The 72,089-nt window shown below is 26.4% G+C and overlaps 5 protein-coding genes across 6 annotated transcripts; 4 read left to right on the top strand and 1 right to left on the bottom strand.

Moving 5' to 3' along the window:
* The first annotated feature begins 16,062 nt into the window (after positions 1-16,062).
* Positions 16,063-23,346, top strand: LOC145843825 (UPF0415 protein C7orf25 homolog). The gene is made up of 4 exons (XM_082951064.1): positions 16,063-16,219; positions 20,262-20,426; positions 21,408-22,311; positions 23,110-23,346. Exons 1-4 carry the CDS (start codon positions 16,095-16,097, stop codon positions 23,254-23,256), a joined length of 1,341 nt encoding a protein of 446 aa, XP_082807190.1. The 5' UTR covers positions 16,063-16,094; the 3' UTR covers positions 23,257-23,346.
* A 632-nt stretch (positions 23,347-23,978) lies between these two features.
* LOC145844827 (BLOC-1-related complex subunit 5-like) lies at positions 23,979-26,629 on the top strand. Its single transcript, XM_082952247.1, has 3 exons — positions 23,979-24,104; positions 25,994-26,215; positions 26,393-26,629. Exons 1-3 carry the CDS (start codon positions 23,979-23,981, stop codon positions 26,627-26,629), a joined length of 585 nt encoding a protein of 194 aa, XP_082808373.1.
* Positions 26,441-38,017, top strand: LOC145843824 (proton-coupled zinc antiporter SLC30A9, mitochondrial-like). Of its 2 annotated transcripts, none has more exons than XM_082951063.1 (12): positions 26,441-26,580; positions 26,702-26,896; positions 27,748-27,941; positions 28,042-28,173; positions 28,590-28,762; positions 29,463-29,601; positions 30,095-30,259; positions 32,602-32,713; positions 32,907-33,014; positions 33,354-33,519; positions 35,463-35,616; positions 37,622-38,017. In XM_082951063.1, the coding sequence occupies exons 2-12, from the start codon at positions 26,713-26,715 to the stop codon at positions 37,754-37,756; spliced, it is 1,662 nt and encodes a 553-aa protein (XP_082807189.1). In that variant the 5' UTR covers positions 26,441-26,580; positions 26,702-26,712; the 3' UTR covers positions 37,757-38,017. The 2 variants fall into 2 exon arrangements, with proteins under 2 accessions (XP_082807189.1, XP_082807188.1); XM_082951062.1 differs by having other exon boundaries at positions 27,742-27,941.
* A 169-nt stretch (positions 38,018-38,186) lies between these two features.
* On the bottom strand, positions 38,187-50,107 carry LOC145844826 (UBX domain-containing protein 11-like). Its single transcript, XM_082952246.1, has 11 exons — positions 49,987-50,107; positions 48,238-48,311; positions 47,586-47,728; positions 46,068-46,187; positions 44,252-44,333; positions 42,532-42,662; positions 41,956-42,123; positions 41,775-41,871; positions 38,825-38,987; positions 38,599-38,772; positions 38,187-38,319 (listed from the first exon to the last, which is right to left on the bottom strand). Exons 1-11 carry the CDS (start codon positions 50,031-50,033, stop codon positions 38,187-38,189), a joined length of 1,332 nt encoding a protein of 443 aa, XP_082808372.1. The 5' UTR covers positions 50,034-50,107.
* Positions 50,108-57,475: 7,368 nt separating this feature from the next.
* On the top strand, positions 57,476-59,835 carry LOC145844825 (GLIPR1-like protein 1). The gene is made up of 4 exons (XM_082952245.1): positions 57,476-57,640; positions 58,825-59,149; positions 59,261-59,410; positions 59,828-59,835. Exons 1-4 carry the CDS (start codon positions 57,476-57,478, stop codon positions 59,833-59,835), a joined length of 648 nt encoding a protein of 215 aa, XP_082808371.1.
* Positions 59,836-72,089: the final 12,254 nt, after the last annotated feature.

Here is a 72,089-nt window from a genome sequence, read left to right as displayed (position 1 = left end):
ACAAGACTCATAGTATATTATTACAAAGTTCAGTAAATTTTCCTTTAGTTTTAGTTTCTTTCGTTTGTCTTTTTAATTAACGGATTGTTTTATTACTAAAGATTTAAATATTTAAATAATAAAAAAACTTTGTGTAATAGCTCGTAAAAAACTTTATAAGCATGTGATGTACGACTCGATAACCGAAAAGTTCCTTTGTAAGATTCCAGGTCCTTAGACTAAACTTTTTGAGCGTTTTTATTATCGTTCAATAAACAATATATTTTATTCATTACTATCGTTTCTTTTTCTTATTAAGTGTATAAATGTTACAGCATTTATCTCTAAATTTTTATGTATAAAATTTAAGTACAATTATGGTAGAATTGAGTTGTTTAAAATTATTAGGAAGTTATATAATAGTTTATTTATCTATTGAAATTTAAAGTTCATTTTATTATACAAGTAAAATTATTAAATTAAAAAAAAACACTTTTAGCACAAAAAACTGATAAAATTTAACGTAAAAATATTTCAGCGTATTACATTTTTACCTTCTTAAAAAAAGTTGTAACCTATCATTCAAGTACTCAAATGTTTGCTGTTATTATTGTTTTTCTCCTTTTATAAGTAATTTAAAATTATATATTTTTTCTTAAGTACATTTCTAAATAAAAAATTCGGTTAATTTTTGTTTATTTTTCTTTTCATTCATTTTATTTAATTGATTGTTTCATTACTAAACGTTTAAACATTTAGATGATAAAAAAATTATGTGTTATAGCTCGTAAGAAACTTTATAAGCATGTGGTGTACGACTCAATAATCGAAAGGTTCCTTTGTACACCAGGTCCTTAGACCAAACTTTTTGAGCGCTTTTATTATCGTTCAATAATATTCATGTTTAGAAGAAGTATTTTAAAGAACGATTGAAGTAAAAAATCGTTGAAATGTACTGATTTTGTTTGATTTAAGTTTTCTATATATTCATGAAGACAAAAACTTATTTAAGTTTTACAAGAATTATTAAGACGGATAAAGATAAGTTTGTATTTTGAAGTAATACATAGTTTCTGCTAATAAAAGACTTCTTTCAATAAAATAAAGTAAGAAATATTGAATAGTAACGTATTTAGTGTTAAAGTTATAGCTATAATAAGAAACAATATGTCAAGTTATTTGGACTAATGTAGTGTTTTATTTGCTCAATAAAACAACTGTTCCAAGCAATCTTAAGTTATTTTTTTTTATTTTTTTGAGGAAATTAAAGAAAAAACTCTTCTTTTTATGTTTGCAAATTTTGCTTGCTTTCTATTATTACAGTTGTAGACTTGGGCAACTATTCAAAAAAAAAAAGAAAATAAAAAGAATATTTCAAAATAGAAGGAAATTTGTTGTTGTTAATATCATTATTGTTAAAATTATTATAGTTTTTTATCCTTTTTTCATATTAAAAGCATTAGTTTTAGAGTATTTATCTTCATATTCTATAAAATTCAACTTCAGTCATTGTAAAAATCACTTCTTTAAAATTATTTAAAATAAAATTTACAATTGTTTATTTATCTATTCAAATGTAAAATTGTTTTTACTTTTCAAGTTAAATTATTAAATAGAATAAAATTTACCTTTTTTACAAAAATATTTATACATTATTTTTTTGTAAAAAATTTCGGCGTATTACATTTTACTTTCTTTAAAGAAGTTGTAACCTATAATTCAAGTATTCACACGTTTGTTATAAGTGTTGTTTATCTACTTTTAAAAGTTAATTTAAAGTTGTATATATTTTTTTAGTTCGTATGCTACTAAACAAGATTCATACTACTTTATCAAACACAAAATTCAGTTAATTTTCGTTTAGTTTTGTTTTTTTAATTTTTCTTTTCGTTTAATTGAATGTTCATTACTTAAGATTTAAATATTTAAATGATAAAAAAAAAACTATGTGTAATAGCTCGTAAGAAACTTTATAAGCATGTGGTGTGCGACTCGATAACCGAAAGCTTCCTTAGTACACAAGGTCCTTAGACCAAATTTTTTGAGCGATTTTTTTTTATCGTTCAATAAACAATGTTAAACAATAACTTTAAAAACAAAGACTATAAAAAAAATGAACTTATTTAGCAGTGAAAACTAACTTATACAAAAAGTAACTAATGGTAATAAATGCTGTTAATATACAAAAAATAGATGACAAAATATACGCAAAATAAAAGTATAAAATAAATTGTATAATAAAACTTTTATATATTTTTAAAACTTTCAAAAATAAATTGTAAACTTTTATAGGATTTATAAATCAATTAATTGAAAATAATTTTTTTTGTGGTAAGGTAGTTTTCTTGTTAGTTTATTTTATGAAATTTTACTTTTTCAAAAACAACATTTTCTAAATTTAAGTTTTTAAGTAAAAACTTTTATACTCAGACAAAGCACTACTAAGATGAAATATTCATAACTATCAGCAAACTTTGCAGCTTTTTTGACAAAAATGCTTCATGAAAGCTCTGTTTGAAGCCTTTTCACAATAGCCTCTCTTTTGCCAGCGATTGCACTGTCTGTATTTATCCCTGCAATCTGAAAAATTTTTGCTTCATTAAAAAAATTACAACCTTACAAGTTAATAAATCAAAGCTTTGCTGAAGAATATTTATGAAAGAAAATGAGATAAAGTCCAAAGCTCTAAAAAAAACGTGTAAGCAGATGTTTTTATGATTTGGTAAAAATATATGCAACTTTAGATAACCCTAATCCCGTTGCGCTTCTTCAAAAACAAACCTTTGGCACACACCATTTCGCCTTGACTGATAAAACCGTTTTCAGTGCAATTTGCACTCGTTGCCCCCGTTGGTTTGTATCCTACCCCGCACTGGAGATGTGCTACTTCTCCAACTCCGAATAACTCAACAGGGAGCAATTCTTCTTCGTAGAATCCTTCGCCTTTGATTTCCGGAAGGTCGTCGATTGTGCATCCCTCTGAAATTTTTTTAAAATATGTTTATTTTTTAAAACACAAATATGATAGACTATTTAAGTCTCTAAATGAATAATAATAAAGGGCTCAAATAAAAACGTTAGCGATATAAATAAAAAGATGTTCAGATACCAAACATTTACTAGTAATACTACATTTTCACTGCTTTGTAGCAGATCTTCAGGTACAATAATTAAACGTTAATAGGTTATGTTTTTCAAATCGTCCTTTTTATTTGTTTTTTTTTCGTCGTAAATGCTTGATATAGTTGTTTTTTTAATATTTTTCCTAACACATACTAATGTTTATAACTACTTACCAATTTAAATACTATTCATTAGCTACATATATATACATAAAGTTCTTTAGATCGTCGTTTAATTGTTGTACCTGAAAATCTGCTATAAAGCAGTGAAACTGTAGTAGTACCATAATCGTTTTGTTTCTGAACGTCTTGTTATTGTTTTTAAAACAGTTGATTACTTTGTTGAGTAGGTAAAAACCTCTGGTATTGACAGCTTTATATATTCTTAAAACTATGATTTAATTGCATTTTATTAAAATCTTTTTTTCTAAAAATAACTTTAATAATTGCCCATCTACATTTTTTATCACCCCTTTACTAGTTAATTACTTATTAAAATTTTGCCCCCTTGCTAGTTATTGCTTAAATTTCCCAAAGAAGGCGATTTTATCCTCTTATGGGAAACTCTGATTTAAAGCTGATAATCATCCTTTTGTTTATACAGCTGACTTCGTTTATTGTTTTCCATTTACTCATGTTTGCTCCTAATAGAGATTTTAATAAATTTATAAAACATAAAGATCTACAATCACAAAAAGTAGCCTAACGTTTAAGGAAAATATTTATACTAAGCTAAGTTTTGCATAAAAATATAAACAAGCCTGAATTTTACAAAAAAATCAAACTATCCTGAGTTGTCCTAAGTGAGTGGCTATAAAATAGAAATGTTATTCGCTGAACATACTTTTAATCGGTTTGAAAAATAAAATGAAACAAAAATGAAAGATTGGATAAAGTACCATGTTCAAGCCTATTTTTTACTTGCTTTATACCAGGGTTTTCTAAAATTTTCCTTATCGTCCCCTTGTTAGAAGTTTTTAAAACAATTTCCCCCTTTGTTAGCTAATTATATGTTTACTTTTTCGCTGCATTACATGTTCATTGTCTACTTTAAGAAACCCTATTTTATACTAAAAACTTACTTAGGGCATCTACTTAACTAAGTAATCAAAAAAAAATTACGGGTGCAATTGAACCCGTCGCCATGGAAACCAGGAAAGCACACGCAGTTGAAACCACCATCGGTGTTCAAGCAACCAGCTGACTCGTGACAACTCGCCGTTTGTAGCTCGCATTCGTCAATATCTGAATTATGTAAAACGATTTTTAAATTATTAACAAAAGACTACAGGATAGTTTAAATTCTTATAAATATACTAAAGGTTCCGCATCTCAAAAATTAATGAGTGTTTAAAAAAGAACTTTTCTGTAGGACAAGTTAAAAAGATTATAATGGTACAATAAAAACTGACTTTTTTAAAGATAAAATTAATAGTTAATAAAAATTATTACTACGTATTAGTAAGTTTCAAAGCTTATTTTAGCCAAATCTAAAAAAACGTTTAAAATAAAAATAAATGTTCATAGAGGTCTAACTAATAAGGTTAAGGTGGTTTTATATTCTGTTTTAAGTAATAAAAACTCAGAATTATTAAATTTGAATTGTCGGAAGTTGAACAGCGGTTAACATTAAGCAAATAGTCAGTTTATGCGTTATAAAATCAATTAGTGACTGTAAAAGATAAATGCTGGTTTACTTTACACAGTATTTTCTAGTTTAATACACTGATGATTTTTTTTTTTATATTATTAAAACCTTACTACAAAATCATATTCATTTAATGTTTATTTAACTGAGAAAAAATGCTAAAACAGTGAACATTTTGTTTACTTGACTAAAAAAATGTGTATGACTGTAATGTAAAGACTAGTCTTATTTTTATGATAGGTAAAAAATTCGGGTAGCTGTCTAAATTGCGCGAGCGTACAAAATTGCACGAGGGGACAAAATTGCATGAAAATACAAAATTGCACGAAGTTACTTTTGCACGAAGACTGTTTTGCACGAGAGCGCAAAATTGCACGAAGATATAAATGCACGTAGACAAAATTGCACGAAGGTTCACTTTTGCACGAAGAGACTTTTGCACGAGGGTATTATTTTGCACGAGCAGACAATTTTGCACGCAGACACTTTTGCACAAAGGGTCATTTTTGCACGAGTGACAATTTAGTACAGAGGGTCAGTTTTGCACGGATTTTGCTTCCTTCCCAGGGACGGGCCAAAGTTGCGCGTAGACATTTCTGCACGAGAGGACAAAATTGCATGAGAAGACTCTTTTGCACGAAAACGTTTATTCAATATTTTAAAAATAAAAGAATCATAATTAAAAAATTTAATAACTAAATAGTAGAAAAATACGAAAAAAAATTATATAATATTCAAAAAAATAGCTAAAAACTGGATTATAAAGTTTAATAAGTAAGTAATAAAAAATTATTTTAAAAAAATAAGTAAAAAATTTAAGCAAAAAAATAACAAATCAAATAATAATAATTATAAAATAATAGCTAAAAAAAAAAAGTACATATAATATTTTTAAGTAAAAAAAATATATTTTCAAGTAAAAATAAAAACTAAATGTTATTTAGAATAAAATAAATAATAAAAAGAGTCAGAAATTAAAAAATAAAATAACTAAATAATAAATAAATTAAAAAATAATAATAATAAATAAGATCTATAAAATTTAAAATTTATAAAATTAATTTATAAATACATTAAATAAATCTCCAAAACAAACGTTAATAAGATTAATAATAAAATTCAAAATGAATGAAATAAATAATTAAATAAATTTAAAAGAAATAAAATTAATTAAAAAAGTCAAAATGAACAAATTAAATAATAAACAAAAGTCAATCAAAAAAAATGTATAAACAAAAATAAAATTTTTTTTATAAAATTAGACTCTAACCTTTATTAAAATATAATTACCAAAAAGAGTTTTGTTTATATTAATAATTTTTTTTTTGTTAAAAATAGAAATTTACTAATTGGAGCTGTTGTATTATTTTGTTTGTTTTATTTTAGTCGAAAGCTTGTATCTCCTTTTTTTTCTAAAAACGTAAGAAGCAAATTGCTTCTGACATGACAGTCCTTTTTCGCAAGTCTGGGTTAGATAAAGAGAAAAAACAGAGCAGGAGAAACTTAAGAGCTAATTAGAGTAAAACGCGTGCAAATAGTGATGCAACTAAGATAAAGTTAAGACCAGGGTTTCCCAAACTCATTTACTAAATCGGCCCCTTTTCAAAAATTTGAAAAAAATCGCCCCCCTTGATTTTATAAAATAATTTTTCTCTTAAGTATGAACTTTTGAGCCAAAACAGTTGTGTTCGAAATGTAATTTAGTCTGGTACTTCTTATGCAAGCACTTTTGGGCTGTATTCAAAGTAATTTACAGGGCTTAATTTAAAAAAATTACAGTTATTTTCATATAAGCCCAGTAAAGTCTATTAAAATACCTAATCATTAAAAAGTCTCGAGTAATCTGTAATCAATCCTGTTTGAATATGTTTTAATATTGAAACTAATGAAATCTTTAGGTCAGTGGTGGACAACAATATTTTAATCAGTCATATTTACTAAAAAAAAAATTTCTAGTGTCAACTAGTTAAAAAAAAGTTTTCTTGCGGGCTGCATAATTTGAAAAAAAATAACATATAAGAAAATAAAAAAACTCAAGCAGAATTGTAATAAAATAATTTAGTGTTATTGTGATCTAGGAAATACTATTGTGAACTAAAAACCAAATTGAAAACGTATTTCAAAATATTAATCTTCTAAATATTAAGTATCAAAAAACTTTTCTTTTTTTTTTGCTCGAATAGTTTTCAAGTTACTCAGCAGGTCGAAATTTGACTGGATCTGAACCGTTCGTTACCCATCTTAAATCTTAACTTTTTTTTTTGCTTTAATTGTCAAGTATCAGGTTTTTTTCAGGTTTCTAGGTAAACTGGCAACCCTGTATAGTTTTCTTCTTTAGTCTAACTAAGTGACTTTTCAAAAAGCAATTGGAAATATCCTGAGGTGATAGTTAATAATAGGTAACATAGATTTTTACAAACCATTTATGATCCCAAATAGTATGTATTTCGGGTTATGAAATGGTGAGAGGAATTCCGATCGTCTATGTAATTCTTAAGTAAAAGAATATATGATTAAAAAAATGTAATTTACTTGAAAATAGGAGTCAAAAGCAACTATTTTTTTCTATATTATACGTAAACAAAATGGACTTTTTTGTTTAAGTTTTACCACAGCCAAATATTTAATGGCAAGCTAAAATTTGTAAAATAGCAAAACAAAAAAAAATTATGAATGTCCAAAATTTTAAAATCGCCCCCCTTTCGCCCCCTGACTTACTAAAATCGCCCCCAGGGGGGCGATATCGCCCACTTTGGATAACCCTGGTTTAGAAAAACAGAAAATAATGATATATAAATTATGTTTAGAACTTTTATATAAAACAAAATCAAAAAACAATTTTAAGTATAATTTATGGAAGTATACAGCTGTAACAGAACTTTCTGTACAATGCACAACAAAAATTTCATCAGACGGATTTTCTCCTTTCTAAATTTATTTAATTGTCTCACTACTTCGCATGCTCGTTTTATTCTGTGCAAAAGTATCTTCGTGCAATTTTGTCCCCTCGTGCAATTTTGTACGCTCGTGCAACTTTAACACCTACCCATGTAGATATTATTTATTTATTTATTTATTTTTATTTTAAATTTTGTTTTATTTTATATTGAAGTTTAGTAGAATTTTAATCTAATTTAAGTTACATCAATACATGTTAGTTCTTTAATAAGGGATATTTTTATGAAATTAAAGTTCTAGTTTTTTTTTTTTTTAACTTTTCAAATTTATATTAGTTTTTAAACACAATAACTTAGTTTCAATTTAAAAAATCTAAATGAATTTTTAAAAATGAATAAATAGAATAATTATAAACCTAATTAAATTAAAATTAATTGCACTTATACATGCTTTTATTTTTTTTATAAAACATAAAGGTTTTAATATATTTATTACAGTAACCTCTCGCTTATTTACGCACATTGTGTCCACAGAAAAAGTGCGTAAAGATATGATAGATCGTAAAGAAACGAGAGGTACCAAATATACTCACTATAATGGCTGTTTTTAATATTGCTTCTAGTTAAAAGCAGACTGGGCACTTTCCCACTTTTAACTATTTGTTTACTTAATTTATAAATATGAAAACAACAGATAAAACTATACATATATTAAAAAAAGGATTTGAATTTCTATAAAATAATAATACGAGTAGAAATAATTTTACTATTTTAATAATAAGTAGAAATTATCTTTATCTTTATTTATATCTGACATTTATATTCTTTTCTACTTAGCAAATTCAATTTATAATTAAGCATTTATTTACAATTATAAAATGGTGTTTATTAATATATAGGGCAAGACTGCTGTATTATTTCTTTGTGTTTTAAACTATCATTATTTCATTATACTTTTATTATTAAACACAGTCATGTTTATTTCAGAATTTTAATTCACTCTCTTATTGTTAACAAAGTTTCTGATATACTGAAGTATAACTAAATGTTTATCAATCAGTCAAGGAACATTAATTTACAAAGTCTAATGATATAGAGAGGTGTGTTAGCATTCAAAAACATATTTTAATTCAAAACTATACATTAAACCTAATTTGTGCAATATTAAAAAAAGTGAAAATTTTTATTTTCTGAATTTTATAGAATTCTGAAATGCGTAACTAAACGAGAGTGCGTAACGTCACGAGTGCGTAAAGATCCGAAAGGTTACTGTATTTAGTTATTTTAAGTAAGTATTTTTTGTGCAAAATTGATTCTCCGTGCAAAACTGTCTATCGTGCAAAATAGTCTTCGTGCAATTTTGTCCCCTCGTGCAATTTTGTGGCTGCGTGCAAACTAGTCTTTGTGCAAAAGTATCTTCGTGCATTTTTGTACATTCGTGCAATTTTGTCTTCGCGCAATTTAGACCCGCTCCCCAAAAATTCATAGTAAGCTCTACTAAATAAATATTAAGACTGTTTCTATAGTTGAGAAATGTTAGAAAACAATCATAAAATAATACAATTAGTATTTTAGTAAACTAAAAACTTGTACAGAAATAAGCGTTCTGAATATTAGACTTAAAGTAAAAACTTTCATTAAACTTGACTATCTAAAAATTAAAGTCTGTTTAGTATTTTAGAATTTAATTATATTTAAGTTTAACAAATAAGTCTTTTACAATAAATGATTTTTTTTTAAATAAAGTAACTTGTGCAGAAAGATATCAAATTACTTTTTGATTAAAAGTTTGCTATGAAAACTAAAATACTTTCAAACTAGTAAAATTCAAATATATTGGCAGAGAAGTTTTATAACTATTTGAAAAAGTTTAAAATATTATTTCAGATCGAACATGTATTGCCTGCTTTTTACTACTAGATGAAATAAACTTTAGTAAATGTTTTTAAGATACTTTTGCGACTTTATTATCTGTAAAGCATAAAATCAAAGTCTAAAAACTTGATTAGTTACTTAAATATTTAAATACATAAAACATAACATTTTTCCAAATACGCAGCCAAAAATTTTTTAGACTTTTTTACAAAAAACAAACTTAACTAGTAAGCAAGAGTAAATTTAATCAAAATCTGGAAGTAAATATATTAATTTAATATCAAAGAAAGCACTAACTTATCTTGTAAAATGTTTAAAAATGTATAAAAAAAGCTTATTTGATTCTGTAGGTCCAAAGTTTAATTTCAAAAATATAAAACTAGATTATAATTAAAAATTTGTACTTTGAAATTATTTTTTTTAGTTGTTTGAAATAAACAAAATAAGAAAAATTAGAAATTTAAAAATTTTGTTTTTACGGTTTTTCTATCTACCTTGTATATTTATAAAAAACTTTTATTTTAAAAAAGCTTTTAAATTAAATTAAAAAAAATCTTGAATATCTTAGAATAAGTTAAAATTAATCATGTTTACTAAAGAATAATATCCATATTGTCAAAATCGATTTATATTTATATCAGTTATTTTAATCTTAATTTATTTTATTTTTTAACATCTAAAAAATTTGAAAAACGTTTATTGTACAATTTATTATTCATTTCTTCTTTTAGTATCTCTTGATAATCGAAAATAGAATAGCCTTTTTTTGAAAAATCTTAAGATTTCTATTAACTAAAAAACTAAAAGTTAATATAAATATATAGTAGTGTTATGTTTTTATCTTAAAGGAATTAAAAAAAAACATGTATAAACAATATTTTATATGAGAAAAATTTTTGTTTTAGTAATTCAATGTACTAAGGATATTTCTAAACCTTTCACTTCAAAGTAATTTTTATTATGACAACACTTAAAATAGATAAAGTTTTAATGACTATTACAACTCAAGCATTAGTTTTTAATGTTGATACACTAGTTTACTATTCTAAATTCTCTTTATTACAACAAAAAAAATATATATAGAATTTTTTTATTTTGATAAACAGCAAACAAAAACCTTGGCACTGAAACCCATCACCTTGGTAGCCATGGAAACATTCGCAGTCGAATGCACCATCTGTGTTTGTACATTTTGCATTTATGGAGCAGTCGTGTGTTCCTTCCGTACACTCGTTTTCATCTGAATGTTTAAAAACTTCTATTGAAAATATTTTAGTTTATAAAAAATTAAATATTGAATTTAATTTTCTCAAAAATTTTATTGGTTAAAACAAATTAAAATCATTTTTGTTAAAAACATCGGAACACACTATTAACATTTTTTTAGTAAATAAGTGAAAATATTATCAATAGTATCCGTAAATTGCTAAATCATGAAAATTGTTTTTTTTTTAATTAGTTTTTGTTGGTAAAACTAGATCGTGTTTAACTACACGACTGTACCTTTTGGCAACTAAAAAAAATTATCATAATTAATTTTCTGTTTGTTTATTTATAAGGTTAAACTATTAATTTATCCAAAAAAATTTTTATCTAAAATTAAATATCATAAAATTTATAATTAGTTCTTACGCAGTGCTTGATTTAACTACTGATTAGATACAGCTATAAATTGATCATAAAACAAAAACCTTATTTTCAAATTGAATAAAAACAGCTAGTTCTTCTATTAAACATTTAGTTTTAGAAAAATATAAATATTAAAAAAGAAACCTGAACAAATATTTCCATCTTTGTAAAAACCAGGCAAGCAGATGCATTCATTGAACAGACAAGCTGCGTTCGCGTCACAAACACTTACGTCATCTTCACATGTCACTTCTGTTTACGACCGATTTTTTTATCGTGTTTTCTAAACAATATTTTAGTATGTAGAAGAGCATAAACTAGAAACAGTGTTGTTAGTTTCTGATAGACATACTTTGAGCTAGATTAAAACTTACTATAACAAATTAAGTAAACAAACCGTACTAAAAGAAATTGTCTTTAATAATTAATGTTCATTTTATTCTGTTTTAATATTAATACATTTCACCACTTAAAGTGTTTTTTTTACTACATACCTTCTTCACAACATGTTCCATTCCAGCCTCTTCCGCACATACATCTGTATTTATTCAAAAGATTGCAAAGTGCTTGAAAGTCAAATTCTCAAATCATATTATAATGAAAGTATAAAGTACTCAATCTTATTTTACTTTTAAAAACATTCAAATACGCCTTAAAATAAGGTTAACAACCTGTCATTAAAACTGTCGATAACTCCCCCGTTCAAACAGATAAGATTGCAAGGACTCTCTTCACTTAATTTATCAAGGCACGTACCTCCACATTTCGCCAGTTTTGTCACTTTTCTTTCACGAAAAGAAACTCCTTTGAGACCGCAGGTTTCGGTGCAAGGTGACCACGAGCTCCAATTCGTTAGTTCGCAATTAACTATGGTTAGTTTATGTGTATATTGTTTATATACTGTACTAATTTTCAAAAAAAAAAAAACCACTGGAATTTTAAATAATGTTTTTGTTTATTTTCTGTACTATGAAAATATAAGAACTTCATTTTGGTATTTATAGATCAAAACAAACTGGCGCAACATTTATCATTGCGGAAGGAAACTTCTTCATTGCTACCGTCACATTCTAAGCCTCCGCAGCTTGCAGTCACCTCTTTAGTTCTTGATCTAAACTTTGCTCCACCACCGCAAGAAACCGAACATGCGCCATAGTCTCCCCAAGAACTCCATCTGTTTGAAATTATTTACTTTAAACTTTTGAGGTTAATTTTTATGCAGCGCTGCGGTTGCTATGTTCTTTCGCTGGTTTTTTTTTTAATACAATTTTAAATTTTTAAAACTGAAAAATATAACAAAAGAAAAAATAAACTTGCAATCAACAGGACAGCATTGGTTTTCGCACGGTTGAATTTCGTGATTGTTTCCAACGCACTCAGCGCCACCGTTACTGGCTTCCACTTGTTTCGATCTCGTCCGAGCTCTAGTTCCGTGTCCGCATGACACCGTGCAAGACTCCCAAGTGTTCCATTGGCACACACACAGTCAACTATAAAAAACTAACTTGAAATAAGTCGTTTAATAGTTTTTTTTGTCTGAAACTTATTTTATTTCGAAGCTCAGTTTAAAACAACCTTCAAATTGTATAGTTTTTTTAATAAACTTAAATTCAACATAAACTACTTTTAAATAACGATAGTATAGTAACGAACACATAAATTTGTGTAACGTGATTTGCAATTTCTTCTTTTTAGCATCATAAAAAAAATTAAAGACTAAAGATAACCAGTATATATAGATAACGTTTATATTATATACTTCAAAAATATATTTAGAAACAGATAAAATTAACTATCATTAAATGTAAAAAAGTGAGCTAAAAAAAATTGTTGAAAAAAACAAGATGTGTTAGTCTTTCAATAAATGAAACAAGCAATTTACCAGAACACGGCATGAAATTACACTGGAGGGCAGCATCCGGGGGAGAGCAGCTTCCGCAACTGCCCGCCTGTTTCGTGATGACTGAATACTGAAATCCTGGGCCGCAAGTTGTAGAGCAGGGTCCCCAAGCCCAACTGCACGGAGTCGTGGAGCAACGAACCATGGGGGTGGCTCTACGACGATCTCTACTACGGTCTCTTCTAAAAGTATTAAACTTTTTTTTCTAAAGTTGGAATGTATTTCTAATGAATTTTTTTGTGAAGTAAAAGATTGTGAGATTCTAAAAAGAAGTTTGCAGAACATTTTAAAATCTACCTGAAGTTTTTAATTTATAGCTGAAAAAAAAGCAGTATAGATGTACGTATTAACTAAGTTTGTTAAAAACAGAAACTCACCCTGCTACTACCAAGCCAAAGATTGAGAAGAATGAAAAAAACCAAAATCTTTATTGTTTTTAGTGCTTTCATACTTACGTGTTAAAAATATCTACCCTAAAATGAGACTTTGTTTTATCTTTATAGCATCTTTATATCTCATTTAAATTATTTAGTAACTTTTGTCGAATTATGTCTTTATTAACCTTTAATAACAACAAAAAAACAATTTGTTTAAACGTGATTAAAAAATTTCTTGATGAATATTTTGTTGTTTGTTAATTTTTTTAAATAAACAAAAGTGCATATATTGCACATGTAAAAGTTTCATTTGTATTTGTACAATATATATATAACATATAAATGTATACAATAAATGTAATAAAGTTAACTAAAAGTATAGTACTCAAACAAAGCTCAAAATATACATCGTTAAATACATGTGCTAGCTAATACAACTAGCATGTCTTTGAAGTTGAACTTTTGATTAAAAACAGAAACTAGTTAAAATTATTTTGTTTATTACTTCCGTATTAGTACAAAAACAAAGAAGTTTCTGTTATAAAACAAGTTTATATGGATCAATACTTAAATAGAAACTAAACTTTTAAAATAAGAACTCGTTTTTATTAGGTTAATGTTGAATAAAGTCTCTTTATTCAAAATTCTAATAAAAATAGTAGTTTATAAAAGATTATAAACAAACTAAATAAGTAATAAATTGAATTTATAACTAATTATCTCTAAAAACGTAAGATTTTTTTTGAGTACAAAACCAAAACTTCAGCACATTGGAAATTTAATTGATAAACGGCTTAATAAAAAAACTTTCAAAAAAACTAGAATATTACACTTAGAGTGAATAAGTACTCCTTTTTATAATTAAAACAAACCTACATCATTATAAAAACTGATATAATATTTTCACTAACATAATAATAATAACTTAATATGTTTGTGCAATCTTAAAGCTGAAGCAAAACTCGTTAGAAACTCAAAACGACTGTTATTTAAACACAAACACTTAGTTCAGTTATATGCAGCACTTATTAAGATATTAAACTTTTTTGTTTTAAATTTTTTTTAAAAACATTGTTTTTTTTATATAAATTTACTGTTTCTATTCTTTAAGACATAAACCAGAAAAAATCTTGCTAAATGATAAAAACGATAACCATTCTAATAACATAAGAACTTAATCAAATAACTTAAAATCGTTTAATATAATTTATTTGTGTGTGTTTCATTTCTTTGTTACTCTTTATATGCTTAACTTTTAATTTTTTTTAACTTACTATACTATTAAAGTATTAACCCTTAAAAAACAAATACTTGGCCAAAAGATCGAAAAGAAGTTTTAGTGTTAAAAAGTATTTTATTATACATAGTTCCTAAATCTTAAACTGCATAATTGAATTCGCAAAAAAAATTATTTGATTAAACTTCATTATACAGAATTAAGTTCTAATCTTATCATGATTGTGGCGGTATCACCAGCATTGATAAACCTTATAATAATTGTTAGATCAGACAATAAGAGTATCTTGCATTTAATTATTTAGTTTATTCTATTCATTAATTTCAATAGTCTAATAGCACTTTTTAATAGAAAGTTACAAACACTAAAGCATGATAGAGTACACAAAAAATAACAATATGTATAACAATACAATTTATTATGTATACGAGATGTTAATTTTTCAAACTGATACTAATTTTAAGTCTTGTGAAAATAAAAAAGAGTATGCTTTGCTATGGTAAAACTAAAGTTTCTTTCAAATAAAGAAAGCAGCAAAAGTAAATCTTACGTAAACAAACTACAACTAATCTAAATACGCAAATAGCATTAAATGGAAAAGTAAAATTATTAACAATTTATCAAAAAACATACCTTTGCTTTAGTTTTACTTGCTAAATCTCTAAATTTTTATTTATTTGAATTATTCAGACGTCATAATTTAAAGTTATTTTCAAAGCTTTTGACTAACCAAAATTTTTTCTAATTTCATTTAGCATTTATCACTCGAGAATGAAACTCGTATAGTTTTGAAAAGCTTTGTGTTATAAAATATAAAAAAAAGAATAATCTTTTTAAGTAAACTTTAAAGTTTACAACAAATTATAAAAAAATATAAAATAAACTTTATGTTAATGTAATGTAATGTATTGTATTTGTTTGATAAGGATTTATATATTAGTCTTAATAAAGTATTTAACAGAAAATTAAATTTTTTAACGTAGTTGCCATTTGCGAATTCAATTAAACTTGCACGTGAGTTTTGTATTTTGAAAAGACTCCTTACAAATAGAGCTTATTTAAATCTAACAGTTCTAAATGCTTTTGCCTTATCGACATATTTCTCCAAGGCACATAACGGTAAAATCGTGACAAATTATCACTCACACACAACAGCTAAGATGATAGAAAATTCAAATTTACCAAACTAATAGAAAATAAACCAAAAAAGGTTTTGTTACTTAAAAATAAAATAAGTAAAGTGTTTTCAAATCAGAAGCGATCTTAGAACTGCAGCCAACGCAATTATTTCATATTGTAGCAAAACATGAATTTTATGTTTTAAAAAGTCCCCTTTCTGAAAACATTCTAAAGTTTTAATTTTTTATGATGAACTTAATTTGGATAAACAAATAAAGCTATATAACAAAATTACGAAATACCAAGTTAAAATGGAACAACTTTTAGATAAAATAAAACTTTGTGATGAGGAGCTAGAGAGATCAAGTCAATTGTCTTCTGGTACATCAATTGAAGGAGCTTTAAAATTAGTGAACAAAATAAAATCTGAAAAAAAGTTAATACTTTTTATTAACAAAATATTTATTTATTAAGTTAAGTAGCAATTACAACTTAATCGTTTTTATAAAAATTTTAATGCATTTAAAAACTCTGTTTAAGGTTTTCTATGTTAAAAAGTATTTATGTCTATCATAAAGTCTTAAAAGTGATGGTTATATATATACATTTATAAGTGATATCTTATAGTGAACCTTCAGAAAATGTTTATTGTTGCAAAATGGAGAGTAAGTTTTGAAGTTTTTTTTTACCTTTAAAAAAATATAATTTGGTCCTGGACAAGACATTAAAAGGTAATGTCAAACAAAAGGTTTGTGGTTTACAACTTGATAAACGCACCAAATCCTAAGACCAAACGTTTTGAGCATTGTTTTTGTTGTTTAATAAACTATGATTAATCTTAGTCTATAAGTTTTTCTTTAAACACTACAATAATTAACTTATCTCAAAGTAATGTATAGCTGGATGACTTAAGGGTTTATTTTCATACTAGTCCACTAACCATAATTGTGAGAGCTCAGGTTTATCTGATTAAGTGTTGACCAATAGGTTTTGATGTTAAAATGAACCCAGAGAGCTTTAATACCTTCATTGAGACCCCTACGCTACTAAGCCACTCTTTTTTATTAAATAACTAATTTAAATCCAAAATATTTTTTTAAATTAAAATTGGCCTTTTTTATTTGAAAGCTTGAAGTATATACTATAAGATACTTTGTATAAAACCTTTAACCCCCCAGAAAACATTTGTTGTTGCAAAAAGAAGAATTTTAGACTGATGTTTTTTACTATTAAAAATAAAAACAAAGACAAAAAATCATTTAACTTTCAAGATATAGCCAATTTTGTAAAAATAAAAAACCTGATACACTCTTGTTGAATAATTAAGTATTCTTGGCTGATTTTCTTGGCAGATTTTCTTGGCTTTTTTTAAATGTTACTAATAGTCTATTTCCTCCTTATTTCAAAACAAATTTACATCAATTTTTTAAAAAATATTTTTTTTATTATGAGTAAATTTTATAAAGTAAGTCTTAAAAAACAAAAATGACCAAAGTTTAAAAGAAGTCTTTTTTTTGTTCTAAAAAAAAAATAATTAATAAAATTGTTTCCTCCTAATTACTCAAAATTTGTTAAAGATTATTGTAAGAAAGTTTTACAATTGTTCAGTGGTTCCCAACCTTTCTGATGCCCCGCACCCCTAAAATATTTTTATTTGCTCTCCCACCCCTTGCAGTACATGTAATGATTTATTTAAGAACAAATTTATAGAAAACAATAAAGATTTGTTTATAAATGTTTTTATAGTGGTCTATATTTTAACAAGAATTAAATATATGGAAATTAAAAAATACAACAAACTGCGTAAGTTTTTTTTTTCTAAGGTAAAAAACAGCAGAACTTGCACTCTTTCTGCACTGATAAACGTTTTCTGAAGGTCAAGCAAGTGATTTTTAAGCACATAACTCAATATTTTACCTGCACTTTCTCTAAATAAGTTAAAAAACAATTATCTTTCAATCAAACAAAATAAATATGAATCTTTGTTTCAGCACAAAAACAAAACTTTTATTTTTAACTAACAAAAGTAAAAAAAAAACTAATCCTATTTCTTCAATAAAACTCCTATTGATACGTTATTTGGTAAATACTCACAACGTATTTAACCAAAAATTAAGTTTTTATTTATGCTAGATTTTCTTCAAAAGATTTAGAACTCAACAAAAGATCCACTTAAATCTAATGACCATTTTTTCTTATTTATTATTAAATTATGAATAAATGTAATTCTTTATTATTAAATTAGTATTAAATTTGAAAGCTTATATTAAATTATTCAATTATACTATGGCGTAATTATCAATTTTTTTTTTATGATTTGAATTGCTTTTTAGCTTTAAAAATTGATATTTATGTTTATTGTGAACAAAGTTTTAGCTTACAGTCACCCAAGTTAAAGAAAAATTTCCTTATCTATCAAACAAAATTTAAAAGTCATCTTGCACCCCCTTGAATGCTGCCTTGCACCACCAAGGGGTGCGAGCACCCCTGCTTGGGAAACCCTGCAATAGTTCCTTAAAAAAAGAAGGAGGAACAATTTTTAGTGAAATAGTTTATTTTAGTTTATTTAGCTTTCACCTCTCATAAAGAACCTATTTCACTAAATTTAACACTGGTTTCTCAAAAACTATTTCAAATTTTAACTGGCAATAAAAAATAACTTGTAGCTTAAAGGCATAGGGTGGAAATACTTTTTTTGAAAATTTATTTTATTTAATATAGTTTTTACTAAGCTACAAGATGCTTTTTACAGATTTTAAAAGTTCAAAATAATTTTTGATTTATAGCCAGTCAAAGTTGGAGTCAACAATGGGTTCTTTATGGGAGGTGCAAACTAAAACGGCAAAAATAGACTATTTCACTAAAAATCTATCTTCTACATTTTTTTATATTACTATCTCAAATTTTCAGGAAGTGTTCCTTAAAGTATTTAGAAAATTCTATCGGAAGGGAATTTAAAAAATTAAAAGTTTTTAATAAAAAATAAAGAAAATATAGTTTTTTTTTGTTTTTTTGTTATAAAATTTTTATTTTTTAATTTTAAAAAATTTCTTTTTATTAATTTAATTTTGAAATTTTACATTTCATGTGTGAAACAACTGTATAGATTATAGTTTTTATATAATTAGATAAATTTTTAGCTCCAATTTAATTTGTCAAGCACTATCGACAAGAACTTTTTATAAAACCTTTAATATATTTGTATATCTATTTGTGTATATTGTATATTAATAATTATATTCAACTAAAAAGTTTTCCTGAATCCTTGTGCATTTAAGATTTGCATAGTACATATAATTAATTACTAATTTAAAATATTTTTTTTTTCTAAACATTGGTTATGCTTTTATTAACTTGTATTTCATTTAAAAAAAGCTAGCTTGGGGTTATAAAGTTTTACTCCTGCTTACTAATTATTTAGCAATTTTTGCATTTCAAGTGATTGTTTTGGTAGTAAAACACAGCAGTAACAGATAAAATAGTACGGTGCTCAAAGTACATAGACTTAAGTTTCCATAAATAATATTAGAAGTAACAGGTTTAATAAAAAGTGTTTAACAATTTTATTAAATTTGTAACTGTACTTTCTAATAATTTTGTTAATAAACATATTTTTGTTTACCTAAATTTTATTATATATTTTTATACACTTTTTACATTTTTGTTTTAATCAATGGGTATGTAAATGTTAATTGCACTGTTCAATATTTTTTTAAACAGGTAAACTGTAATACGTTTGTTTAAATTATTGGATTTGATAAACTATTTGTAAAATCATAACTTATTTTCTGTTTCCTTTAAATTTTATTTATTATAATTTAAAACAGAATAAATTGTTTTAAAACTTATTATTTTGTGATACTACTTTTAGGTCTGTTTTAAAAATTTCAAAATAAAAAAATTGCAAAGCAAACAAATTTCAAGGTTTCAAGAAGTTATTTATTTTTTAGGAACTTTGTGTTTAAGTTTTGCCACCCACTTTGAATACTCAGGCTAGTTTGAAGTTTTGTGAAACTTAGGCTGAATAAAGCTTGTTTTGTTTACAAAACTCAGAATAGTTTGAATATTGATTTCTAAATTTCTGTATATTTTTATTACTTGATTTTTTTTTTGTAAAAAGTGTGTTTTTATTAAGTCCTTATGTTATTATATTGAAATTTTAAGGTATTTAAGTTCAACTAACAGCAATTTTAAAAGTTTTTTGCAAACATAAAATTTACTTTTTTTAATTTTCATATAAATTAAAGCAAACTTAAACTAACATAATATAAATCAAATAAGTTTTTGATCATTTAAGCTTGCTTTTTTTGCCTAAAAGAGTGCCATTTGTAGTTGTTGTAGCTTGTTGACAATATAGCTTGTTTGTGTACAACTTTACAAAATAAAATATTCATTATTATACAGTTAAATATGATATTATTTTAGATTATTTCTGAATAAATACTTAGTTGACTTATTAGATTTATTTAAATACATAGATATCTTCAGAAACTTCTTGATGGAAAAAAGTCTTTTAGTGTTGCCCATGTTGCCAGTTCTAACTTAAAAAGTTTATCAGCTATTCTAAATGGAGTTGATTTTATTGGCTCAGAAAATGTTGAAAGAATTTTAGCTCCATATTCTTGTGATTGTGAACCTAACAGGTAAGTCTTTATATTTACTTAGATTTTTACAGTTTGAGTTAACTTATATTCATAAACGTATAGTTTATAAAAGGAAAAAATCTACTTAATTGTTCAGGCCCGTTGCAATACTTTGTTCTATAACAGACCTTAAACATCTATCTTTAAAATTTAGCTTTTTTTGTTCTTCTTTATATTGTATATTTGTTTTTATAATTGTCTGTTAGAACTTAATGTTTTGTTTCTGTCTGTTAGAAAAAGTATTGAATAGAAGATGAATAATATTCTTTAAATTCTAAAGCATTGCATACAAGTTGTAAAAAACAATACCAGTTTAAAAATGTTTTAAAATTTAGGCGACAAATTCTCTTAAAAAGAAAAGTTAAGTTTTTTAGAGTTTTAGTGATTTGAACAATAAATTATATTAGTGCTATTGATGTTGATTTTTATACTTTTTCAATTTTATAAAAACTTATCAAATGTATTTTAGTATAAAAAATATTTGTGTTTATTAGTTTTGTACAGATAATTACAGGGTTGCCACAAACCTGGAATATGACAGTTAGGCTAAAAAAATCGAAAAAACCTGGAATTTTAGATAATTTTTACATGCTTTAAGTAGTTAAATTTTAATTTTACAAGAAAAATCTATCATAGAGATAAAAAAAATTTGTCATCATCAACTTTTTTTAAATACAAAACAAATTTAAAGTAGCTTTACAGTATTCTTAAAATATCGTTATACTGCTTAACACAATTTTTAACCTTAAACTTAACTTTAAAATAAAAACAGACCTAAAGACGTATGCTTTCAAAAAACTGGAAAAAATTAAGAAAATCTGGAAGAAATTTCTCATAAACAAGTGGGAACTCTGTAATTAAAAATATTTTATTTTAATGATTTTATATGTGTTATAAAATTACTTCTACATGTTTACAGTTCAAAGATACAAAAAATACTTGACAGTATATTAAATTATTTGAAATAATAATACTTTTCAGCCAGTCAATTCATGTAGATATTGTAGCAAATTCAGGCTACACATGGGTAAAAGTAATTGCAAGAAAACCAGCTGCCTTACTTTCATGTGCTGCTGGTAAAGGAGAGTATGGCAGCAGAAGCATAATTGATGTTGCTGAGGACTTTTTAAATGCTTCCAAACTGAACAAGAAAGACTATACAATGCCCTTTGTAGTGTTTTATTTTGATGCAGGCGTTGCCGATGTCCTAGCTAAGTATCTAATTTCAATTGGTATAGTAGTATGTAGTAATGACCCAGTTGCTCACCTCAATTGGGCTGACTTGTCTCTACAGCCTTCAGATTATCAAGATGAACATGCAACAGACTTCTTAGACATATATGATTTAGAAAGTACATTAAAGATGGACAACATTAAACTTAGTGACAGCCTAGCTTTGAAGAACAATTTAGAACAAGCCTTTTACTTGTCATGCTGCTGTGCCAGTTTAAATGAAATATCTAATCAAGTTAAAGTATTGAGATATGATTCCAAGTTATCTGATACAATACAAGAACCAGCAATACATAATTTTTCATTAATTAAAGAAGCAAATTTAGATGTGTCTACTCTTTTATCTTTGGTTTCTAATTTAACAAATGGCTGTGGAACATTTAAGTACAGTTCAAAAGTATTAAATGATCATGCAATACAAGAAAAAGAGAATCCCGTTTTGCCTGTTCTAAAACAATTTTTGAAAGAAAAGAAGTTAATAGCCTGTGAAACTGCAATATCCTCTTTTAATGAAATAGTGAAAATTATTGCTGGACCAGAAGAGAAAAAAAGAGCAGATGATCTATTAAAAAGAATAACAATTGTTAAAGATTCGCCTTCAGAAAGGTGTCTTGCTTTACAAACTAGCAGCCAAATTCGAAAACGAGCAATTGTGAGTTGTGTAATGTTGATAATCTGTAGCTTTTGTGTTGAAAATAGGCACTTGTGGTATACAATGCATTTAATCAAAATTTAACATACAATTTTTGTGTAATGATATTTAAAAAAGTAAAATAAAAAGATTCTTGAAACTTTATGACATAATCATTAAAAAGTTGAATTAAATTTTTTGAGATACAAAAGAATGCGCGTTTCATACAGGGTTGCCAAAAAACCTGGAATCCTAAAAAAACCTTAATTTTGATAATTTAGGTAAAAAAAAACTTGAAAAACTTTGAATTTGAGAAATTTAAATAAAAACCTGGAATTTTAAAACTAAAATCACTTAAAAACCTAGAAAAATCTGTAATTTATAATAGTTTACATGTCAAGTAACAAAATTTCAATTAGATAAGAAAAATTAACCAAAAATCTAAACAAAATTGTATCATTTTCATATTTTTATGTTAAAATACACGTTTAAAGTAATTTTACAGTATCTTTTTTTTGATTTTTTACTACTTAAAACCGTTTTTTTTAACTTAGTCTAATTTTGTACTAATAAAAATGGACCGGAAGACTTACTTTTTAAAAACCTAGAAGAAATTTACAAAGACCTTTGGCATATATTTATATATATTTTTTGGCATATATTTACTTTTTTATACATGAATTTTCTATGTTGTTTATGTAACTGTGATACAATATATAACTAACTGCAAAGTTAAACAAAACCCAGTTTGTTGAATTTAGTTTTTTTTTTTTGTAATATAAGTTCATATTAAAAAAATAAAAAGTGTGTTGATTTTAGACAATATTTGGAACTGGCGATGAAAGGCAAGCGGTGACAGTCACTTCTAACAGTGGGTTTGTACGAGCAGCTAGGCAGTCTGGTGTTGACATTACTGCTTTCGAACACCAAGCAAGAGCACTAACTGAAAAAAAAGAAATTGACTAAAGATGATGTTTTTATCAAGAAAAAACTGAATTAGGCTAATATACAAACATTATAAAAACATTAAATTTTAAACATATAACTGTTGAAAAATATTTTTAGGGATATCAAATAGATAATTTTGTATAAAGTGAATAAAATTGATGTAAATTTTTATTATTATACTTTTGTGTAACTTGTGTATTTTATTTGAAGTTTTCATATTGCCAAAAATACTTTTTGATTTTGACCAATGTAAAACTTTTTATATAAAAAAATAGTTTATTGGATACTTCTATAACCTTAATAGAGCATCAAAGCTTAATTTATCATTTTACAAGTGTAAACTTTTTAAATTCCAAAATGGATTTAACATATTGTTTTTGTTTGAAATGAAATATAAAAGTTGTATTTCGGTCTAATTAGAAATTAAATTAAAAAGAAACTAAATTAAAAAATGTAAAAAAATAAAATGATTGCAAGTTCAAAAACTATCATAAAAGGAAGATATTTTTAGGATACAAATATATGTTTAGTTTTATATTATTGTTAAAAAACAATTTTTTTAAACCGGCTTAAAGTATTTTTTGAAATTACTAACAATTTAATTGGTGTTAATGAAAGTATTTATCAAAGATGTTTTTTGCACATTTGTGTCTTAATTTATTTAAAAGTTCTTGAATGTTGTGTTACAAGACTTAAATCTTACTTTTAGTGTATTTACTAATGTTTTGCCATGATATCTGATGGGTAACGAAACAAGTTCACTTTCCAAATCCAAAGAAATAAAAAGTGCGAAAACAAATACAGAAGTTTCTCAACCAGCTCAAATTGTTGTTGTCAAAGAGAAACCACTGAACTTCAGTAAAACAGTAATATTTTTTATATTGTATTTTTTATTGCATCATTGAAATATGGTAGAATAGATACTATTTTAAGAAGATGTTAAATTTCCTATGTATCTATAAAGAATGCATAATGTTTTTATAGTTGTTCAAAGGACCCTAAATCTAGAATTAAAAATATGTGATCACTGACTATTAAGAAATTTCCGACCATAAAAACTTTTTTATTAAAAACCTTATAAACAAATTTTAAAGTTTGTTATAGGGTGGTTCAACTCTTATAACCTACTATCAATTGTATATTAACATGTTGTTTTTGGTAGTATGTACGTTTTTACTTTAGATACATGTGTTACATTTCATTAAAACTTTTCAAACAAAATTGTTATTTAGCACTCTTACTTATGGTTTTCAAAATGTATCAAAAACAATATATATTTTTAAAACTAATAGCTTACATGTTATATAAACTAACACTGTTTATTTTATCTCTAAAACTCTTTGTTTCAAAGTACATACACTTATTTTAAATATTACTGTTTTAAAACTAAATCTTAATATGCATTAAACAAAAACATCGGCGAAAGTCAGCAGAGCAGAATCCTGGACTTTCGTATGCCGTGAGACAGGCTCAAATTTAACATAGGTGTTGATCATACCAATTCGATCATTTGGTAAGATCGTATTGGTATGATCAACCCTTATGTTAATAAGCATTAAAAACCAATAAACGTAGATCAGAGTTTCCAAACTAGGCCAAGTTTTTTCCTTGAGGGTCATTACAGAAATTTAGGAGGCCATGAGCAGCATAGGGGCCACAGGGAGCCATAAGGTCATAGTTACATTAGATATTAATTAATACAAGATTAATGAAACTTTTATTAGATATTCTGAAGTTGATGATTAAGAGAAAAAAAATAAAAAGGTCTTAGGCGGTTTTAATGGTAGTTAGAGGAATAAAATTCGAAAATAGAATAAAGGAATAAAAAATTGAAACACATCTTGTTGAAGAGAGCCATAGCCTTTTTAATTTCTTTTAAGCCGAACCTTTTGAAAAAAAAAGTTTGGGAAACCCTGACGTAGATGGTCGTAGTAGTATTTGATAAAGTTTTTTTGTAGAATACTAATTTACAAGCGTGTATACTTTGATAAGATTCTATCTCTTATTTGAATTTTAAACTCAATTTTTTAATAACCCTACTTAGAAAAACTTTAAAAAATACCTTGCATTTCTTTATTAGATAATGCTCCTTTACTACTAATTATGCATTTACTTTTTTGCCTCCTTGCTTGATATATCCCCCTGATAACTGATTTCCCTTAAGTAGATGTTTTTGCTCACTTTAGGAACTCTGACTAAGACACTTACCACTTTTATTTAAAGGTAAAACAAAGACAAAAGTAAACTTATATGACAGATAGTTATTATCATTTAACTTTCTTCATAGATAATTGAATGTTTAATAATACTACTCTTGATGTTTTTCAAATAAAATGTTTTATAATAAATTATTTTATTACACTTTTAACATTTTATAGAGTACACGCACTTGATTTTATTTACAACTTAATGTTAAGATATTTATAAGTCTTCAGTACTTTCTAATTACTTGACAATTGTTTTATTTTTGTTTTTTTACTAAGTTATTTTAATTTCATTAGAAAAAATTATAAAGAAAGTAGTTTATAATATTCTACTCAAAAATAAATCAAAGTTTCTAGTTTTGTTTTTACTACTACTTCAAACAATTAATTTAAATATATTTTATAAGATCAATCAATAAACTCTGTCTGCAGTTTTTCAGGCTAATTGTTGCTGTAAGCTTAGGGAACTTTTGTGTAATTAATTAAATAAATATATCTGTTTTGTAGAACTTCAAAAAACTTGAAAACTAAACAAGAAATTTTGTTAACAGGAACAACAAGAAACAGTTTCAAGATTAGAAAATTGTGTAAAGTTTGAGCCGTTGGTGCCAAACTTATCTTCACGAGCCGACAGCAGACCACACTCTACAGAGCTCGTTCACAAGTTTTCGCACGAGCCTGCTTTCAAATTGTCTTCGAATTTGAAGAGACACATACAAAGTTGTTCCAAATCTGTTAAGCAACAACAGTCTTCTATTTGCAATCAAATTAAGGTTACAAAAATAAAAATAAAAAAATAAATTGTTAAAGCTAATAAATAAGTTTTTTTTATTAAGTTATAAAGTAGTCTTAAACTTATAGCTCACGAGTAAAAAAGACATTTAAATGTAAAACATGAACTAGTATACTTCGTACAGTTAGATTGATAATGTTTTTCTTCTTTATAACAGGAAGTCGACAAGGTTGGTTTGTTTGTGACACAAAAACTAGTCGACCGCCAGCGCAAATTTTCACAAGTGGCGATTAGTTCCAAACAAGTAGACGATATTTCTTTAAGCTTGGAGCGTATTGAGACATCGTTGCACAAAGCTTTCCAACTTGCTGATCAGCTTAACATGATATTGCCTGAAAAAGACAGGTATTTTTGTACTATCAAAACTTCAACTTTTGAGTGCAAATCAATTTGATACTGAACAAGCATATATTTAACAATGACTTTTTCAAACGTTATCCTTTTGAAAACCAAAAATAAAACACAGAATAAAAGAAGATGAGCTACAATAACTTTTTCAATAAACTTGTGTCTCACGCCTACCACTCGAGCAAAGCGAACAAGTTTTGTTCAAAAGTGTACAATGACAAAACTGACCTCTACAAGTACTATGCTCTAAGAGTTTTGTTCATGAGCCAACGGTCGTCTTTTAGTACGGACGCTTCTGAAGAAAAATCTAAAGGTTGTTTTAGTTGAAGATAATTAAAATAAGTTTATATAAAGTTTAGTATTTCTGAAGATTGATTTTGTAAATTTGATCAGTTATAAATGCGATTTAAATGCTTAGCTATGATATTTGACGTAAAACATTACAGTTTATTTTTGTAATAAATTTTTGGTATTTCTATGTCTTCTAGAAATGCACGACAATTCAAACTCTAAAAAAAAATTTAAAGACCATATCTCTAAAAGTAATTAATATTTGAAAAACATGGTTTGCATCTTTATTTATTATTTACAGATTTTTTTTTGCAAAATATTAAGTATTTTTTGAGATATGGCTATATAAGTAATGAAATATACTATTTTTTACTAGATTTTAAATTTATTTTGATGTTATTCTTTTGTTGATTTTTATTTTACAATCATGATTTTATTAATTAGACCTACAACCCCTTTTTTCGTTTAGAAAATTTTAGAACTACTTTTTGAGATGTAGTCTTTAAAATATATTTAAAAGAGTTTGAATTGTCAGAATTTGAATTCCAATGTAACCTTCTGTTAAAAAGGTTAATAAGTTTATTTTTAAATTAAATATTTGAAACTGTTTTAGTTTTTGTATTTTTAATGTTTTTTGTAAGTTTATGTGTGATTCAGTATAACAAAACTTAAACGTATTTTATTTTTATCTTTTTAAATGTCTTCAAATCAAAACTTTCTAACTTTATATAAAATTAATGCAAAAAAAATTGCTAAGGTTTTAAAAATTGTTTATAACTGAGAGTTAGTTTCGAAAATAACTAAAGTTTCTACTAAAACACAATCTTTCTTTATTGATATGTTTTTAAGTCAATTCCACAAATTAAGTTTTAGACAAAAATTCTTACTCACGAGTCGAAACGGAAAAAGTTGTCTTTGATGCGAACAAAAAAGCAATGTCGAGTGCAGATAAAATCTCAGAAGAAGTATCTAAAAAAACAATTGTTTCAACTATGAAAGATTATATATTAAAACGAAGAGATTACACTAAAAAGTTCACGGAAAACAACACTATCACTCCAATGCAGGTGTTTTCCCATATACTGTTTTAAAACTGTGTATGTTAAAGTTAAATTCGTTAAAAACTAACTGTCGAAAATGTGTTAGTCTAATATAAAAATACAACAGGCTATGAGTGAATATTTACTTGCTCCATCGCATCTTGAAGGTCTGCGAATTATTAAAGTTAGAAGCCCGGTATCATTAGGTAAAAAGCTGTCTGTCTACTTAGAAAAAGATGTGGAACAAAAAGCGATAAAAGTCAGTTTAAAAGCAATAATTATCATAAACAAAATAAATAAAGTAATTATTTTATTCTTCAAAATATTAATGAAATAAGTGGTCAACAAAACATGAGATAACATATGATAAATTTAAAAACTTTAAGTTTTAAATTTTATAGAAATTTGTTTATGAATATTTTGATATGTTGAAAAGTTTTGAAACGCAAATAAAAACACTTATGCTTATTCTTATGAATACTGTTTTGTATATGTTTTAACTAGTACAATTTATTAGCTAATAACACATCATTTTACTTAAGAAAGTCAACTACTTTTTAATTTATAAATATTTTATTTATAAAATTCTATTGCTACTCATAGTCTTGTATTAGATATAGATAGTACTTTTATAAATGCTTGTACAAAATTTTGTTTCAATTAAAAACTTGCTAGGTACATGGCAGCTTGCAGGAGCTCAATAACAAGAAAAAAGCCCTCAAACAAGCAAAAAGCTCTAAGAAGCCTTTTCAAAGGCTTACCGACTTGTTTCACGGAAAAGAAAAAGAAGAAAAGTTTTCTGTTTTAAGTTCAAGTTCCGGGAGAGTTGTTGCGTATGCTGCCGCAATGTTTGTTTTGCGCTATATTTTTTACACTTAATTAAGAAGACTTTTGTTTAACCTATGTATTTTATAAAGGATATTTTTTTGTTTACAGAGAATCACCATTAATGTTATATTATGTACCTTTTTGTAAAGCGAAATTTGATGTAAGAATTAAGTTATTTATATGTATGGTTGTCTTTTAGTTTAAATTTAAGTTATCTATATTTTATATAGTTTTACGATGACTCATAGTAATTTATAGATAAAAAAAGGTATAATTTCGTATAGTTTAGTTTTGGGTACTATAAACTCTAAAGCGCTTGCAGTTTATTATAATTTAATTTTTTGCTAAAGTGAGTTAAGTTGACTTAACTTAAATAAAAACATCATGTCGTTTTAAAAGCACTTATGTAAAATGAGTAAATATTTCAAAATACAGTAGCTGTTTTTCCGTTAGTAGATAAAGCTTTTGAAAACTCAACATGTTTTATAGTTAAAAACCCATTAATATCTAGTGTTTGTCTAAATTTTTCAAAGTCCTAAGAATACTATTACTTATATTTACTTTAACAGTTTAAGAATCTTCTTTTTCACTTTTTATAGTAATTTTTTTAAATGTTTTATTCTAAAATTGTTATTGTTTAAGTTTTAAATTTCCACTAATCCATTTTTATGTTGAACACTTTTATTCTGAATTTATTCTGACTCATTGAAAAACTTACAGGAACGGGATAGTGTGCATGGGAAAGTTCATTTGTTTTGTGAACACCGGTTCTTCAAGCATGTTCGCTGAGAGCCTTCACTCGCTCGCCGATACTGCCAACCAGCTGCTTCTGTTTTGGGGAGTCAACGAATCTCTCAAGGTTTGTTATACTGCTGTAGTATAGGCTTACAAAGAATTTATTTTGATTTTCGTTAGATTTTTATATTTAAGCAGTATTTTTCGATTACAAAGCAGAAAATTCATAAAAAATAATTAATTCATAAATAAATAAACTTATTAAGTAATTTTAGATATATATTGCTATTATCATAAATATAGTCTTAAATTCAAGTTTTTTTATTTTTACTCCATTATTTTTGTGAAATAACTTTTTTTTTTGTATACAGAATTTATACATATTAAAATATAAGTATTCTACAATTTTTTACTAGAATAAGTCTAAACTTTTAAAATATATATTAGCTAATGATTGAATAATATTTTTATACTATTTCATAATTTGAGTATTTAAAAATGTTACTGATTCACCAAAAACAGAGGCAATTACACATTTGAATATTTAGTACTAACATTATTTACGAATAACTTTCAAACTGTAAATAAATTACAAGCTCTTTACAACTTGCCAACAGAAGCCTGACCCGGAGCACCCGTACGGCAGGCGAAACATGCGCCACATAATGTCGCTGATATCCGGCGTGGGCATATTCTGCTTGGGAAGCGGCGTGTCCGTGTACCACGGCATTCATATGCTGATCAGCGGCGACGTTGCCGTTCACGATGTGGCCACCTCCACCGTGAGTTTTTAGAATTTTTAAAATTTTTAGTTTTTATAAGCCTTAATATAGATTTAAAACTGATATTAACAATGATTGTGTTACTGTTTTCATAAGAATCACCAAGTCAAGTAGAATTACTAGTGAACTAATGACCATGTTTGATGTAGAATTAAACAAGTTATTTTATGTATATTGAACAAGACAAAAGATTCTACTGGTCAGGCTTGCCATAAAACTCGAAAAATCTGGGGTTTAAAAGTTTAAAAAAGTCTCATAAAACCTTTAAACTTGAAACAAAAATAATTAAAAGACCTGAAATTTTATGCAGTTTTTCCATATAAAACAATAAAAGATAGAAAAACCCTACATATTCAATAATTTTGTTTTGTACTACTCAGAGTTTTGTTTATTACAAATTACTCTATAGTAGTGACAATAATAGTAGTGATCTACCAAATCCAAAAGTTTCTGACCAGGTCGGATCTTAATTTGAAGAAATTATTCGGATCCGGCCGGGTCCAAACCTTATTTTGAAATGAGTATCTGGTCAGATCCGATTTCAAATCCAAAAAGGCATTATACAGCCGGATCCGAATACTAGGATTCGGTAGATCACTAATTTAAAGTCGCTTTAGAGTAGTTTTAGATATTACATATTATTTAAGACAATTTTTTTTTTATCTTTTATTTAATTTTATACTAAAATTGGACTAAAAAAATCTGCAACCCTGGGATAGCACAAGCAAAACTAAATATTATATGCAATTGATTATATTTTGCATCGATATGCTTTGTTTACAGCGGTTTCGTTTTTAAGCCTATTTAATTTGATAGCTAAGTTTTTTATGTACACGTTTAAGGTTATTTAGGTAAGTTTGTATTTATACTGAAAGGATATACCAACAATTCCCAACCGAGATCATTTCCCACCGCACAATTCCCACTCAAAAATTATATTTACTTTGTTTATTAATTTTTATATTGGTTTACTTTTTTTATTTTGTTTTTAATTTATTTTTAACTACCTCTGTCACCCCAACCCTTGGTCGTTAAGCGGTTCTCGGATTTGGTCGGGTTGGAATTGTGCGCTGGTGAGAAATGATCGCGGGTTGGAGTGAGCGGTTCCCACTGAAAGGCATACTGAAGTATAAAATAAAGTTTTAGCAGTAGTCTGCAAAACAAATATCGAATCAACGTTTTATTGTAAAAAATTATTTGAGTTTTACTGCTACAAAGTAAAAAATAAAAAAAATTTAGCAGTATTTTAATAAAATTTTCAATTGTGTACTAATCTTAAAGATAAAATATATGGAGTATAACAGTACATACAGTTTTAGCCATAATGAATTAACAAAAAATATCAAAAATGCTTACTTAGTTTATGTATTAGTACTATTATTGTGTTTTTATTTTTCTCAAAACTTTTGTATTATAAAAGTATTAATGTATGTAGTTACAAAAAACAGTTTACAAAGTACTCTTCTGTATTCCACTAACATATTGTCACAACACCGTCATAATTTTTTTTATAAATGGTTTATGCCAGTGGTTATCAAAATGTGAACCTGTGCACACATTGCAACACACCTGTGCTTAGAAATTATTTTACTGTGTACATAAAATTTCGTAAGTAAAAAAGTTTTTTTAAATTGACGTTTGTTTTGTGTTTTTATACTAAAAACAAATATTTAAAACACAATTTATTAGTTCTTAAGGTATTGTTTATATATTAAGAAACTCAAAACATAAAAAATAGCTGTTTTTTAATAGTACGATGTATTTTTTCTAGTCTATTCTTAGTGTGCTAAGATTTTAAATAGTTTGAAGACCACTGGTTTATGATATTGAATTTTTAAACCTAAAAAATCCTTGTACATTTAAATACTATCAAATGTATTTGTACATCTATCAAATGTAGCAATATTTCGTTTGAAAATAATTGATAGTCAACAGTTTTACTAAACTACTGCATGATGCTATAAAACATACACTTTTTCGTGAGTAATGATGGTTTTAAATTTAAGAAATTAAAACTTGTGTTTTAGTTTTTTTGATATTTTATTCTTTGTTAAGGAAATAATGAAAGAAAGTCAAAACTAATCAGTATTGTAGAATATTATTCCTTTTAATAAATTTATGGTGTATATTTAATATGGTAAATGTGAATTTTATAACTAGTAGGCTTTGCCAATTTATAGTGTCATACAACTTATAGTAAATAGATCTCTTTGTATTTATTTCTAAAAACTGTTAAAGCTAAGAAATCAAAACTAACACTAAATGATATTTTAAATAAAGTCGTGGTTATGTAATTTTTTGAGATGAAGTCAGTTTAAATAATGTATTTAATTGTTGTACAGTCTTTTGCAATACTTGGAGGGTCGTTCATACTGGAATCTACATCTCTGTATTTTGCATTGAATGTGACACGCAAAAATGCGTTAAAGCATAACCTTCCATTGTTAAAGTACAGTGAGTTTACATATTATGATAGTTTTAAAAAAACTATTTCTGCTATTAGTATTGAATCATAAAATATTTTGTACAGGAAAATCTGCTCTTAAAGTATATATTTACTTATGTTTTATATGCAATAATTAACTACTAACAAAGCTTGTGATTTTAATGAAGTTTTAGGTAAGGTTAAAACTCAATATTATTGCAGTAAAAACAGCGGGAGATCCTTCCACCAACGTTGTTTTACTCGAAGATGCGGCTTCTTGTTGCGGCCTCGGAATCGCTGCTTCAGCTATCTGGCTTTCATATTTTACTGGTGTGTTTTAAGAAAAAAATTTAAATTGAACTTAATTTATTTTTGTATATGTTTATTCTTTCAAGACTTTATTATGCAATATAAGTTTCGGTCAAAGACCTCGTCATTGCTTAAATAAAAAATCTAATAAGGTATGTACCAATCAAAGAAAATAGAATTTAAACAATTAAATTAAAGTTTTACTTACAAATAAACTGAATTAAAATCTTTGACCAAACCTAGTCTCATAATAAAGTCGTAGAAATATCTCCTCTAGTAATTGAGATCTCTTTATTTGTTTTCTAAAAATCAAAACGTATAATATATTTTTGTTTCTAAAATTTTATAATAATTTCTCAGACAGTGGAATTTTCGACGCAATGGGTTCTATTGCAATTGGTGGTTTGTTGGGAGCTTTAGCGACTTTTATTGTTGCCACCAATATAAACTTCTTGGTTGGCAGGTCAATACCCCAAGGTAGACTCGATTTGCTGCAACAACAGTTGGAAGACGACGTTGTAGTTAGGTTGTTTTATGTTAACATTAGTTTCGACACTTAACAATAAAGATTTTTTCTAAATTGCTTTTGAGAGATGATCTTTGCAATACAAATTAAATAGTTTAAATAACCTCGTTTACATTGTGACGTAATTATTAGTTGCAATGAATATATTTTTCATTAGTTAACGACAATAAATTTTGAATCAGTTATCTTTCCCATTAACGTGAGTTGTTTGTTTATATTATAATTTGTTGTTTTGTTGTTTAATTTAGCTTACTTTACTTATTTTAGACTTAATAATCATAAGTATTATATAGTTTTATAACAGTCGGATTTAGTATTAAGTATTTTACCTATTAATAACTATTATCTGTAGAAAATATCTTATTTTAATGAAAACATGTACACACATATTCTATTCTATGCTTCTATTCTCTCATTACAGTAATTATTTTTTTACAGAATCCAGTTGAAGTGTGTTGATTCGTTGACACACAGAAACATATGTTGATAGTTGGTATAAGTATTTTTTACTAGAATTTTTAATATTTAATTACTTCATTAACAACCAATAAAGAATTTTTTTTAAGTTTTGCGATTTTAGTGTTCATTTAATTAGTTAAATGTGTTTTAAGGGCATAAAGAGGGTAAATCACTCTTTTCACAAGTTTGTCTTGTCTTATTGAGTTTTAACTAAGCTACAGTTACATTTTATAAATTTAAAAAACTCAAACTAATTTTGAGATATAGTCGGTTGAAGTAGGAAACTACGATAGGTTCCTTATAGGAGGCGCAAACTAAAGCGGTGAATAACTAGAAATCACTAAAAATCTATCTCCTCCTACGTTTTTAAAGATAATTACCTCAAACTTTCAGGAAATGTTCCTTGCAATATTAAGAAAATTCTGTTACAACAAAATTCAAAAAAAATGTGACAAAACAACAAAAAAACATTTTTTTTTTTATAAAGTTACATTTTTGAACTTTGTACTGACAGAATTTTTCAAATATTGTAAAAATCATTTACAAAAATTTTGAGATAGTTATCTCACAAAACGTAAGAGGAGATAGATTTTTAGTGATTTCTAGTTATTAGCCGTTTTAGTTTGCGCCTCCTATAAGGAACCTATCGTAGTCTCCGACTTTGATCGGCTATATCTTTAAAGTTATTTTGAATTTTATAAATCTGTAAAAAGCAACTTGAAGCTTAGTTAAAACTCAATAAAATAAAATTGTTAAAAAAGTGATTTACCATCCCCCTATGCCCTAAATCTACTATAGAAGTCTATTACGGACATCGAGTACTTTATAAACTGATCTAGATCAAAAATTTATTATATTTTAAAAAATAATTGTAACTTTTTAGTAAAACAGATTTTCTAAATGTACGTAGAAAATAATTATCATAAAGAATTATAATTGTCATCAATAACGAAGTTGTTAGGTTGGGTTTTGTAAGGTTATGCTGAATTGAATATCATATTCAATGAATTTTTAAGAATAAATTGTTTAATTTTTAAAGGCAGTATAAACTTAAGATTTATTTCTACATAATATAAGGTAGTGATTGACCCTTTATATATAAAACTTAGCTTGTATTTTATAAGCTGTGAATTAGCACCTGGTATCTAAGATATAAATAAACTAATAAAAATAACTTCTTAAATACAATGTATTTAACTATATTTTTTGAATACTTAACGTCGGGCTAAACATAAATTAACCGATGATTACTATTAATTACACTGCTGAACTAAGAAATGGTTTCGTTCTATTTGTATTGAAAATAAATTTTACTTTTTTTTTTGTACATGATATAAAGTAATTTTGGCAATACTTCTTGTGAAACCTCTAATAAGTTGCTGTGTATAATTACTGGAAAAAGTTCTTAGTTTATTCAAACTACAAATACTTAAAATTTCCTTCCAATGTGCAACTTTTGATTTATAACTCGAAATTTTATACAGGGGAGTTTACGATGTCAAAGCAACGATGACTTCAGCAGACGAGTTCAAATTCAAAGCTGAAATAGATTTTGATGGCATGGAGGTCACTAGAGCTTACCTGTCGCAACTCAACCGTGAACACGTGCAAAGAGAATTTCAAACTGCCAAAACCGCCGTAAGTTGTTCCCGAATAGTAGCAAACTTGATTAAGATGGCTAATAGTACTGTAATATGTACGTAAAAAATTTTAAAATACTTGGCTATAAGAGTTAAAGATTGCCGTTTTAAATTTGTTCTCCTTTTCAACACTATACATATGACGTTAAAGTTTTATTTTTGAAAATTTATTTGTTTCTTGTATAAATGGTCAGATATCATTAAAAAAATACTTTACATATTAATAAAACAGCTTAGCAGCTGTTCACTTTGGACAACAACTTTTTAAATTGTGAAAATTGCGCTCATAATAAATAGTTGTCTCTATTGTATAGCTAGAATAATTTTTTAATGTATGAGTATTGATTTTACATACGTGTATATAAAATTTATACCATATCTTTTAAAACTTTAATTATATACAATATTTTTATAAAAGGAAATTGTGTAACAAAATTAAAAGTATTCACAATTGTTTTTAAATCTGGCACGGTTTCAAATTCCTGGTAGGATATTAGTTTTACTTATAATTATTTCCTGTAAAAATAAAAAATAAACTATATAGTTGCAGTAAATTAAATAGGTCCAAGATCTTTGAATTGTTTACTTTTTTACTAAGTTTCAATAAATACTTAATAATGTTTATTTTATTACACTCCCGATAAACTAAATTTTAGTAATTTATTTGTTATAATTTAAAAATTAAATGTTTTGTTATTTTTTGAAACTTTTTAGTACGCTAATAAATAAAACATCTCAGACCCATTTAAATTATTATCAATAATTTAATTTACTTTTTTATATAAGCATAAATACTGATGACTAAAACTAATAATCTTTTCGAGAGTTAGAATCCGTTCCTTAAATAAGGTTGCCACATAACATAGATTTCCCTGAAATTTTACATTTTAAGCAAAAAAAAAAAGAAACAACCTGCAACGTAAAACAATTTTGCATTTAGAATAATGAATTTAGATAAGAAACGAGAAAATTATCTTAAACAATAATTATTTGTATCATTTAGAATTATATATACCATAAAGACATTTAAAGTAGCATTACAGTAGGTTTTCAATATTTTTATACTATTAAAAACAATGTTTATTTATTTTTAAAAATGGACTAAAAAACTTGTGCTTTAAAAACCTTGAAGAAATTCAAAACACCTGTAAAAAAATTCAAAAATCCTATAGCAACCCTGCTTAAATCTTAACAACAGCGCATATATTCTTAATAGTTTCAAGTATGAAAGTTGTAGTAAAATAATTACTTTATTAAACAGATTAGAATTAAATGTAGTAAAAATAATTAAGTAGCATATTAGTAATTGAATTTTATGTATATATAATTCAGTTATCGTAGGTATCAGTATATCAAAGTTACGATAGTTAAGTAAAAATAAATTCTAAAAACGTGAATTTATCTAAACGTGTTTATTCGAAACGCATCACCGTTATAAATTTTATAAATGGCTTAAGTAAATTTATTTAGAAACCCAAATATTTCTTAAAAGCACGACTAATTTATAAAAAATAAAATAAAGCATCAATGCAACCACAATAAATAAAAATAACAACACTACTTTTACTGAATTTTGTTTGAAAACAAAGAAAAAACCGCATTTCTGTTTTCACTCTGTTTTTTCTTTAAAATATGTATAAAATTTCCTATTTACTCTATCATTACAATTTAAAGTTTTATTTTACTTAATTTTTGATAGCTCATACAGAGTATATTTTTAAAAATGTACATGTTTTTCTATGAGATTTAGTGCTTATTTGTACGAAATGTTTAAAGACTTTATGCGACAGTTAATGGAAAAGCAATTATACACAACCATATTACTAAAAATCTAAAGATTTTAATAAAGCATCGAAGAAATTGGATTCAAGTCTTAGTTTTCGTCGTTAAATTTACTAAACTTAAGAAAATTGTCTCTATATACTTGTTAACGACTGAGCTGAAATGTTATGAGTTAGGTGAAACAAAGTATTGAGGATATTTATACAAAAAGCAACTTTTAGGAGGAGATAGATCAGCTTCTTCTTCAGCACGGAGAACAGGTGATCGATGAATTGGGTGCTCAGGTTGACAGGTTGGAAGGACAACTTAAAAGAAAAAATCCCGACCTGCGGCACATTGATCTCGAAGTTTTATGATGTTGTGCCGGAATATAATTTATTTAATTTATTTAAAAAGATAACTAAATAGATAGTTTTAACTTTAAAAATAATCTTATTGTATGACTGCTTAAAAATAACTTCAATAGCATTCTTCTTATGTTAGTTTTTTTTAGCATTTAGTTAATTTTTAAAATTAAAAATATACCAAGCAATTTTAAAAATAAAGATGATTAATTTATGTATGACTTTGTGAAATGTTATTTTGAAAAATAAATTATGAGTTTGTTTGAAATTTTAGTATATTTTAGTCATTATCAATATTTATTTATAATGAACTCTGTTAACTTCAGTTTAAAACAACATACGTACAGAAATTTACATTTTATTGTTAAAACGATTGAATCAATTATAAAGAAATTTAATTCAAAAGTAAATTAAAAGTAATAAAAATAATTGTACATTAATTTTATTGATGGTGATATTTCAAATGAACGTTCGCAGTGGGAACAAGTCCAGACTCGTACAACGTTTCATGTAAGTTTGTGTAAATTTTCTTAGGGAAACTTGTAACAATGTCATAAGATATAGCACCAGACTCCCTGTAATTTGTTAAAAAAAAATAAATCTCGACATTACAATTTTTATTTTACTATTTTAAATGCATAGTTACAAATAACCCCATACTTTATTTAAATCAAATGAAAAGGGTAAAAATATGTGTTTTCAAACAAAAATAACGTTTCAGCTTATTTATCTTTTGCACCAATTTCTAAGACTTAATAAAAACGTTTTGTTTAGTATTAAAATTAATTTGAATCATTAAACTCTAATTCGATACTGTAGAAAGTTCAGATTATTTATATGCAAGTTATTTTTACCTTTTACTATCAATGGCTTTCTTGAGATCAAGTAGAGTTTGTTCATAGGAAAGTTCAAAATTAAAAACTTTATCTTCCGTATTAACTCGAATTTTAGTTGTTTTGTCTTCCGTACTTTCATTATCAAAATTATTTTTTGAGCTAGCAACTTTTTCGTTTTCGAAAACAGTTTTCCTAGAAATATTTTTTTAATCCTAATTACTGAGATATAAAACAAACAACTAACTTATTATCATTGTCGGTAATTAATCTCTTAATTTCATCTTTTATTTTGATGACTTTTCCTTTTTTGACAACAGAGTCTGGAAGTTTTTCGATTAAATTTGAAGTAGAAACAAAAGGTTTATGGATGTCTTCAATCCCGTGAATATTTTTGTTTACGTAATCACCTGTGTTTTATATTGATATAGTTTAACAGTTTAATAACTCTAACTCTTCTTGCTTAACGGAACTCAGTTTTATAAGCTATAAAATCTTAATCATTGAATCAATAGCAAAATATTTCTTTAAATACACATAAATTTCACCGTTGTATCGAGCTTCCAAGTTAATAAATGTTGAGATCCAGTCTGTATTATAATTCATATATACAATAAACTACTTTATATTTTGTATTTGAACTCAAAGATTTGTATTGAAATTGTAAGGCTTCAGGTATAACAGTCGTTAATAACAAGGCTTAATTTTCAATGCTTTGTGTACACTATGATTGCAAAACATTTCGTTGTTATAATATCAAAACTAATTTTATTGTGCGACTAAAATAATAAATGAATTAAAAAAATTCTACACGTTTTACTGCAAAATAATATGCTTAAAAAACTAAAGAGGTGTTTTTGAAATAAATATGTTTAATAGTGAAATTTTGATTCTGGATACTGTTAAGTTTTACACTCAATACACCTAGGTGAAAATCCTGTTAAAATATAAAAAAACCTTTCATTATAAAAAAAACCGATTTACTGTTTTACAATACAATTTAAGGTTATTAATATTTTATATATGTAGCCTTCGATTTTACTAGCAAGATTGGTTTAAAACTACTTTTATTTAAAACTCTACTTAAGATAAAGATAGAAAACTTAGCTGAATTGAAGGTCCAACCTTTTTTTACGAAAATCAACTTTGTCTTTTGTTCAAAGGCTCATATTATATACTATAAGATGCTTTTTATAGATTAGCAATTTTCTATTAACTGTTTAGGACATGACCAGTTTTGTAAAAAGTTTTCAATACAAACGTATAAAATATAAATTTTACATAGCAATTTTTTCACAATTTTACTACAAATCTATCTTTTCCTTTGTTATTGAATCAATTTAAGTCATATTTTAATAATTTTATTTATATTACAAACAAACTGTAGGACAAAGAATTTTTAAAAGTTAAAGTTTTGACCAAAAAAAAATCGATATATTTTTGTTTTTTTTATTTAAGTTAAGTGTTAGTAGAAAACTAGTTTACTAGGAGTTATTTATAATTTGTTAAAGATTGGACTGAAAAAGTTTTAAAAAATGCTCAAAATTTGTAGAAGTAAATATATTTTTAGTAAAACAGCCTTGTTTTTGCTTATAAGAAACTCCCTATTTTTGATCGCTTATACGTCAATTTTCTTTTTTAAACTGTAAAAAACAGCTGGTAACTTAATCAAAAAAATATATATCTAAAAAAAGGTTTACCCCTTCCATGCCGTTATTGTTACAGAAGATAAAATTAAAACAGTAAAAAATAAATGCTTTACTTTTGATTAATCCTCACTTAAGTTAGTAATATATTTTAAACTAAAAGAATATCTATTTTTGGTCATTTGGACACTTTAAATTGCTTCCAATCGATATTTTAATAACTGATCTGTTCTGTTGATTAAATAAATAAAATTAACTAATAAACAAAATTTTACTCATTCTTATTTTATCAAAATTGAACTTTTCACAAATGTATTACGTACTTACAGTAACAAAATTAAATATCTATATTTTTTTATATAACCGTACCAACAAGTTTTATTTATTGAAACCAAATTTAAAGTAAAGTTGGACATAGGCCATTGTTTTAAAAACATTCGTTAATACATAACATTAAAACTAAAAACATAAAACGATTCCGAAAAATTTCAGCTAGTTAAATATTAAAAAATTGTTTCACGCAACATTCTTTTCAAGTATATTTGTTTCTTTAGGATAAGATAGAAAATATAGCATCTTTACTTATTGAACTACAATCACCTCCGCGCATTGTGTCCGCGGCAAAACTGCGTAACTAAACGAGAGGTAGCAAATATACCTACTATATTGGCTGTTTTTTTATAATGCATTTATAATCTTAGATGGGTAAGAAGTAAAGGAGAAAAATAAGAGATTTTATGCCATAAATATTGTGAGGAGTTCAACAATGTACTATGTTGGATTTAAAGAAACCTAAAAAATAAAGAGCAAAGGCATTGAGTTCAATAATTTCTTTATGGAAGCCAGAAACCAAAAATGCAAAAACCTCAATTTTATTAAAAAACATTTAAAGCTACGTATAAAAAATTATGAAACATTGTTAGCTCAATAAATCTAAAACATTAAGGATTTTTCTTATTACTTCTAGAGAATTCTAAAACTCGCAACTAAACGATAGTGCGTAGAATCGCGAGAATTGACTGTACTTTATAATCAATTATGTTTTGTAATAACGAAATCAATTACTACGAAAATTACCGGGGATCTAAAAGAAAATCTGTAAAGATAAAGAGAATCTTATGCACTTCGTAAAGCTCCAGAAAATTTACGTACAGAGCAAAACATATAACTTAAATATGATTTATAAAATACCAGTAATAAGTTATTTACGAAGCTTTGAAAAAAACAACCGTACTCTAAAAAATTAGTATTTCTGAAATAATTTACTATTTTTAAAAGTACAGACCATTGCTAATAAAAAAAGAATTAAAGAAAGTAGATTCCTGATAGTTTAGATATAATGCAGTTCTTATAAAATATTAATTGTTCAATTTAAGCTAAATATCTGTTATAAACGGTTAGTCACATATAAAATTAAAGGAGCAAAATATAAGTTTATAGTTACAGTTTTACACAATTTATAGTTACACCGTTAATTAACAAGTGGTAATGGTATCGACATTAAAACAATTAATAAAATACTCAGTCGCTGACTATAAAACACTTTAAAACCTTTATATTTTGACTCTGCATCCAACTTTCTACCGAGTCCAGGAAATTTAGCTCTTTGCTTAGGATCGACATACGTCACATTCCGATGATCTGTGACCTGGTAGATTAGACGTTAGTTTTTTGAAAGTTAAAAAACAAACAGTATGTATTGTACTTGCAACACAAATATTTAAACGGCAACCTTAATTGGAACTCCGTCGGGAAATCTTTTTTGCAATTCAGAAGGAAAATACCCGTCGATGATGTCCAAAAGGCATCTCTGAGTTGTGTTGTCGGTGAATGGGCGAAATGGTCCTTCAAAGAGTAAAATTCCGTTTGCAAATAACTTCAGCGGCACAGTTTCTTGAACCTAATTTTATTTACAAAGAGGAATACAAAATAGTAGTCAATAACAAAGTAGTAAAACATAGTCTTTATAAGTAAGTAACAAAGAAAGTGAAATTGTGTTTTCTATTGTTTTTAATATTCTGAATACAGGTCGGTAAGTTTTAAAAAATATAGTTATCAGTAAATTAATTTGTATTTAAATATTTTATATACCTATCAAAAAATAAATCTAATCAGTCTCTAAATAAAATAACTGTATACATAAATTTTGTGGTTTAAAAAGAGATTAGTTAATAAATAAATGTTTTAAGATAAATAAATGTATTTTCTTCAAAAGTTCTAAAGAAATATTATTAAAACTGTGCAAAATAAAAATAAAGTATTTTAAGTTTAAATATAAACTTTCTTTAGATATTACAAAAAAGCAAACTTTAAGTGTAGCGCCAGAATAAGTTTTATGTATCTTGTGTTCCCCTTCACCAGCTATTCTGTTCAGCTTTTGTATATTGTTTATTATTACATCGAAATTCGGTATAGAATAAGTTTCTTCATCTTCGTTACCTAGAGTTATTTCTCTTAAAAACCAAAAAAAAATTTAATATACAAATATGTATTTCTTATAAATTTTTTGATTAAGAACTTTTAACGTTTAAAGTTAACCACTTTTTTTTCTTCAACTCTAAAATTAAAATACAGTGAACCAAAACAAAATAAAACTGTGGTAACCGCATTTGCAGTACTTGATTGTACCCATAACAGGTTTACCCATTTATATAAAGTTTACAATATATAAGATTTAGTCTGACATAACATCTGAAAAATGTTTGTCTATAAAATTCATTGTTGTTAAGTTTTGTAATTTGTAATAAAATCTAATGTAGTAATCATTAACAAAATAAACCATAACATAAGCTGCATATATAGTAAATAAAACAAGTATTTAACCATAGGAGGAGTCAGCAGCCTTTATAAGCAACAAGTTGGACTTAAGTTCTTTTGGAGGCCGCCGTATTTAATAATACTATTCGATGAAGATTTTTTTTTAATAATTATACAATTACCACTACAGCTTACTCCCAAGTAAAATGAAATTGTATCGGTAAACTTTTGTAATATGAAAATTATTTGGGTTTATTTGCATAAAATATTTTAAATAAAAAATTGGTTGTGGGCCGTATGGATGACAACTATTTAGAATCAAAGTTTTTTTTATTTACTCACTAACAATGTTAAAACTTCTTAAAGACTTCAAAATTCAAGTTTTAAACGTTCTGCTACTTAAAGTAACAAAAAATTTGACTAAATTTATGACTATAAATGACAAAAATAATAAAAAACTTGAAACTTTAACATAAAAATTTACTTTATTACAACTACTATGAACAGAATTCGTAATTATACGTCTTGTGTCTTATAAAAACCAGAAACTAACAATTGTATACTACAAAAAAATGATGAATCGACAGTAAAAATTTGACTTGTAACTTAATGCAGAATAGGACAGTAGTTTTAATACGAAGTAATAAAAAATTTTATCTAAAGTTTTTATGTAACGTAACTATAAATTTTTATTTATACTTTATTTTAATGAAAACATGTATACATCTACTTTATTCTATGCTTATATTCTTTCATCACAGTAATTATTTTTTTACAGAACCCATTTGTTGTCGATTCGTTAAGACACAGAAACATATGTTGGTATAATAAAGGAAGATTGGTGTACTATTTGTTTTTATTTATATTCCAGTGAAGTTATTTTACTAGGATCTTTTGTTAGCAAATGATTAAACCTATATTTTTGAACAGTTATAAATTTTGAATACATTTTTTTAAATATTGCTATGTATATTGTGATCTGGTGGCATACCTCACAACAATATAGTGTCCTGCTGATGATGTAAGTACCGAAATTTCAACGAGATAAGTTGATTTGAAACTTTCAATGTTTTAATTAAAAACTGCAATAATATTAGATTAAAAAATTAAGTCCACATATTTTGAAAGTATTAAAAACAAAAATATTTGTATAGTTGTTGAGTTAACTCATTTCTTTATTAAAAACAAAAATGCAGCTTGAGTTGTTTGGTTTTATTAGTTAGCTTTTCTTAAAAAAAAACTTTTGCATTACAAATGCATATAATAACTACCTTTAGAGGATGTAGATGCGCTTTCACTTTTCGAAAATTCGTCGTCTCCAACCCAAACCAGTCCATAATCAGAGAGAAATTTCTGCAACAGATATTATAATTTGTTCCAAATTTAAAGTCGGAATTCGCTTAATCTTCAAGTAATTTTTTAATGTTATAAAAAAATGGAAAAAAAATGAGGCTTGAATCTCATCTATAAATTCAAGAACTTTTAAAACTTCGAACCAATAGAAAAAAATTTCTACAACAAGAAATTCACTTTTATAAAACAATTATTAAAAACGATTTAGGTTTAACTTATTTTAAATCTAAGTATAAGTATCTAAGTTTAAAGATACTTTCTTTTGGAAGTAATAATAAAGCAAAAAAAAAACTCTTTTAACTTCCTTGTAATAGCTTTGTATTAGTTATGTTTTTAAGTTGATAAATTCTAGTTTTTATTTACATAAAAGTCGCATTCATTAACTTAATTTAAAAAAAACTACTGCACAGCTACAAAGTTAAGTAATAAAGATAATATTTATTAGTCACAAGTACAAGATGCAAAGCATACAGTTTACTTTTATATAAGAAAAGGTAAAAACCACTAAAAATAAAAGTTACAGCAACTAAGTTTGTAAACCATGGTTTGGACGCTCTCAGGTAAAATTTTACACCTACAATTGGATGTAAAAGTTTTATTACAATTTTTTGTGAAAAGTTTTAATCGTCTTATAACTTTTACTAATTATACAAAAAATAGTTATGTTAAAAATAAACTTTCGACGACTACTGTATACTTAAAGTTCTTAAGAACAAAGTTTAGAAAAATTAAAGGCAATTATCAATCAATAATATCAGACAAATTATCATAAATATATCAAAACACAGTAGCTTACTTCAAGTGAGTATAAGGCTAGAAACATGTAAAAAAAGTAATAAGTATATTTTATACGTCAAAACTATTTTAAAATACATGATTACGAGAAAGTGTTATAAGTTTAGAACTAGCGGAATATAATTTTTAATAATTAGTAAAATTTTGATCTAAAATATTTTACTAAGTGAACACTTTACTTATCTTAAAACAATAAACTATCCACCTATCAAGCACAAACAATTAAAGTACTCCAAAAATCTGAACAGTATTTAGAAGTTTTAGATAGAATTTGTCACTGTTTTTAACTCCGTAATGCTTTTTTTGTTTTATTACAAACTCAAAACTTTTATAGATTTAAATATAGATAATATTTTTCATTGATACACATTGTCAAAAATTCGGAGATACTTTCTGAATTTAAATATAGAATTTCATACATTAGAATTTTGAGAAAATTTTAATTTTAACTGAAATTAAATAAGCATTTCAAGTAAAATAGTAGAAGCAAAGTATATGAGTAAATATTTTACGACCTCTAGACAATCCACGATTTACTGTTCCTCCTAAACTCACTACTTATTTTAATTCTTGCCGTTACAATCAAGCAACTGTCTTTCCTAACTAAATTTTTTTAAGCTTCTAAACTTGTTCAACTTTTTCTAAGCAAATTTAATACTTTTCTCTTTAAACAAGCTTAATATTTTCCTTCTTAAAAGTAACAACTTGGATTATAAACCAACTTCTCGTAAAAATCAATGGATTTTTTTTTCAAATTTGATTTATTATTTGTCAAGTGACTTTAATTGGAGTAGTGAGTTTTGGCTTTAGAATATTAAACTAAAATGCTACAATGTATATCCTTTTAAAAGTTTTTAACATTTTTACTAGCTATTCATAGTTTTTAATGTAATTCATTCAAACTTTTTAATAAATTTAAACATAATAGAATTAAACAACCTCCATTTCGTAGATTTGTTTTTCGTACAACTGACTCTTTTTTTCAAGCTTAAGTATTTCGTCTGCTTTTTTTATGTTGAGTTTATAAGTTTTGTCTAGATTTACCTTGTCCTCTAAAACCTTTAAAATTAAAATCGGTTCTATGTGCTTTTAATAAAATTACTATAAAAAGTTTAATACCCGTAAATATATATTCAACATTTAAAGACAAAAAAAAATCGTGTTACAACCGTAACTTGAATTTAAAATTAAATGTCTTGAAAATGATATACTCTAAATAATAAGTCCATTAATGAATTCAGTACTACAACTGAATTTACTTGGATATATTAAGTTTCTTAGTTTTAAAAATTGTACGTAAATAAATGTTTTTTTTTAGCTTTAAATTGTTAAAACAGTTAAGAAAGTTAAATTAGTGCGAAACTACAGTGATTAAAAATATTTAATAACTTTTACAATTGGCAAACAAAACCTATTTAAACTTATAGAATGATCCGAGCACTTTTTATAATCTAACATTAGCACTTATTTGAAAGTTTTAATGCGAATACGTTAAGTTTTTAATACGTTACTTGTTATAGATAAAAATGAAATATTAAGATAAGGTAAATTTTTTTAAAGGTTTTTTGACAAAAACGTTAATAGGAAAACTCTCCATTGTTGATTTTATTGAATTTTAAAAACTAACTAAATTTTTATTTTCTTCAAGGATTTTTAAGTAAAATTTTTTTTAAAAAGATTTAAACCGTACAAGCGTATTGAGCAACAAACTCTTAACAAAATTAAAAAAGAAAAGGTAATAAAATATACTAAAAATAAATTAATTTTCTATTATTTTTTTGTTTAGACCGAAAAAGTTTGAATACAAGAGTTTTTAAAACTGTGGGTAAAATAGTCTTAGTTATTCATTTTTGAACATAGTCGTTTTTAAATTAATTTGAGAGTAAATTTAAAAACTGAGAGAATATAAAGAAGATTGCTAAAAAAATAAAAATATACATATTGACTTAGGTAGTTTTTTATTTTATGCCTTCTTTAAAAAACCTTTTTAAAACTTTCAACTTGAAAACATGAATTTATAAAGACTCATACCAATTGTAAAATGAAAGTAATAAACATTTCAACTGTATTTAGAAAGCTAAACGCATATACTACAAAATACCTTCTTGTTTTGATAATAAATTGGTTGAGTAATATCAAAAACTTTTTTTATGACAAACAACTTAAAACTATAAAGTTTACACAAATTACAAAAATTAAACTCCCAAAGAATAAAAATCTTATTCTATTGAAATTAGTTAAAATTTCTTAAAAAAAAATCAGAGACGAAATTTCAAACTTGTAGCAAAGTAAGCAAAATAAAAAAAAAATAAAAAAACAAGACTATTTACAACTCCGAAAAATATCTTATGCTACTGTTTAGAATACAAAATAAACTACTACAAATCTAGTACACAAACCTATAAACAGCTTTCAACTACTATACTGATAAATAATTGACTGAAAGAAAAAGCAAACCTTGATCTGTTTTTCCTTTTCTATCAACTCACGTGACTGAGAAAGGTTTTGTTTTTCTAGCATTGATATTCGTTTAATCATAGAAAGCCATAACTGATTATCATCTGGTGCACTTAAAGCAGGCTTTGAAACTTTTTTTGAACCTAAAAACAGCATTGTTGCATTAAATATGGTTTAGTTTTATGTCACATTTTTTTACATTATAAACATGCAATAAACAGATATAATTTATTTTACTTAAAAACATTAAAATAAAAAATTAAAATAACCATACCATATATCTTTTATTTAAAATAAAACTAATAGAAACATAAATTAACATTGAGTTTATGATAATACTACCTTCGTATTTTTTTTTAATCATATTTATATGCTAAAAATATAGCAAAATAAAAACAAACTTTCAGTAGACCATAACTAAGTTGTCTCTTAAAAACTATACAAGAAATTAAATTAAAAAATTAACTTAAATTTTAATTAGTTTTTACAAAACATTGATCATGATAAATAAAAAAAGTTCAAAATTTAAAGCATTAAACGGTTAAAATTAATAATCAATCATTTTTTTTTGTGTCAAATAAAAATTTAAAACTCTACTAGAAGTATATCATTTAAAGTTATAAAATTGTATTATAAATGCTAGTAAACTTACCTTGTGACAATTCTTTCATAAACTCTTTTTCATCAAAACTATCAATTGAAGACCTAAAAGGCATATACCTTTTTCTGAAATAAAGCAAATATTTATTTGTTGTATAATAACATTTTTTCAACTCTTATTTTTTCTTATATCATAATGAGCTACTGGATATTAAACTATTTTTCATTTCAAAAAAATATTTTTTGTACAAGTTATATAAAACTTAATAAATAAAGAGCATGCAACAAAAAAATCAAGAAGTGCCTGTTTTTTGTTACGTTGAAAATTAAATAGAGAGCTTGAAACATTAAATGTTTTTTTTATCTTAAAGTTTGACTAAATTTCTAGGAAAAATTTTTACTTTTTTAAAACTTGATTGAAACAAAACTGTTTTTATTTATTAAAATTAAATTTTGGAATGTTCTTATTTTCATGATAGTCTTAAATTTAAAAAAAATACCACAAAAATATTTAGATAATTAATGGATGTGACTTAAACTTTTAACATTTGTAAAAGTATTTGTTTCTATTCAAAATATAAACTAACTTTACTTTCCTAAAACCAATGCCCCTAGCATTTTTTAAAGAAACCTTAACTACGTAAACGTTAAAAAAACTCTAAAAACTAAAGATAAGATTTGTTCCCACATTTAAAGTTGCAATAAAACTTCCAGTAGAATAGCAGTAGAGTATAAACTATGAATTTATTAGTGGATGTTGTTTTGTAGCTATAGTAATAAATTTTAGAAATTTTCTTTTTATTTATTCAAAGGTTGTCAACTTTTAAACAAGACAACTTAATATTCAAAAATTTCTAAATAAACAATTCAAATTAATTTTTTTTTGAACCTTCAGTAGAAATAAATAACGGTTTTTAATAGTAAAAAACATCAGTCCTGGACAAGAAGTTAAAAGGTATCCAAGAGGTGTGCAACTCGATAACTGAAAGGTTGTTTATGCACCAGAACCTAGGACCAAACATTTTGAGCTGTTTTTCTTTTCTTTCAATAAACTATATATTAAGTCCCATACTCTACCCTTTGTAAAAATACACAACAGTAAGTGTGTTACATCATGTGTATTTTTACTTGCCTCATTAATATTTTACTTTAAACTAAAGTAAAACAAAAACAATTTTAAAAAAAAATTAAAAAAAACCTTGGTGTTATGTCATTTGGAGAACATTCACAAAACTAAAATCTCAACATTAAAAACATATCATGAAGATCAAATCCCTAAGCAAGTGTTCACCAACCCTACAACATAAAAACACACCAACAATGTGATTACTGTCACCAGAGTGAACCCACAATCAGTTGCTGACATTAAGCAATTCAAACATAAAAAAGTTTTTTGTTTCATAAATATGTTAAAAAGGGGTTCAATCTTAAAAATTCTTAGTTATAAAATTGGAACAGGTTAATTTAAACCATATTTTTTTTCTAAATATCTTAAAGTAAACATTATAGTATTACCAACCTAGTCTATCTGTACAAAAAATTATTTCTACCATAAAAACAAGAAAAAAAGTTTTATATCTGTTTTTACAGCAAAACTTTGTTCACTAGAATATCAAACTAGTGTAAGAATAAAATAAAAAAAGTATGAAACTAAACTTGTAATATTTTTATTTATTACAGATAAATACACCTTGTTATTAAATTAAAATAATGTTTAATGATAAAAAATTATTTTTATCACCATTTAAAATCTTTTATTCCAGATAATTAAAACAATGCTATAGTTTTTAAGTAAACTTACTCCTTTAAACGATTATTCTTGTCTAAAGATTTAAAAGGACCACTCATTTTTGTTCTGAAGTTTCATCAAAATATTAATTTCATTTGTATTTTGTTTATTTTAGTATTAATTATATTAGCTCTTGAATCTGTAAAATATAGCAATTTAGCTTGTTAGTTTCTAAGTAAAAGAAAAACCCCTACGATAAAAAACTTTAAGTAGCTTTAACTGGGTGGTATTGAAAACTCAACTAAGATTTTTTTAAAGCCCCTACTTAAGATAAATAACTAGTTAATTTTAATTATCTTATCTGAAAATAAAATCCTCAAATAAATAACTAGTAGATTTAAACTACACTCTCAGGAAAAAACACTTTAAATGTAGATGATATAATTTTTGTTTACAATAATAATAAATACCATAACTGATATACATTTGCAAATAAGGAAAAAATATAGTAAACTGTATATATATGTATACCGTCTTTTTATAACAAAAATATCTTTTTTTACGTCATTATATAATATTATTGTTTATTGAACAAAAAAAAAAGCGCTCAAGAAATTTGGTCTGAGGACCAAAACATTGTTAAATAATGTTAACACTTTGGTTTTTTCGTTTGTTATATTAATTTTTTTATTTAAAAATTTATCAAGGCGTAACTAAACTAAATCTTTGTCCTCGATATAATAATTTAATTTTACTAATTCTATTAGGTGCTTTTTGGTTGACCTACTACAACATGGCTCGTTTTGGCTAATTTTCTTGAAACTTTTAAAGCAGATGAATATTTATCTAAAAGTATTTTCGCTCCAATGTACTTCACACCTACTTTTTAATTTCAATTTTTTTTAACACAAAATCTAGGGTAGAAGGCAGCAGTTTTTAAGGCACAACAGGCCGATTTACTAGCACAAGTTCTACGTGAGCCATTGCAGGGGCGTGTTTTAAGTGAATTCCTGGATTACCCAAGACTTGGTAAAAACCAGTATGTTGAGTTTTAAAAATTCCTTTGAAGCAGAATTAAAATTTATTTAAATACTAATTTTAATCTCACTACCAAGGATTTTTGAACACTAAACACACTGTTTTTCACCAAACCTGCTTGAGTGTGTAAAAGTGCCAGCCAAAAGTTATCTACCTGAAGGTCTGTTAAGTTTAATAATAACTTGAATAATATTATTTTTTTATTCTAGAACTGCATGCAAATTTGTTAATGTTTTTATCGTTCCATTAACATATATTTTGATATGCAGGTTTAATTTAAACCTTTTTGTATTAGAATCAAATACTTTTTGTTTTCATTTTAGTTTAAAAGTTACCTAAAAGCGTTTTACTGGAGCTTTACTTTTTTATTAACTTTTTATTTTTTAAGATTTCTAAGTAAATTTTGAAGTATAGTTTGTATATTTAAGGCAATAGTCTTCTAAGCGTGCACCAGTGCACAAATTTCATTTTGGGGTGCTCAAAGTTCATTTTAAAATTTCCACTAGATATTTTGAGATTCTTTGTAAAAATTAAAAATAAAAAGGTCTAAGGTACTTAGAGTTACCCAATGTGACATTTTAAGTAAAAAAAAAAAGTTTTTACTATTTAAAGTTTTTCATATCTTCAATTCTGACAATACTGCGTTGTAGAATTTCTAATTTAGTCTGATGATAACTGTAGAACATTATAATAGCCTAATTAATTCGCTGATTTTTAAAGTCATCACAATTGAATTTTCAATTAATCAAGGTGTTCTAAACTTTGTGAGATTTTTTCATTTATCCAGTCGAAACTAAGCACAGGATGATCTAGGCATAAAAATTATAGAATTTACAAAAGCTAGATTTATAAAAACTAAAACTTATGGTAATTGAAACAAAATATTTTAACCCTGGCGGTAAGCATTAAAAAGAATTTAGTTAGTTAACAGTTAGTTAGTTATTTAATTAGCAGATTTATAAAAAAAAGTTTTTTGAAGGTGTGCGACGTATTATGAAATATATACCCATTTAAAAAAAGTTAGTCTTTCTAAAAGGCTTCTATCTCACATAGAACGTTTGTTTACTGTAGTATCTGAATCAAAAAACTTTTTGCAGCTGAGTTTTAGTCGTGTTTCAAAGCATTCTCAAGTTCTACACTGCATGTTACATCTAAACAAGAAGTTTTTAATGCATTTGATTATTGGTTGAGCCACAACTTTGACAAAAGAATCATTTTTGCAAGCGACCTTTTACTAAAAGTACGACTCAGATTGTTATAGTAGTTTTAAGTTTTTCTTACATCAAAATTCGACTTTTACCAAGATGAAAAGTGTTTACAATTAATGCAAAATAATTTAAACATTGAAAGCCATAGCAATCAAAGATTTCTACTAGTTACAGATACTGTGATTAAGACATACTTTTTTGTGGAGGTTACTCTAACAGTATGTTTTTAAGCAGTGTACATGTAGTTGAATAACAGAAGATCACGCGACTTTTAAAGCTGCCTTCTTAATAGAAAACTTTTTTAATGTGCATAATGAAAGGCGCGTTACGTCTGTTGACAAGTATTCTATATTTATCAAAACTTGGTAATGTGTATAAGAAGACGATTGGAAATTGCACATCATTGTGCTTGTGGTTTGATAGACAAAATTTATTTTTGCGGAGGTCATCTGTGTATCATGTTTTGATACAATAAGCTACACATAAAAACAAGTTGCTGAGATGAAATATAACAAAACTGATGCGGCTTGTTTAGCTTATCAAGAAAAAGTGGTCGTTTCTGGTAGATATGCTAATGGTAGAATATAAAATGCAGTTGAAGCATACGACTTTATTTTTAGAAATAAAAGCTTAAATTGCACTCTAAAAAATTTAATATGAACTGACTAAAGACCTTGGATCTTTCTCTTGAGTAAACGTACCTAAAATAAATATTTAAAGTCAAAACTTGAATAATTAAAAGTAATATAGTAACACTCATATGACTTTTATGTTATCAAAAATTATATAGTACTATTATGTTATTTACTGTGCAATGTTGGACTCAGGCATCAAAACTTAAGCCAGTTAAACAGAACACACAATGTGGAATATTAAATAAAAGCATTTATATTCAACGAAAAATAAACATAAACAAAACATCAAACATAGTTAAAATTATGAAAACTCGTTAACAAGTTTTAACTTATTTGATTGATATAAAAAGCGATAACTTATGACTTACAAAAACATTTGTACAAAATTAATGAAACTAAATTAATATTCTGTTAGAGGGGAGTTTTAGGGAAATAAAACTAATTAATATTACAAATATTAAAATGAAGAAATCGATAATTAAATTAGATAAGATAAATATTATGCAATATTATTTATTTATATTTCTATATTATTTTTGTGAAAAGTTACTGAAGTTTACTGATATTTATATTATTTAAATTTAATCTTTTTGATTTTAAGCGAAAATGATCCACCTTCTCACACGATACCACATCCTATGGTAGTTTGTTCCAGATAGTCTTTGCTCTACATGTATAAAGTAAAAAAATTGAAACCTGTAATGAGTCTTCAGTTTGGTTTAACAATTCTTCTCTTTTATTGTTATTCTGTTCATAGAATGAAACACTTTAAAACATATTTAATCATTTCAAATTTTAAGACAAAAAAGTGATGTACAGTTAAAACTAAAATACCCTTTTTAGAGTGCAATTTAAGCGTTAATTTTTAAGAATTTATTTTTATGTTACCGTGTTTCAGGTGTAAAGTAAAGTTAAGAATTGTTAAATCCGTTTTAATGATATTATTTGTAAATTTATTAGAGTAGTTTTTAAAGTTGTAAAAACCAGCAAACTAAATTGCTTCAAAACTACTCAGCACTTAATAAACTTTAGACGTTTTTTGTACACAATAAACAAATAAGAGCTCAAAAACTTTAGTCAAAGGACGTGGTGTCGAGAAGACCTTTGAGTCATCATATCAGTTCAGGTCATTGAGTAAATTAAAAATCAATGTTATAACACCCTGCTATAAATTTTAGTTCAAACAAGACAAAATCAGCAAGCTTAAACATAATAAAGAAACTTTAGGTAAAATTTGTATTTTAGTATTTTATACTATTTTAATTGTTTAATTTTTGTACTATTTTTAAAACAGTCCATAGTTTCAAACAAGAACTTATACAAATATTTTTTTTACTAGTGTAATATTTATTTTTTAAAATGAAAAAAAAATCAAATAATATCGGGTTAATAAAAAGAAAAATAGCATGCATTGTAACTACTGAAATTAAAACAAGGCAAATTATGGTTAATAAAGAATAAATAAGAAGCTGTATAAATTACAAACGACAAATACATAAAAAATCATATGTAATTATATAACTATAAAGATTAAACTTTAAGTAAAATTACTATATAGCAAATTTTTTTTCAACTTTTAAAAATTAAAAGAAAATTATTTTACATAAAAATACAGAAAACAAGTGTTTTTATTAATATTAGTTTTCTATAGGATCCAAATCCAGATAATATTAAATCTTAAAAACTTTTGTAGCAAAATAAAACTTCATCATTAAATTCAACATTCTTTTATTACTTATATTAAGAGTGGGCGACTTTATTAATAGATTAACGAAGAATGGCCTTCGCGTGCAAAACATAACAAAAAAATATTATTGTTTTTAAACTGAAAACAAAAACCGCTGTTAAACATTTTGAGTTTGAGCTGTCAAAATTGGGTAGCTGTCTAAATTGCACGAGCGTACAAAACTGCACGAACGTACAAAATTGCACGAGGGCACAAAGTTGCACGAGGACACAAAATTGCACGAAGACAATTATGCACGAGGGAATAAAATTGTACAAAGATAAAATTGCACAAATATACTTTTGCACGAAAGGTCACTTTTGCACGAAGACACTTTTGCACGAGCAGACAATTTTGCACTGAGACAATTTTTATTCTTTTTTTGTTTACTGCTACTGTAACCCCTAGCCCTTACCCTCGGTCGGTAGGTTTTAATTTTAGTTTTGATTTTTATTTCTTTTTTTTCTCTATATTTTTTTAATTTTTTTAATAATTTTGTTTTTACTATCACTGTTACCCCTAACCCTCGGTCGATAGCTTTTTTTTATTATAATTTTTTTAAGTTATATTTCTATTTTTACTATCACTGTTACCCCTAAACCTTACCCTCGGTCAGTAACTTTTTTTTCCTTTTTTTATTTAATTATCTTTTGTTTTTTATTTTTTTTATTACTTTTTTTTTTCTGTATTTTTATACTCTCGTGCAAAACTGTAACTCGTGCAAAATTGACCCTTGGTGCAAAATCGTTTTCGTGCAATTTTGTTCCCTCGTGCAAATTTGGCTTCGTTCAATTTTGTGCACTCGTGCAATTTAGTCCCCTCGTGCAACTTAGTAACCTTGTGCAATTTTGTATTCGTGCAATTTAGACCCGTTCCTGTCAAAATAAGACACTAAATGTAAAAACTTTATTTGTACAACTTTAACTTGATAATTAGAGTTTGACTATTATTATAGTTTATTGAACGACAAAAAAGGCGCTCAAAATATTAGGTCCTAGGACCTGGTGCACGAAGAACCTTTCGTACACGCGTACTTTATGCAATAGATCTTTAAAGAGGTCAGCAAAAATTTAAAAGAAAAGAATTCCTTATGCTTTAAAAGAATTCGAACAAATAAAATAATGATCTAAACATGATTGATATAATTATAATACATTTTTAAAGAAGTCTAGTAACTCTAAAATAAACTAGGTTAGTATTTTTCTAAAGATGTAGACATTTACTGAAATTTAGTGTGAAAGGGTAATAATTACGTCAACACTGTAAAGTACGCACTTTTACATGAGTTCAAGGTGCGTACCTTATTGATGTACTTTAAACAGGGCGAAACTATTGAAAAATAACTAGTTGGCTGTTTTAAACACTATCAAAGTATAAAACATACTTAAGTTTTTGAAACAAAAACAAAGAATTTTAAAAGTCTACGACGAATACATGCGAAACTTCAACTAAGCTAGCTTATTAGTGCTATCAAAAAAAATAGTTAACAATTAAATTTATTAAAACAAAACGAGTAACTTATAATTAGAATATTTTTTTATATTAAACTGTGTACATATCTAATTATAGCGGAAGTTATGAAGCAATAATACGTCAACTATTGTCTGCGTTAAAGCTATATTATTAATTATATAGTTTTAACAGTTCTTTGAACAACCTTTTATATAGAGTTGATGAAAAACTACAACGTATTAAATAAACCAATAAACGGTAAATAAAATATTTTAGTTAATGGAAGTTTAAAGAAGATTTAATTTTCGATTATTGTCATTCTTAACAACTATGAAAACTTAAGAAAAAAATTAAGAACTGATTTTTGGTTAAGAATTACTCTTTTTTATTTTTTTTGTTACTTAATTATCGCGTGAAATAAAAAGTTAATTCAAGTAACTAAATCATTTATGTTAGTCAGAATAAAACATAAAAGCAAACTAATAAAACTATGACATATATTATTTCTGACTAAAGTGTAACATGTAAAAAAGTTTAAGCTAAACTTTTAATTTTTTTAAACTTTAATTTTAGTTAATAACTTATATTTTAGCTACCGTTTTTTCTAAAAGATTAACATTTTTATTTTAAAACAATGTAATAAAGTAGTTGGGAGAAATCTTTATTAATAACGTTGAAGTTTGAAAATTAAGCTTTTCGTTAATCATTTGTTTATAAAAGAAAAATTAGTTAAGTTTTAGAATATATGCATTTCGTAGATATTTAAAAAGAATAATTGTACAGCTAAGCATGTATTTTAAATATTGTAAAATTCTTTAAAAAAGTAATTTTAAAAAGAAGACTAGCAAAAATTCAAGTTAATCAAGTATTCATTATATATTTTAGATTTAAATACAAGATTTATTAAAAGTTCAAATCAATCACTACTTATATTATGATTTAACTAGTGTTACTCAAAGTGTGCATTGTACACAGTAGAATGTACCTGTTTTAAATAAGAATGCACCTGTGTTAGATTGCTGAAACACTGCTTTTAGTAAAAAAAAATTCGCACTTGCTGTTTTTATTATAAATATCGGAAAGGGGATTATTAAAAATTATTTAAAATTTTCAAAAATATATAATAAAATATTTTATGATCTATTTATTATCTCTTCTGGTGTGTTTTATATTACTTACTTTTTATAGTTTAGAAATAACATACTCATAGTTTTATGTGAAAAAAAAATCATACTTTAGTGGATCACTTTTAAAGCTTTTTATTTAATTAATAACTATAAAGTGGTAAAAAAACTTATTCCGTATTTTACACCACAGTTAGGTGCAGAACATCATTAAAAAAGTAATAACCTGCAACAAATTTCCTAATTTTTTTTACTCAATTCTAGTAAGTTCAAATATAACTTTACTTATTTCAGGTTTACAGGTGTTCTAAACAGTTAATAAACATTTGTTTTAACGCTTTTGATTAGTGTTTTTTTTGTAAAGTTATTAATTTTTAGATGGAAATATCTGTACTTATTACAATTGTTTTTACGTTTTCACTTTATGACACAAAAGCAAACTACGTTGATGTAAAAAGTAGATACATTCGATCAACCACATTGGAAATAAAAGACTCAGATAGAGATGCTTATGTTAAATTTCACAACGATGTCAGGTCAAAAGTTAGTATATTTGAAGTGTTAATTACTTTTGTTAATAATAATGCTTATTTGGCCTATTTTTAAATTTCAGACGTATTTGTTCTACATTCATGTGTTTTATATCTTTATAATATACAAAACTTAATTGTTGTTAAAATATTATAAATTTGTATTTTTTTGCTAAACTTTACTTTGTTTTATCAAAACCGTTTAAGTTAAATTATATAAGTTCAAACCGAAAAGAGTCACTTTCTCATATAAACTATAATTTTGTGGCTTTTAACTTAAATTATTATAAATCTAAGTAGTGAAGTGGTACATTCTAAATATAACTGTAAAAAATTTATTTTTTGCATATTTGTTTCCTTTAGGTGAATTTTAAAAAACATCTATACTATTATTTTTTAAAAGTATATGTTATTAAAAGACAATTGTTTGTCGAGTTTTGAAAATTAAGTAACTTGCACTTTTTAAACATACCCTAAAAGCTAAAACCTACAAAATTAAAATATACTTTTATTTTAACTTCCATACTTACTGTTTAATCATTTCATAAAGATCAGTCTGCCTACAGACCATAACATAGGTAGCTTTAAACCTAAAACTTTCCAATTAAAAAACTAACATATTCGTGTTAATTTATAAATTGAATTTTTTTAATTATTTATAGCTTAGGTTTAAATAAACTAATAGTATAAAGTTTAAATTAAAACCTAGTAATTGCTTCTATTTTAATCTTTTTGTTTAGACAATTTTGCTGATTTTTAGGAAATGTCATTGTCTACGAAACCTATCATTTGGAAGCCGTAAGGTTTTTGTACACTAGGTTTTTGGACCAAACTTTTAAACGCTTATTCTTTTTTTGTTCTTTATAAAATACATCTAAGTAAGGTCGTAGAATGTCAAATTGATAGTTTTGATGGCCGTATGGTTTAATATAATTATGGTAGAATTTAAGTCATATATTTGTCATACTATTTAGTTTGTATTTCCAAAATTGGAAAACTTATAAGCAATTATTTTTGATTATCACAAAGAAATTTGAAAGCTTTAAATGTCGTGGACAAGACGTTAAAAGGTATCTTGGTGTGCGACTCGATAAATGAAAGGGTTTTTTCGTGCACTAGGTCCTAAGACCAAATATTTTGAGCGCTCTTTTTTTTGTTCAATAAACTAAACTATACTTTAAAATAAATGTGTTTTAGGTTAGCCCTGAAGCAACAGATATGAAAATTTTAGTGCATGACCAACAACTTGAGGATCTCGCAAAGAAATATGCGAAAAAGTGTGTTTGGAAACACAGTAATAAAAACGTAAGAAAGACTGCAAAGTATCCATCAGTTGGTGAAAATCTTTCTTATAAGTATGGTACAGGTTACAATCCTGACTTTAAAACAGCTGTTAAAAAAGCTGTAAAAGGATGGGCTGATGAAGTAGAACACTACAACTACTTCAGAAATAAATGTGGACAAATTTGCGGACATTACACGCAGCTCGTTTGGGCCAAAACTGAAGCAGTCGGTTGTGCTGGTAAGTAAGGAATAACTTTAAATAAAACTAATGTAAACTTTAAGTATAAATAAGTGTTTTATTTTATTATAAGGATATTAAAAAAAAATTAAATATCGGTTTTATTTGCAGTCCAAGCGTGTGACCACATTTCTAATGCTGGAAACAGAGGAAAAAATACAGTTAAGTACTTGACAGTTTGTAATTATGGACCAGCAGGTAATTATTATGGAGAAAAGCCATATCTTAATGGAAAAGCTGGGTCTAAGTGCTCGAGTGGAAGTAAATGTTTTAAAAAAGCTGACATCATAAAAGAAGTAAAATTAACTAATACAAATGTAAAAGCTAGTACAGATACAAAAGTAAACACAAATATAAACGTTTTCTTTTGTTGCATTTTGTGCGCTATTACTGTCGTGAACTTTACTATTTTTATCTACATTTTTTAAAGTTAATTTTTTTTAAGTACTATAATTACTATTTTTTTAGTTAAAAGCTATGGGTGTAAGTATATTTAAAAAAAAAACTGTTAATGTATTCAAATTTAACAATGTAACAATATTTTTTGCTACTTGTAAAACATTATATGATTAAAAGTTAAACAAAACTAAAAGTAATTTTAAATTTTTTGATTTGTTTTTATTCTATGGAAGCTACATTTTATATGAATTTGTTACTCTAACAACATTTGTTATTAAGTGCAATAGACAAGCTTGAAAAATTTTCAAACTGTTATAAGTATATCAATACTTTATTAACAGTTTAAATAAAGGACATAAACAATTATACTAAAATATAGCATAAAACAATTTTTTTTCGAAAACTATGAACACGTTCTACAATTTTATTTTCAAACAAACACTTTATAACTTGATAAAAAATCATATCAAGTAGTTATCAAACTTGTATTTTTTTTTACTCTTTAAGTATCTTATACTTTTTTCGACAGGTTTTGTTAACACAAAAAAAAACACTTACTTTTGGATTGAAGTAAAAATTGTCACATGCATAACAGTTTCTTTACAAAACTCTAAATTATCTTTAATTTCACTAAAAACTGTTTAACTTAAAAGTTTATTTCAAAATTTAATAATTTTTGCAAATAAACATTAAGTTTAATAATTATTTTCCTAAATTTATAAATAAATCATTTTCATAATATTTAAATACCTTCTGAGTTTAGCTTGTCACCGACTTATGTAGTGTTATCAATTTTGCAAAGACTAGCAATAGTACTCAACTAATCCCTCTTTTTTTTCTCTTATTTAATACAACAGTAGTTTTGTTTTACTTTACGTTATGCTTTTTTTAAACTGTATTTTTAATAACCACTCACACTTAAATTGCTAATAAAATGCTTAACAACTTTATATAGTAAAATATCTTTAATAACAAGAAACTAAGTACAAATGCAAACTGCGTACTTAAGCTAAAAAATTAAAACTAATGTAACAATTTTTACAAAATCTTTATTGCTGCAAACTTGCAGTAATTTACCAAGCTACGTTACAGCAAGATAATATTAAGTTAATGTAACGTAGTATGTAGTGCATTTTAACCTTCTTGTTTTGTTGACTCAGTATTGCATAAACTAAATACCGAAATAAAAGCATTAACTCACATAATGCACTTAACTAGTAGAAATATTTAGGTTTCGTCAGCTAATCTTAGGTGTTTTAAACATTGTACAATAAGCTGTAGGCTGTACGACCATTTACAGAAACTCACGTGATAATCTTAAAGTGATAATTTCTTATTTGTGAATAATTTAGTTTCATTGTAGTTTCGAACAAACCCAGAAACAAATGCACAAAAGCTTGATTAGACTTTAAAAGCGGTTCTTTGTGGTTATGTCTATCTTATAGGGAACGAAATAGGTAACAAAAGGTCTCGTGGATAAATGTTTATGACACTACGATGCAGTTCGGGGACATTTCTAAGCTTTTTTAATTGGTGGTAGCAGTTTTTTAATTCATTAGAGAGTGTTTTTTATAGTAGCTGTAAATGAAATTTTTGAAAATGAATAAAATGGCTTCAACTAGCTTATAGCTTTTGTTTTAAATAATCTACATAAAAATATATTTTTATAAAACTAATAGTGAAGCATTTGGAGTAGCTCTTTATTTCTAACTATGTTTATTTTTTTTTTACTAGTAGATGTTAAAAAAAAAGAAATAGTCTTAATATTATATTTCTCAACTGGTAAATACACTATGATCTTTAGTTATTTAGGACTATACAGCCACCTACGATTCAAAGTTTAACATTAATAATGTTTAAATAACAAATGTTAATACTTATAGTTTTATAGACCTTTTAATAGTCTTTAAAAAAAACAAAGGTTATCTGAATTTCTTCAATGTTTTTAAAAGTACATGTTTTTGGTATATTTTTACTATGAAGTAAAGTTTAAGGTAAAAAACTGTCTTCAACAGTACAACACCACTACAAAGATACTATAAAGTTAATTTAAGTGTGTCTTTAATAAAAAAAAAACTTTTGATAACAAAATATGTATATATATAGATTGTTGTGTCAATTTTGAGTTTGTTACTTCACATATTTTTCTTTTTTAATTCCAGGTTTTTCTAATGATTTTGTTCAAAACTTTTGATCTTTTATCAAAAATTTTCAAATTCCATATTTTTAAGCCTAAATTGTCAAGTTCTAGAATTCCGGGTTTTTGGCAACTCTAAAACTAACAAATAAATTTAAATTAATGTTTAAAATAAAACAAATCAAGTTTACGAAAAATATTTATTATTTCTTCTATAAATAAAAAGACTTAAAAGCAAGATCTTATTAATTAAATTTAAGAAAAACACATTTGAAAGCAGAAAAAATAGCCTGATATTTGAAAAAAAATTCAAAACTAGCTTAAGTGTTGCAAGAAATTAATAGAAATTAAGAAAAAACCATGATCTTAATTATTCATAAAAAAATAAGATTAGCTACAGTTGTGGCAACTTTGTATAATTATAACAAAAAGCTCTTTTTCCAATTTTTTCATTCTCTAGTTAAAATCAGAAGAAACGCACTCATATAAATAAACCATTTTTTATACATTTATCTAGAAAAGATGAGCTAATTTAAAACATTAGAAAAAAAACACTAAAATTGAAACTATTTAAATCTTGAAAATATTTGCCAGTACAGTAACCTCTCGCATCTATACGCACTCGTGACGTTACGCACTCTCGTTTAGTTACGGATTTTAGAATTCTAAAAGATTCAAATTTTTTATTGTTTTTTTTTCATATTGCACAAATTAGATTTGTTGTATATTTTTTATTTAGATTATGGTTTTAAATGCTAACTCACCTCTTTATATCTTTAGACTTTGTAAACTTATGACCTTGACTAATTGATAAACATTCAGTTATACCTTAGTATATCAGAAATTTTGTGAACAATAAGAGATAAAATTAAAATTCTGAGAGAAATATGACTGTGTTAAATAATGAAAGTATAATGAAATAATGAGAGTATAAAACACAAATAAATAATACAGCACTCTTGCCTTATATATGAATAAAATTCTAAAAAATAGATCTAACGAAACTTCCTAGCAAATATTACCAGACCAGTTATACCTAATAAATATAGAGATTACACTTAAAACAAATCTCAATTATTTTTATTACTAAACATATCACTAATTTTCATTTGACGTTTATTTTTAGTTTAAGTTCTTCTTCTGTAACACTTGCTTTGCACAGCAAGCGTTGAAATTCAACGTTAAAACGTGAAATTCAATTCTTCGTAATGCTCCCCAGCACCAGTTACAGCTTTTGAAGAACACAACTGCCCGTTAAAACTTATGGTCTTCACTAACATTGGTTTAAAACCCTCGAATTCAAATTCTTCTTCTTGCTCTGAAAAATATTCTTCATCAGTTTCAAGATGATTCTTTGAAGTTCCAGGCATGTTTTTGAATCAACTTCACTGTTTGCCGCTTCAACTTGATCTAAAATACTTTCTGAGTATTCTTCAGTTGTTTTATTGTCAATTGTAATAAAATTGTTTATATCTTTTTCCTCTAAATCAATGTTAATTTTTGAAAAACCTTTTATCAGCCCATCAAATTAAAACTTCTACTTCAGTCACTAGGTTCATCTACAATTCAGCTTTTATTAAGTAAAACTTTTCTACAAGTATTATTATTTTATATAAATATAATTTTTTAAATATATTTGTAGTTTTATCTTTTGTTTCCATGTTTATAAATAAAGTAAACAAGCTATTAAAAGTGGGTAAGTCCCAAGTCTGCTTTTAACTAGAAGCAATATCAAAAAAACAGCCATTATAGTAAGTATGTTTAGTACCTCTCGTATCTTTACGGTCTCTCTTATCTTTACGCACTTTTTCTGTAGACACAATGTGCGTTAATAAGCGAGAGGTTACTGTACATATTTAAAAGTAGTGTTATTATACTCTAAATAAAATTTAAAGTTCACAAAAAACCACAAGTTTACTTATAAGGATAGTGATTTTAACTTAGATATTAATTTTTTTTTAGCTTTGATACCAAAAATATCTTTTAATGTTTTGTATTGGTTATTTTTATTAACTAAAATTGTTTTTAAAAAACTGTTACAGGGTTGCCACTCTTTAATAGAAAAAAATGTTTTTAGTGACCAAAAACTGTATTGAGTGACCTTAAAATGTCCAAAGTCATCAAAAGTTTATTTTAATTAAAAAAAAATATATATAATGAATAGATAAACTCAAGTTTTTGAAAAAAAAAAGGTAATTAAGTATCAAGTTATTAAAACTGGATGAACTAAGTCTCATTTAAGAATTAAAAAGAAACTAGCTTGATATTTTCAAAAAACCTTAAAAATAACCTCAGTTTTTAGTAAAATAACCAAGCTGGTTTGCCTTAGTACCAAATTTTAAACCAGCTTGAGTTGTCCTGAGAATTTGAAAACTTTTATACTGTACAGGTTCTTCCTGAGTATATTAAGTATCATGAATGTGTTTTAACCTTTTGTTGCTAGACACTTAATATTTTTTGTACAATCAACAAAATCGGCGAAAGTCTGCAGAACAAGTCCGGACTTTCGTTTGCCGTGAGACAAGCTCAAATTTAACAAAAGGGTTGATCATGCCAATTCGATCATCAGACCACAAGTTTCGGTAGACTGAGACCGGTTTCGTCCTTATTAGGACTCATCAGTCAGTCACAACCGAAAAACTTGTAGTCGTCAATCTACAAACGGTTTATAATGCTTTCGCATGAAGCAACCATTTGCTGGCAATGATTAGTGACGTCAGCATTGTCTTTGTCGTGCAACGTTTTAAACATTGTCCACTAGGCAAGACATCTGGTACGCTCGTTTTAGTACAATCAACAAAATCGGCGAAGGTCTGCAGAACTGAAGTCCGGACTTTCGTTTGCCGTGAGACAAGCTCAAATTCAACAAAAGGGTTGATCATGCCAATTCGATCATCAGACCACAAGTTTCGGTAGACTGAGACCGGTTTCGTCCTTATTAGGACTCATCAGTCAGTCACAACCGAAAAACTTGTAGTCGTCAATCTACAAACGGTTTATCATGCTTTCGCATAAAGCAACCATTTGCTGGCAATGATTAGTGACGTCAGCATTGTCTTTGCCGTGCAACGTTTAAAACATTGTCCACTAGGCAAGACATCTGGCACGCTCGTTTTAGTACAATCGACAAAATCGGCGAAAGTCTGCAGAACAAGTCCGGACTTTCGTTTTCCGTGAGACAAGCTCAAATTTAACAAAAGGGTTGATCATACAAGTTTTTCGGTTGTGACTGACTGATGAGTCCTATTAAGGACGAAACCGGTCTCAGTCTACCGAAACTTGTGGTCTGATGATCGAATTGGCATGATCAACCCTTTTGTTAAATTTGAGCTTGTCTCACGGCAAACGAAAGTCCGGACTTGTTCTGCAGACCTTCGCCGATTTTGTTGATTGTACTAAAACGAGCGTACCAGATGTCTTGCCTAGTGGACAATGTTTTAAACGTTGCACGGCAAAGACAATGCTGACGTCACTAATCATTGCCAGCAAATGGTTGCTTCATGCGAAAGCATGATAAACCGTTTGTAGATTGACGACTACAAGTTTTTCGGTTGTGACTGACTGATGAGTCCTAATAAAGACGAAACCGGTCTCAGTCTACCGAAACTTGTGGTCTGATGATCGAATTGGCATGATCAACCCTTTTGTTAATATTTTTTGTAATATAAATGTATAACTATCATAATGGATTTAAAATTAGTTGAAGTAGTTAATTCATAAAGATATTTAAAGTTTATAAGAAAGTTTAATAAGAATAATTAGTTAAGAAAACTAACAAACATTTTAGATATCCTATAGGTTTTATGGTTCCTCTCTTGGTTGTAGCTGATTATTAGAAGGTCCTCACCAATGTTTTGAACATTTTTAAAAGAATTCACTGTTTTTTTTGTTTTCATTAAAGCTCGTTTTCTTATTCAAGAAATAAATTTTTCAACTTTGTTGATTTCTGCCTTCAGAATACTAAAATGGTAAATTAGCAGAATAGCTAATAAAATAAATTCATAATAAAGCATCAGGGCTAAATTTCAACTTAATGTTGAACTTATGGTTTAAATAAACAGAAAAAATAAACTTTATCTCTCTTATACACCCAAGAAAAATTTTATATTCATTTTGAAGACCACTGGCTTAGATTAAGGGTAAAGTGATTACTATTCTCCAAAAAAGTAAGAAAAGAAAAGGTAATGAAGGTATTTAAGTAACTAATCTAAATTGTTGGAACTCGAGCAAAAACAAAAACAGTCATCCGGAAAAATGAGCATTTTTAATGCAATTTACATATTGTCTGATGCAAAATTTCATATGCGACTATGCGCAACATGACTATATAAATATGATTGTCACAATTGATAGGCAGTTGTGAAATAAGCTAGCTGAACTAACCACCTTGCAGTAAAGGGAGAACAAACTAGAATTTTTTTTAGTTTTTAATAACTTAATTGCTAGTTACCTGATTAAGAAAAATGCAGGAAATTTGTAAGATAACTCCCTGAAATCACCAGAGAACCAAACTACACTGAAAGTCCAAAACACAATCACAGTCTGGAGGTTTTAGTGGATAATTATGAACTTAAATTTGTCAAACCCCGAAGATGCCAAAGAACCAAAATACATGAGCATTTAATAAACCAAGTGTAATTATACCTATTTTTCATTCTTTTGATACAAAGAATAAACTTTTTGAATTCTAATATTGTATACGTTAGTTTACTGTAATTTATTGTTTACTTTTTATTTAAAACCTGTAAGAAATAACTTTTCCATTAAGCATACAATGCAAAGTAATTAAAGAGAACAGTGGAGTAAAAGCAGTTTATTTGCAAATTAAGTAACTTTACACAACTGTAATACTACTTATATCCTATTTTTTTATAAATGTCATATGTATAAACTAAGCATCAAATGTACATTAACAACTTCACAATTTGATAAACAATTTAAAGTTATAGTTTTATTAATTTATAATTATAAACGTAATTATGTTGCTTACTCTCATTAATGTAAATATTAAATATGATGAATCATTTTACACTTCTGTTTTATAAATAAGTAAAAAAGTTCATGTGTAAATTTAAAATGTATACTGACATTTTCTCTTAAAATATTTTGGGATACTTGAAACTTTAATGTTTGTATTGGAACTATTGAACAGCTACATTTAGTGCATTTTATTCTTTTAAAGTATGTTACAGTCTTGTGATAAAAGTACCATAGCAAACAAATTGTAAACAAAACATAAATAACAAAAAACTACTTTCCTTATGCTTAGTTGGATTTATAATTAGTAGAAACTGCACATTAGTTTAGTAACCGTACTCAAGGGTTATGTCTAGGCTTTTTCAAGTAAGGTAGAACAACTTTTTTGTTTAATAGTAGAGTAGTTGCGATTGAAGATCTTAGAAATGGAAGTAAGTATCTTTATTATGTTATAACATTTGCTTGATAAAAATAAGTAAAATTATGCATTGATAAAACTTAAATAGATTATATTTTTGAATTTTAAAGTTTATTTCATAAAAATGAGTTCCGCTCCTTAACTTAATCTAATATTGCTTTTTAGTGTTTAAAACACAAATATGTTAGATTAAAGCTTAACTTTTAATATAGCTTTTACATATAAATTTATATAGAATTTTCGAAAACATGTCATATCTCATATTTTTATTTTTTATAGTGCTTTAGACCCTGATATTTTTATACTTTATCAGTTTATATAAGTGGTTACCAAAATCTTCAAACGCACAAATACATACCGTTTGTAGTTAAAATTCTACAGAAGTACTCACAATCAAAGTTGTGTAACACTTCAGTAGTGTTTTTCTCAATCGAAAGCAGTATTCTTTTTTCTTTCTTTTCTCTCAAATTATTCAGACCACTTAATTTCAGTAACGCGCTTGTTTTGGGGAGTTAGTGTTTAGCCTCTGACTTGATAACACGTTTATTGCTTGCAAGTACTTTTGTACGATGGCGACTGTTTTTTATATGAACTTTATAATTAAAGTAGCTTATTTTGTATCTTTCAGTCAGTAGTTGTCGTGTTTTTATCGCAGTTTTTATACATTGTAGATATACCTTTGTTTCTAAGACTCGATTTCTTTATATACAATTAGTTTCAGCATTCTAACAATCTAACTACTTAATTAGTCTAAGCTTAAATGATAGTCTAAGTTAATTCGCGTTTCATAAGTCGACTTAGCCAAATAACTTAGCTAAGTCAATTCTAAACATCTTAGTAACCGTCACCGATATTGTTATAGCGCGTTAAGTCAATTAATATCCAGGTTCGCGCGAATATAAGTAACAATTTACATCGGTCGATCGGCAAAGTTGATAGATTCACTGGGAACAAATCGCAAAACGAAAAAACAGTTTAAGAGCATGAAATTATAAATTAAAATTTAAAAAAGTCCGTAATAGATAAACAACACACAACATGGCAGCTACAATTAAAAACAGTTTATTATTCTAACAACGTTAAAACCACTACAACGTTCCAGTCATTAAGTTTTATTGGAGAAAATCAAACAGAATGTTTGAGATTTTCTCACTTTCTTTCTTCTCAGGCTCGCCGACCGAGCAACGCTTTGAAGCGGCGACTCGCAACATGAACTCGTCCCCGAAATTCTCCAAATGCTCCCTGCACACCGCGCAGCTTTCCAGCTTGTGGTAAATCGACAGCACCACCACCACCACCTTGTACCATCCCTTGTTCAAATTCGCCCTCAGCGAACTTCTGTTGAAGTTTTTTTCGGGGTCGAAAACGGAACTTTTCACCACCTTTGCCGTGCTGCCGTCGATGATGAACGTGCGCGCGTGCAAATATTCATGGTGTTTTGATATTAAGTTCAGAAGAATTTCCGTGCCGGCTTCTTCGACCCACAAGTCGTAATCGACAAAATGTATTTGTTCATTGCCTTTCAACGGCGGCCAATTACCGTTGAGATCCACGCGAGTCTTAACATCCGGTATTCGAAATATTTTGTCATCAGGATAACACACTGCAAACTTTACATTGCTGTTGACAAAAACGTCTTTGCGGATTGACACAATTTGACCGTGGGGGTTGTAAAGCGTCACCTCGTAGTTTTTTATTTCGACCAAGCTGTAGCAGTGATTAGCAAACAGGTTGCACTTTAAAGGGTCAGTAAACACCGCCACCATCTGACAGTTGGTCTTTAAGCCGTGGTCGAGCAGTTCTTCCAATCTGAAGTGCGAGTCGTTCGACGAAGCTCGAAAATCTTCGTAAAAATAGTTCGTCAGACTGGCCATAACCTGGGACGGGGGAACGCACGTGGACGATTCGTAAACTCCCCCGAAGTGCAGCTGAACAAGCGCTTTTTCCAGCAACGGCCCCAACAAGCTGCCGTTCGAGCTTTGGCAGTAAAAGAGTCTGTTTTCCACCATCGGCAGCTTTTTGTCAACCTCGATAGCGTGAAGCTTACCCAGTTTGAAAAGATTGAAAACGACCTTCGACCGGTCGCCAACTCTAAAGTTCTGTCCCGCCGGCACGACTCTGTCGTACAGGTCTTTGTTTTTTGCCAGTCCGGCCATTACGGCAACCATGCAGCAGTTGCCCAAATTGCCCTGCACGAAGTTGTGCACAGTGACGTTACTTGTCGCGCGCAATGATGATTTCATCACAGCAAAAATCATGTTGCGTTGGCGGCGAAAAAAATTGTGCATGTTTTACTGCAAATTAGCTGAAACTTTTAAGAAATTACTGGTTATTAATTCGATAAAACTAACATTTTTAGACATTTAAAAATAGTTATATCAAATTTACTAAACTGTAACATGTTGTATAAAAGTTAAACTAAATTATTTTATTTACAAATATTCATAGACAGAATAAGCTAATGCTTTTTCAATCCATTATATTAGTCTTTATTGATAACATGATATTAAATGACAATATTAAGTACTCCTAAACAATATTAGCTTTATAATTTTAAATAAGTTTTTTCAAGTTTTAGATTTTTGTTCCAACTACTCTAAAATACTTTCTATGACTTTAAATGTAACAACTGAATTTTATTATGTGCACCAGGGGCGTTTCTAGACTTTCTGCAGTGGGGTAGAACTTTTTTTCTGTTCAAAAACAAAGTATTTTCTGTGGTAGCTTTTAATAAACAATTTAGCAGTTTTCATGAATGTATACTATACAACTGTTTAAAACTTTATTAGCTACATGTTTTTCTAACTACTAGTAAAAAAGAATGCAAAATCTTGATAGATAATCCAGCTCTTCAGATTTTAGTAAAACAATCAAAATATACACCTAGGCCGTTTATTATTGACAATGTGACTTACATTGTGAAGCTAGCATGAATACGAAAATATTTACAAATGAGAAACTGAACACGAGAACTAATAAAAATTATTAATTAACTTGTCTAAATATTAGTAAAACATGTTCAATGATATGTAAATAAATTGGTTAGTCAAACAACTCCAATTAAAATAACTTAGCTAAACATCAAGTTTTAATCAAAAATTAATTATGTTTTTTAAAACTAAACATTAGCAAAAGTGAAAGTTTCCAAAGTTAAAAATGAAACTCTTTGAGTTGTAATAAGATTAAAAAATATTTAAAAAACAAAAACTTTGATTGGCTTATTTTGTATCAAAAGTTTCATTTATCATATGTGGTGCTTTTGCAATTATAACATTTTTACACAGCTTTTACTTTTTTAACATAAGAACTACGTCAAATTAGTTCAGCATCATTCAAAAGTTTAGCAAAAAAGCACAACTAATTCTACTTAAATATGTAAAGTCTCCGGTTAGATCATTGGTTCCCAACCTTTGTGATGCCTAAAATATTTTAAACAGGTCACGCACCTGTTGCACTATATGCAATAATTTATTTATTTATATTTGATAAGAAAATCATTGCATTTGTTCATTATTTGATGAAGAGTTGTAAATAAATTTTTGTGATAGTGTACTATAATAACAAAAATCAAATATTTGGAAAATAAATAATACAACAAACTGTTTTCGAACAAGTTTTATCTATTTTTTATAAAGTAGAAAACATCCAGAACTAAACGTTTTCTGTAGGTCAAGCAAGTGAGTTTTGCGCTCATCACTTCTAATTCTACCTGCCCTATTTTTAAAAAAGATAGAAAAAATTAACTACTTTTCAATCAAACGAAACAAAGTCAAATCTGTCTTTACAAAAAACAACAGTTTTTTTAATTAACGTAAACAAAAATCTAATCTTATATATTTAATGAAAAAAACCCTAATGACACGTCGTTTGGCAAACACTCACAAGGTGCTTAACAAAGTATTAAATTTCTATTCAGGCAATATTATTTTGAAAAGATAAAGAACTAGATTATAAATCCTCTCTAAGATCAATGACTCTTTCGTTCCTGTTTATTTCACAAAATGTGGTACTTTGTTGCTAATAACAATTCGCCTGCCTGTGCGTTCAAGCGACTTGCAGATTTCGTTTTGATTGACAAAAGAATTCTAAATCCAGACTCGTACAAACAAGTCGTCGGGAATGGGATGAGTAAACTTAGTGCTTTTTCAAAAAGTCTTGGAAGCAAATTCATTGCACAACGCCAACATTGTTAAAGAGTTTTGCTTTCAAACTGCACTTTGAGAAAACGGTTTATGCTCAGTTTAATAAGTTCATCTTTTAACGATTTATCATCGGGCATAGGATTAAAATTAGAAGAATATGGATTTATTATTCAATCTTAAGAAATTTCCAGTTCTCCTAACCCAAAGTACCCATCAAATGACTTGGATAGTATTTCCAAATTGTTGATAATTTCTTCACGCACACTTGGAACTAAAGATTCATCTTCATCAGTCACTTCCTTGAGTAATGGAAAATTTGATAAATTGTCTTTTTCAACTCTCACACCAGAGATGTAACTTTTTTAAAAGCATTTAACACTTCACAACATTTTAATTTATTTACATTCTTATCTTGCATGGAAACACTCAGGTTATTCTTGCGGCTAAAAGTGTAACTCAATTAAGCTAGCATTTAAATAAAATTTTTTGACTCCATTTCTTTAAGATGGTCATACTCACGCTCCTTAAGAAAAGCTTTGAATTCAAAAAAGCGCGTTAAAGCTATTCCACGTGATAGCCAGCGGACCTAGATATAGAAAATTAAAACTGAATGTTCACTACCATAATCATAAAACAACGACTTAGAAAGGCGGTTATTTAGAGCAGTGGTCGTCAAGGTGTACACTGGTGCAAGCGAAACTTTTTTTGGGGTGCACGAAATGTTTAGGGTACACGAAAGTCATTTAGAGGTGCATTAAATTTTGAGATTACAAAAAAATACATAGAGTTAGATTAAGTATGTAGTTAATATTTAATAAAGTAACTAAAGGATACTGAACTGGGGATTTGTAGTAATTGCGGAGAAGT

The sequence above is a fragment of the Thalia democratica genome, chromosome 9 (genome assembly GCF_965202585.1).
Source record: "Thalia democratica chromosome 9, ktThaDemo2.hap1.1, whole genome shotgun sequence".
Classification (NCBI taxonomy): Eukaryota; Metazoa; Chordata; class Thaliacea; order Salpida; family Salpidae; genus Thalia; species Thalia democratica.
The sequence above is the reverse complement of the archived record's forward strand: the minus strand, read 5'-3'. Positions and strand labels throughout refer to the sequence as shown.

Excerpts from the sequence above, each read along its gene's own strand:
- LOC145844825 (XM_082952245.1), top strand. The coding sequence starts at position 57,476 with ATGGAAATATCTGTACTTATTACAATTGTTTTTACGTTTTCACTTTAT. Across the intron at positions 57,641-58,824 it reads ACAACGATGTCAGGTCAAAA|GTTAGCCCTGAAGCAACAGA; the intron begins GTTAGTATATTT and ends AATGTGTTTTAG. Across the intron at positions 59,150-59,260 it reads TGAAGCAGTCGGTTGTGCTG|TCCAAGCGTGTGACCACATT; the intron begins GTAAGTAAGGAA and ends TTTTATTTGCAG.
- LOC145843824 (XM_082951062.1), top strand. The coding sequence starts at position 26,713 with ATGAGCTACAATAACTTTTTCAATAAACTTGTGTCTCACGCCTACCAC. Across the intron at positions 26,897-27,741 it reads TTCTGAAGAAAAATCTAAAG|TTTTAGACAAAAATTCTTAC; the intron begins GTTGTTTTAGTT and ends CCACAAATTAAG. Across the intron at positions 33,015-33,353 it reads CTGGCTTTCATATTTTACTG|ACAGTGGAATTTTCGACGCA; the intron begins GTGTGTTTTAAG and ends ATAATTTCTCAG.
- LOC145843825 (XM_082951064.1), top strand. The coding sequence starts at position 16,095 with ATGGAACAACTTTTAGATAAAATAAAACTTTGTGATGAGGAGCTAGAG. Across the intron at positions 16,220-20,261 it reads AAAATAAAATCTGAAAAAAA|ATATCTTCAGAAACTTCTTG; the intron begins GTTAATACTTTT and ends TTAAATACATAG. Across the intron at positions 20,427-21,407 it reads TGTGATTGTGAACCTAACAG|CCAGTCAATTCATGTAGATA; the intron begins GTAAGTCTTTAT and ends AATACTTTTCAG.
- LOC145844826 (XM_082952246.1), bottom strand. The coding sequence starts at position 50,033 with ATGAGTGGTCCTTTTAAATCTTTAGACAAGAATAATCGTTTAAAGGA. Across the intron at positions 46,188-47,585 it reads AAAAGGAAAAACAGATCAAG|GTTTTAGAGGACAAGGTAAA; the intron begins GTTTGCTTTTTC and ends TTAATTTTAAAG. Across the intron at positions 38,988-41,774 it reads TGCAGAGTCAAAATATAAAG|GTGATTACGTAAACAAAAAT; the intron begins GTTTTAAAGTGT and ends TATAAAACACAG.
- LOC145844827 (XM_082952247.1), top strand. The coding sequence starts at position 23,979 with ATGGGTAACGAAACAAGTTCACTTTCCAAATCCAAAGAAATAAAAAGT. Across the intron at positions 24,105-25,993 it reads CACTGAACTTCAGTAAAACA|GAACAACAAGAAACAGTTTC; the intron begins GTAATATTTTTT and ends TTTTGTTAACAG. Across the intron at positions 26,216-26,392 it reads CTATTTGCAATCAAATTAAG|GAAGTCGACAAGGTTGGTTT; the intron begins GTTACAAAAATA and ends TCTTTATAACAG.